The following is a 53,238-nucleotide window of genomic DNA, read 5'->3' on the forward strand; positions in this document are numbered from 1 at the left end:
ATTTTTAGGACACAAATTATCAGCCGAGGGGGTACAACCCGACGAAGGGGAAGTAGAATGTGTAAAAAAAGTACCAATACCGAAAAATACGACCGACATTAAGGCATTTTTGGGATTAACAGGTTACTATAGGCGGTTTATTGAGGAATATGCAAAAATCGCGAAGCCTTTAACTTTGTTACTTAAGAAAAATACAAAATTTGCATGGGGAGTTGCACAACAATACGCATTCGAAAATTGAAAGATATTTTGACTAGAGAACCAATATTACAGTACCCGGATTTCGACAAGGAGTTTTTATTAGCTTCCGATGCTTCGAATTACGCTGTAGGTTGTGTACTGTCTCAAGGGGAATGGGTAATGATAAACCAATTGCCTATGCGTTGAGAGTTCTGAATACAAGTGAAGTAAACTATTCTACAATCGAAAAAGAATGTTTGGGTATCGTTTTTGGTATTAAACATTTTAGGCCTTACTTATGGGGAAAACGATTTAAAATAATTACGGATCACAGGCCACTAGTTTGGCTCTTTAACGTATCAGACATGAAATCAAGGTTAGCACGGTGGCGTATATTATTACAGGAATTCGACGACGAGATAGTGTATAAACCGGGCACGGAACACAGTAATGCTGATGCATTATCGCGTATATGCGTAATAGAAAAATTGGACAAAATGTCGTTCGCAGAATTTATGAATAACAACAATGTATATATAAATAATAATATCGAAGAAATTAATGAAACATATAATGTTATTCGAACGATTATGATATACTTTTTACTATAACGGCAGATGTTCAATTAAAATTTAATGTATTACGCGAGTATATAATCAATTAGGGCACATAGGTAGCCAGGTATTCAGAAACACAAAGGTGAAGGAGGTCGCAGTAGTACGTGATAGTGGTAGGAAATATTTATATGCTTTTACGGAAGAATCGTTTAATCAAGTCCAACGTATCAAATACTATACGAAACGTTAATTAATGTAAAAAACGTATGCGTAAAGGAAAAAATTACAGTTTTAGCAATTCCAAAAATAATGTCTGACCTTAATTATGATATAGTTCGGAGTATGTTACGATACATTTTCAAAGGTACTGATATTAAAGTAAATAATATACAGATTACAAAATTTCCGATGAAGTAAAAAAAGCATTAATTTAAGAACAACATAATATTACGTGCATAGGGGGACATCAGGGGGCTTCTAGAACAGTAAAACGGTTACGTCAATGGGTACAATGGAAAGGCATGAAAAGAGAAGTTAAAAACTATATTAACAATTTCAAACCATGTCAAATTAATAAGGAAAAACGGAAAAGTAAACAACCTTTGGTAATTACCACTACTTCATCGAGAGCATTCGAAAGAGTAGCTTTAGATATAGTAGGACCTCTGACGAAATCAAGGAATGATTACATGTACATTTTAACCCTTCAAGATGATTTAACTAAATTTTCGGCGGCATATCCTTTAAAAACCACGGACGCAGCGACCATAGCTAAGACATTTGTAGAAAAATTCGTTTGTTATTTCGGAATTCCTACAAATATATTAAGTGACCAAGGTTCAAATTTTTTATCATCGTTATTTAAACAGATGTGCAAATTATTAAAAATTAATAAAATACAAACCACAGCTTATTCACCAATGACCAATGGTGCTCTTGAACGTAGCCATAAAACATTAAAGGAATAATTGAGGAACTTTAGTGACGAAAAACAAGAAAATTGGTGTGAAATGTTAAGTTATGCGATGTATATGTATAACACCACACCACATACCGCACATAAGTTCACACCGTATGAATTAGTATTCGGTATACAACCGGTCATTCCATCTAGTTTTTTGAAACCACCATCTCAGGGGTATAATTACAATGATTACGTAAGTGATTTAAGAACTCGTATGCAGGAAGCAAGGCAAATGGCCAAGAACATTTAATAGAAGCAAAATAAAAATCAAAATCTATTTATGATAAACATATTAACCCGATAGAGTTAGAAATAGGAGATAAGGTACTTATGAAAAATATGAAAAAGAAAAACAAGTTAGAACCTAATTGGATAGGCCCATACGAAATCGTGGAGATCCATGAACCCGTAAATGTATCAATTAGGAAGAAATAACAAAATAGTAAGAGTTCATATGAACCATTTACAACTATTTAAAAGATAGTAAATAATAATTAGGGAAATATATACAAACATAGAATGTATAAAATAGTAGTATATAAAGTATATTAGTATATTTATATTATATATATAAAAAAAAAAAAAAAAAATGTGATAAATTGTTAGATAACGGAATTATAGACACTAATCTAGTTAAAATTGTTATAGGTTTATTTTATGTCTGTCCATTTTACACACAATAACACACGGAACACAACATGCACTATACAACATTACACACGTGAGCAATCACTCAGGACTTTATTTTGAAAATAAAGGATCCGTCAGGATCATAAACACACAATGGACACTTTTGACATATGTTAATTTAACAATTTATAACGAACGCGAGAAAATTTTTGATACATATTTAGATAGTACAAAACAATATTGCTTGGAAAACGAATTAATACCATCGAGATCTAACATCATTTGTCAAAATTTTAAAACTGTATTTACGGATTTTACTAATGAAATTTTAAACAAAAGGCTAACATTTTGAAAACGTTAGGACATCCTTCAAAAAGGGGAAGGAGAGGATTAATTGATGGTATAGGTAATTTGGCAAATGTTCTATTTGGAATATGCGATAATAAGTGCGTAGAAACGAATACAAATAATGTATTACAATTACAACAATCCGAAAAAAGTACGTTAAATATAATGAAATCACAAACGCGAGTTATTAAAACGGTAATGAAACAAACAGATCAAAGTTATAGGGACACTACATTTTTACGAGATAAAATTAATGAGTTTATGGCAGATATAAGAAATTTATCGGATCAGGTAATAAATAAAACAATTGAGGTAAATCATAAACACGAATACAAGATTCATATTTGTTATTAAATTTATTATTAGGTCAGTATGCATTCGAGACCAATTATATATCGGAAATGATTAATTTAGCCAGGGCAGGTCAAATACATGCGGGAGTTTTATCTATCGAGGCATTACATGAAAGCATGAAAGAAATTAAATTATCATTACCTAAAGGTACATCGTTACCGATCGATATTGATAATATTGACCCATATAACTTGTATCAATTATCAGAGGTCAGTGTTGTGTATCATAATCAATTACTGATGTTTAATATTAAAATACCATTGGTAGATCAACAGAATTTATTTTGTATCATATAATTCCGATGCCGATTAACATTAAAAACAAACAGTTCGCGTACGTACAAAATACGTATGATTATATTGCGATAAGTCTTCTAATGAATATTTTACGACCTTTACACCACCACAACAATTAAACTCATGTAAAAGATTAATTAATTACTTTATCTGTTATGCAGTACAACCCATACATTCTAAAAATGCAAATACTAACTGTGAAATGGCGTTATTTACGAAACAAAAGGAAAAAACGCAAATGTGTAAATATTTATATTTTGAGTTATATGGAAGTATATTTCATAAATTAGAATTTAAGAACACGTGGATCTATACCGTAGAACACGAGAATGTAGTACTAACATGTGGGTTAGACGAGAAATCAGAAAATATAGAGCTAATAGGAACAGGGTTATTAACAATCGAAGAACAATGTAAAGGGTATGCAAGCCAAAATATATTGCAACCAGTTACATCGGTACAAAATTCGCAATAGTAGATATAATACCGGAAACAAAAATAATTACGGTTGATCTAAAATTAAAGCAGGATGCTACTTTTTGTATACCATCATTTAAAAATATGGGAAAAATTGAAAAACTACACGATTTGAATTCTATATCTAGTTCTTTGGATGACATAAATAAGATATTGATTATCAAATTACAAAACAATCTGTACACGAGGTACACAAAAATTATAACTATATGTTTTATAGCATTGTAATTTTGTTTATAATCTTATTTGTTTGTAGCATGTTTAAAAATATTGTATTGTTTCAACAGCACCTCCGGAACCATTACGCGATTATAACCCTGTACATTTTGACACAATCAGAGTAACTGATATAAAAAAAAAAAAAAATTTTTTTTGTATGAAATTATAATTGTTTTAGAATTTAGGCATAGTATTTAAGTTCTTATTGTATCAAAATATAATTTCATTCTAGGGATGGAGGAATGTAATAATCCTTATTATTAGTATATAAGTAATATGTATAAGTATGTATGTACTGACATTCGTTGACTTTGATAAAAGTCCATATTATAGAAAAGCCTGTGTGTAGGTCAAAGGTGATGACTAGAATTAGAGTACACCTTGAGATCGTACGGACGTCATCATAACAAGGTGACTCCGAATAGCATAAATAGGAATGTGTTAGACAATCTCGAGGAGTCGAATACGAGAGACGACGAGAGTATGTACTTCTAAATCCAGAACAGACGTTTGTTATGTTTTAATAAATAAATACTTTGAATATTACAAACAATTGTGTATTTTTATTATACATCTAATTCTATTTCGAGTGCTGAAGCGGACACGTTACAACAGTACCCTACATCGAAGACGGGACTGTAAAGAAAATATCGTAAAAAGTCTAGTAGTCACTATTTTAGTTAACCTAACCTCCGGTGGTTTGGAAGGAGCCGAGGGAGTCCTAACCTAACCTTAGATGAGTTCGAGTGAAAATCGTTTTACGGGGAATTCGGTCGGAAATGGTAATCAGGTGTCTAGAAAAGAGATAATTTACTAAAAAAGTACTTAAGTCGATCGTTGTGTTATAAGTTATTACCTATAGTTAATATACCTAACTGATAGTAGGTATTATCATTGTTATCCGCTCTCGGTGTAAAAGTTTATCTCGACATAATAGCCCGGCTGTTTTTGAAATGTGTAATTATATAATAATAAGATATATATTACATATACATAAAATAAAAATACAAAATATGGTAATTGTGATTGTCTATTTCTCCTCAACCAGTGTAATACGGTGTTCGGACGCTTGCCCGGTTCTTTTTGTGTTGTAAAACAAAAAACAAATGAATACGAAAAATTGCAACCGAGTGTCTAGCTATCTGTCCTCAATCAGTGTAAATCGATACTACTACTCCTCAACCAGTGTAATACGTGTTCGGTCGCTTGCCCGGTTTTTTTTTTTTTTTTTTAAAACAAAAAACAAATGATTCCGAAGAATTGCAACTGAGTGTCTAGCTATACGTCCTCAACCAGTGTAAATCGATACTATTACTCCTCAACCAGTGTAATACGGTGTTCGGTCGCTTGCCCGGTTCTTTTGTGTTTGTAAAAATTGCAATTGAGTGTCTAGCTATCCGTCCTCAACCAGTGTATATCTATACCTGTGAAAGTGTGATGTTAGTTCTTAAACACATACATATTATATTAAAAATTAATCGACCACATCATATATTGTACACATGTATTTGAAAATCAAATTAATTAAAGGAATATAAAGTATTTTAAAGGACACTATAGTAAAGTATAATATTAACAAACAATAAATAAATATTATTGTATATATAAAATTAAACTTGGCAATAATACGTTTAAGTATTGGAGTTTATTCTTTTTAATTGTTTGTAATGGTAATAATTAAGAATATTGTATATTTTTATGATATATTTGATATATATTTTGAACATGAGACATAAAAAAAATAACATACAGTACAATGTGTATTATAGTTATTATTACTATGTAAGTAATCAATGAAAATATTACATACATAAAACGCTGTACATGGTGTGTGTTATAACAATTGTTATGGTCAACAGTGTCTGATTTGGTTACAAATCAGTAACTACAATGCTTATGTTGTATTATAACAATTAAAATGTTTGTTCAATGAAACAATATCAACAATATCAATCATTACTTAATACTTGTAATGTTTCTTAAGGACATTGACAAACAATATAAATACAAATTAAATGTGTAAATTTAAATGCATGCCCAACATAAGTAGATTATTAATGAAATAAAAAAAAATAATGGAATACACAAATAAAATGCTATACATGCCGTGTAGCAAATTGTTATGGTTAACAGTTTTTACTTTAGTTGCAAATTAATAGAATGATAGTTTTATTATTATGGATTATGTTCACATTTGCATTGATATAAGAGTTTCCAACACGAATCATTACTCCTTATGTTTCTGAAACATTATAAATACAAACAATAACATACATTTGGTATGATTAATATTCTAAATATTTTACCAACTCGTGTGTTTGAAGCAAGTTTAAGTACATGTTTGACATTAGTTACGAATTCACTACAAAGCGAATTCGCATCCAGAGAGAACCACGTGGAGGTTGTCAAACTTTCTCTCCGCGAGTCGCACTCATGACTGCCCATAAACTGTTGGTCAAACAGACCACTTGGATCACACAGATCCCTTTGATCACACAGACCACTTGGATCACATAGATCCCTTTGATAACACAGGTCAGATATTAACGATTAAGTTCTTGTAGGCTTCATTATGCAGTTGTTTGCAGGACCTCTCTGTATACAATGTTCTTAGTGACGAATCTACCATGACCATCACCACACATACCAACTATTATGGATTGTGAGTTCCTCACTCGTGAAAAGGCTACGTACAGTTGTCCGTGTGTGAATACCGGTGAAGGCAGAAGCAATCCAACTCTATCAAACGTTTGTCCCTGTGACTTGTTAATGGTCATCGCAAACGACAAACGTACGGGGAACTGTACTCTTCGCATTATGATGGGCAGGTCATCTTCGCCACACGACGTGAGTGGTATCGCAGGAATGATTATTTCGTCCTGTGCACCACCAGACAACATCTTCGCCTTGAAGTTGTATCGTCGTAATTCAGTGACAACCAATCTCGTACCGTTGCAAAGGCTTCTCTTAGAATCTAGGTTCCTAAGCAACATGACAATCGAACCCACCTTTAGCGTTAAGTTGTACGGCGGCAGTCCGTCCGGTTCCAGAGTGTTGAGGAACTCTGTCGGATAATTGGCCACTTCGTCAGGGTCATCGACCACAACAGTGTCTATGGCCGTGTAGCTCCGGTGAGCTTCATCGATGCGTTGTAACACCATGCGATTGACCTTCCTGCAATCGTCATTCCTGGGACATAAAATTATTTTCCGAGCAAACTCGTCGATGTTTGCCAACGACATTTGCTGCGGGAAAACAAAATCAATCAAATTAGCGATGTCACATACCATTTCTCGGGGGATTTCGACGCTGTCCCGAACACCGTCGATCGCTGGCAACTGGCCGCTCCCGAGCTGTAGCAACCAAGTAGCAAAGTCCACATCGTTGTCGGCACGCATGTTTCGCGTCAGACTGAACTGTTCCATGTCGCGCCACAGAGAGTTATATTTAATCGACGACCTTACAATGTCACTCCTTGTCCCTCTGCGCACGACAGGCAGTATCTGTCTGAAGTCGCCGGCGAACAGGACCGGTTTCCACCAAACGGTAATTCCGATCCCATGATGTCCTTGAGCAATCTATTGACCACCTTGAGTTGTAGTCCCGGTGACATTGGCGCTTCATCCAGACGATGAGTGCCGCGTCACGTATCCTCTGAGCACGCAACAACTGCATGGTGATGGTCGACGTTGAATTGTCAGTCAGTGTACCGAAAGGCAACCCGAACGTAGAGTGCATCGTCATGCCGCCGTCCATTAGCGATGCTGCAATTCCTGTAAATGCAACGGACAACACGGATCGCTCTTGGTTGCGAAGAGACCATATGAGGCATCCGTATAACGTCGTTTTACCTGATCCTCCGGGTCCATCGACGTAGAACATTTTTGAGCAGTTTCTGTTGTCGTTTAAGGCCGCCATCACACGATCGAACACTGTCCGTTGTTCGTCGTTCAAGCCGTCCAATTGTACAGTCCAGCGTACCGCCGCGTCTATTGCACACAGAATGTCATCGTTAGGGTCTTATTCTAGCAATGCGACGTCCAATAGAGGTAAACTGTAGTCCGCGAGCGATTTCCCGTGAACCTGATGTAACTGCGCGATGGCGTTGAGACACGTCACTCTAGCGCGCTCGGCGTCTCGCAATCGCTGATTAAAGTCCTCCATCATGTGAGCTTCGCTGACTTGGTACAACGCCAGCGGGTTTGCGGTCTCGCAAAACAACAGTATCGTCACAAATAGGTAACGAAGCTGAACTGGAGTGTCCAATGTTGCCGATTCTGCCATGCAAACCCGCAAAGCTCGGTCGTCTTCCAAAAGTCCCATTGCAACGGCTGCAGCCGCATAGGTTGGATGCACACCACCCCGTCTACTGTCCTCATATCGCGGAAAGACTGTGAACCTCTCTTGTGCAGAAGTAGCAATCTCAAATGAAAACGATCTCGATCAAGTGGGTTGACGACGTACATTCGAGCCAACGTCTCGTACGTCATCTGCCTTTGCCGTCGCGCCCATGATCTGCGTGTCACGTTCCAAGTGTAGTGTACCGGTATCTCGTGGTACAGGTATTGTCTAGCCTCGACATCGATGGCGTTGAGCGCAAAGAAAGCCGTGAGTTTAGTTCGAGCCAGGGCGGCGTTTTGTACTCGCTCTAATACCTGTCCGGGTTCAAAGTACACGTTGTGATAGTTTTCCAGGTGGACGGGAAGTCTAACGATGATATGACTTTTGTTATGCATTTCATACGAAAACAACCTCCAAACAGCTTCTGGCGGACTGACGTACCGCGAGTTTATGTAACTGAAATCAATAATATATTTATATTAAAAAAAAAGTGTTAGGCAACAACAGCATATATCATTATACAATTTATATTATATGAAATGTATATATATAATAATAAGTTTAAAGTGTAGTAGTAGTTAACTAATATGTGATACTGGTATGCCATATGCAATAATATTGTAGTTGGCAATTGTTTTTCTTGGTTTATTTAATTACCTTAATATCTAATTAAATTAAATTAAATTAAATTAGAAATTCCTAATCATAATAATATATTATACTATATAATATACATTGTTGTATAAATAATAATACATAAAAATAATAATAACGAAGTTAACGTTACTGGGAAGATTGATACATCTTTACAATATGTTTAGTAGACTGTTCTAAGTGTATTGTATTGAAGTAGAATATTAGATATTTTTATTGCATAATCTAAATAAATGACATAGAAATTACCCCAAAAAAATAACAGATATAATACCAGAAGTATATTGCAAAATATATACATATAATACATAATGACATAATAACAATAACAAATAAGGTTGAACAGTAATATTACCGTTAAATGATATAATAATTATGCTATGTATTCATATAGCATATAATGTAATATACTATTAAGTAAATAAGTATTTTTAAAATAGTAAAAAAACAATAGAGAACAAATTAAGTTAAAATTATAATAATTAGTGAAATGTAATTTTCACAACTTTAAGTTTAATTCACTTACTTATCTATTTCGTCTCCATTCCGAATTTCCAAGGTAGCCGCGTCATGGCCCTTGTATACGTATTTATACAAATACATTACGCTCTTCACAGTAGAGCACACCTCAACGTTTATGTGTGCGTCATACTTAACCAGCAAGTACGGGTTGTACGGGACAACAAACTCATTGCCGACAGGGTGACCTCTGACGTTTGCCACAAGTCCGTTGTTCGGTCTGTGGTAAGTCGGGTAACCATTATCAGAAATGTACAGAGTCTCTTCACTGTATTCTTTGGGATACTTCTTTGAACAACTGTTGTCCAACATACACGGACTGTTGCGGTTGAGTTGTCCACACGGTCCGTGAACCATGTGCGATTTCACTCTGTCAAATAGTCGTCTTTCGGTTGCCGGTTAAGGCAAGTAGGCACACACAACGTTGTCGACGTCGTCAGCAGTAAGCAACTTGCTATCCTCGTGCAAGATTATTAGTATGTGTGCGTGTGGAAGACCACGTTTCTGAAACTCAACTGTATACACATAAGCAGCTATGTTACCAAACACTATTGACCGTTATGTCATGCATTAGCTCCTTTAGTTTGGGGTTACATGTAAACGTTATGAATATATGAATAGGTCAGGTTTTCCATACTTACGCACAATATCCATTGCGTCGTGGTAACATTGTTTCATGTACCGAGGACCACCTACAAACGTCGATGGTAGAATCGTCCTGCGGCCTACAGGGTTGATTTCGTCAACGTGGAGCTGTTGGTTTATGTGGTCCACAAGGCCCCGATATGCATCAGCAAAAAACGCTCTCTGATTGTCTCGAGTGTAGCGCAGATTGTTCGCTTCCATACGGACGTATTGATCACACACAAACTGCTGCAATAAAAAACCACCTGCATGCAATAAACTAAATGTATTACCTTCATTCCCATTGCTATTGTTTCCAGTGTATCTAATGGCCAGATGGTAACATAAAAACTCCCTGATGGTGTTACGAACCCGAACCGTGTTTCGGTGGTTGCCCTCTTGTAGTAAGTTGTAATGCCATCCGGTTTCTCCGTACGGGAAGAACAGTGGATACAACATTGGATCCGCATGAGACGAACCTGCCGATATGCTTTGCATCCGGTGATTTGGGTTAACCGGGTTGGAGTCATAGATAACCAGATCTAGGTTCCCTGGTGGTTGACCATCTTCACCAACAAAGACGACAGCTACCTCGTTCACATGAGCAGCTGGTTGATTGTATCGCCGTGGATCATTGTTTGGGTCGGCAATTATGTGCATGGTCACCCTTCTCGGTTGTAACATGGGATTGGCAGCAGCAGCATCTTGTTCCCTCTGCCATACTTGTCGCATGTTTCTGTAACAAAATAATATTAAAGCATGTGTGTATCTTGTATATATATTCACGTAATATGTGTACAGTTATATATGAACATTTTCATGTAAATAATTAATAATATAATTATAGTTATTATCTGTATGCTTGGTTGTATTGTATGTATGGTGTATAGATAAGGTTAATTTATAGTGTACATCATGTTTTATGAAATTTGTTCAATCATACACTTGAATTTTCGGTATTTTCGCTAAATTCTTATTAGAATTGTGGATGCAATATTAAAAATTGTAAGTATTGTAAGGTAAAGTCACTCAAAGCCATATGATGTATCACTTGCATGAAAAATAACTCAAAAACACTTATTATAGTTAACCATATGCAAGTGTAACCTGAACAATAGTACAGCACAGTATTAATTATGTTATGTATCATTGTTGAATGGTAAATATTGTTAAAAAAATATTTACTTGGTAATAAAAAAATTAAAAGTAAAATAAGTATAGAGCTATTAAGTCAAAGTTTTTTTTTTGGTACAATACACACTGTATATATTGTTATGGGCTACGAGATATCTATAAGATATCTACGAGATTACAAGGCTAAGTTAGTATGACCATGCCTCGTGTCAAGGGTAATGCGGATGCTACTATGACCATGACACGTGTCGGGATAGTAAGCGCACCAATAGTTACAGTGCACTAATGATGCATTTGAGATGTTATTGCACATTCTCAAATTCGTGTCCGAATTTGCAACAACAACAACAAGGACACCTGGTTTTACCCAGAAGGCGAAAACACACGACGTAAACAAGAGACGCACCACAATATATAAGGGAGCCCGAAGACCAGCAACGGCAGATGTACCAAAGCTATCAACAACAGAGCACTTTCACGTCACTCAGCCACTTATTTAATTTGTTACATGTATTTTGTTTGTATGCAATAAAACATATTACGTTATTAAGTTTAACTTTCATTCAAATTAACCATTTGGATTCAAATCTGATACTGGCACGCAACAATTTGGCGCAGTCGGTAGGATTCACTTTTCAAGGAGGCAAACTGTCAAAGGTTACCATCAACAAGGAAGACTTGATCATTCTTTCTCGTTGATAACTCCAGAAGAGAAGACCATTCAATTCAACGTTGCAGAAAGTATCAGACAGGATGACAACATCAACGAACGTCGCATTATTGTGAGTGAATAGTTAATTAAATTATTACACGGATATATGTTACAAAAATATAAAACCTAAGAAATATCATTTAAGTAACTGAATATATTTAAGTAGGTCGTAAAAAAAAACTATTTAGGAATTTTTTTTTGATTATTAAAGGGCAATTGATTTATTTGAATTATTATTGAGAAATATTGAGTTATTATATTATTATTGAGGGCATATTGAGTTATTTGAGTTATTATTGAATTATTATATTATTTTGAGGGCATATTGTTGAATTATTGAGATTATTATTGAGAATTATTATTGAGGGCATATTGTGAATTATTGAGATTATTATTGAGAATTATTAAAGGGCATATATTATTGAGATTATTATTGAGTTATATTATTATAGTTTATTGTAAAACGTATCAAATGAGTGTGAAAGCAATTTATGGAGAACACAGGTACATCTCCTTTGGAAGTAACTAATCCATCGAATAAGACGTCTTTAGAAACTCCAGAATTGAGTTTAGAAGTATTAAATAAAACCAACAGTTGATTGATTTGGGAAGCCCTAGTAGAAGCCCTAGCCCTAGTAAAAGCCCTAGCCCTATTGAAAGCCCTAAAGAACGCCCTAGTTTATTTAGAAACCAAAGTGAACGCCAGAGCGCGAAAATAAAACACAGCTTAGAGAGAAGTTTAAGTTTAGACAATAAAAAGGTTACACGTAGTAAGGTTACGGACGATTTTGAACATACTGAGTTAACGTTCGGGAGAAAACCACGTGTAAAGAAAATGGTTATCATAAAATTAGAGGAAGCATTTAAGCTTATACCTATGTGTACGGGAGAAGACGATATCTATCCGTTCGTTCATAAATGCATGTGATATGGCAATAAATTTGGTTGAAGAAAAATGCGCACCGGCTTTAGTTAAATATATAACAACTAGGTTATCCGGTAGAGCATTAGAAATGATAAAATATAAAAATGTTACTAAATGGGTATACATGAAGAGTTATTTGATGGATGCTTTTGAAGATACGACAACTGCTTCAAGTTTGCAGATACAATTAAATTCCATTAAGATGCGTCATGGTGGGGACGTCAATGATTATTGCCATAGAGTAGAAAAATTATATTATAAATTATGTACTGCGTGTACACTTAATAAAGAGGAATCAGAAGCAAAAGTAATTCACGAAACTTTAAGAGAACAAACACTGAATATTTTTATAAAAGAATTAATAAGTCCTATAAGAACAATTGTAAAGGCACGAAATCCTAAAACATTAGAGGTAGCTAAGCAATTGGCAAAATCAGAAGAAGTAGAATATAATTCAGAAAGAGATAATTATAGGTACAGGAACGATTTTTCTAGTAATAGAGATAATTGTAATTTTTCACGACTAAATAATAATAATTTTCAACGTACAAATAATACAAGAAATTATAACACGAATAATCATATCAGTAATTTTCAATCAGATAATATATACCGAGGAGGTTGATCAAATATAGAACACCTGTAATAAAGTGGAAACAATAGTACAGGACTTTACGATAAGTTAATAATAAATATAAATAATAAATAATAGAGTAGAATATAATTATGAATTAGGTTAATAAAATTTTGGAAATATGGTTTTATTCGAGGGTAATGTAAAAGAAACTATAGGTACACTTTTAGAAGCATTAAAAAAGAGTATTATACAGTGACAAAATTACAAAACAATACAATTTAACATTAGGAATAAAATATGAAATAAAACGTAAGTTAGGAATTAATTAATTGTTTTTACCGATTAGTAAAGTAATAGGTAATACAGAGCAATCTTTATATAATATTTCTATTAACATAAAAAAAAAATATTTTTAGATATTGTAGGTCCATTACCAACGACCTCGTCTAGTAATAATTATATTTTAACAATGCAAGATGACTTATCTAAATACACGCTAGGAGTACCAATACCTAATCATCAGGCAAACACGGTCGCGGAAGCTTTTGTTATACATTTCGTGTGTGTACATGGAATACCGGGAACGATATTGACAGATCAGGGAACGGATTTCCTTAGCAAAACATTTACGGAAGTTTGCAAATTGTTAAAAATAAATAAAGTTAATACTAGTCATAGTAATTGAAGTAATAGGAGATGGAAATATAGTTATACAACGTGGCCGACGAGGCATTACCATACATAAAAATAATGTAAAACAGTATTATAATGTTAAAGCAAATAATTAATCAAATATAAGATTATAGTATTAATGAATAAATTTAAGAAAGGTTTGTGAAATTAAAAATAATTAAATAAATAGTAATGAATAAACTAGGTATGAATGACGAGTTAGAATGTAAAAAAGTAAGGTCAATGTTACGATACATATTTCGTAAGACTAAAATCAGAATTATAGTTTGCGTAAACTAAAACCGCAAAAACGTAGAGAATACGGAAGAAAATAAAGTAACTATACTAAAACAATTTCATGATCTATGAGAATGGATGTAGAATAATATACCAAATATAATATATTTAATCATATTGTCATAAAAAAAAAAAACGATATGAAAACTTAATAAAGCATTTTAAAATATTAATATTAATTTTATACCTATGTGTAGATTCAGTTATTTAGTTATTTAATTTGGTATATGGGTAGAACGTAACGTTCGTGTGTAATGTTAATTAATTATTCACAAATTTATTTTATTATTTTAATTGTATTATTCAAGGTGAAGGAGATTCAAATATTTAAAAATATATATATTAATAATATATACTGAACTAACATACTTTATATTGTATTCTTGATTTATTTAAAATTTGATATAACTAATATTATTATTAAGTTACCAATGTAAAACTGAATTTGTAAGTGTAGCTGAGTGCATTTAAGAAAATTGTAAAGATTTCTGTCTTGCAGACATAAACCTTTTTTTTTGTGGGGAGGTGTTATGGGCTACGAGATATCTATAAGATATCTACGAGATTACAAGGCTAAGTTAGTATGACCATGCCTCGTGTCAAGGGTAATGCGGATGCTACTATGACCATGACACGTGTCGGGATAGTAAGCGCACCAATAGTTACAGTGCACTAATGATGCATTTGAGATGTTATTGCACATTCTCAAATTCGTGTCCGAATTTGCAACAACAACAACAAGGACACCTGGTTTTACCCAGAAGGCGAAAACACGACGTAAACAAGAGACGCACCACAATATATAAGGGAGCCCGAAGACCAGCAACGGCAGATGTACCAAAGCTATCAACAACAGAGCACTTTCACGTCACTCAGCCACTTATTTAATTTGTTACATGTATTTTGTTTGTATGCAATAAAACATATTACGTTATTAAGTTTAACTTTCATTCAAATTAACCATTTGGATTCAAATCTGATACTGGCACGCAACAATATATATAATAATAAAAGTAAAATAAAATAAACAAAATATTAATCAACTACATTACACAAGTGTATTAAGTCTTGTTACGATATCATAATATGATATGGGAATAGTTTGAAATAATTAAATTAAAACTTAAAAAATTGGTTTCTTAATGAGTGGTAATGTAAACTACAAATATATATAAAATGTTACACTACAATTTACACGAATGTTGTGTTTTCAATGAATTATTAACTACACATGACTACAATAATTATTAATATTATTACTTATTAATTAATTAATTAATGTGATATGTGTTTATATGTGTTTATTTAACTAAATATATATTATTAATATATTACTCAAAAGCCACTGCGAATGGATTGATTTGCCGTAATAGACTGTCCAAGTCTGTAAGCAAGTTCTCCAACAATGGGCTTGTGCGTGGTTTTTGTGCCATACGAATCTGGTTGGCTGACTCGGATTCAATGAAATATAACTCGCAGTATTTCGGTTGCATCAGTTCATTCCTGACAACGTCATTACTAATTCTACGGTACACCTGCCCGTGTACAGTGAACACTCTCGGTCCCGGACCTGTCAAACGTCTTGGGTTGAGGTCAGTGGAGAACGCAGCAAATGCCAGTGTGTTGTTGTACCGACCGATTTCTTTGCGAAAATGTTTAGCTACCTGTGAATCATCTATCAACAAACGAATTAATAACTCTGGTGGTTGACCCAACACACGCTCTCCATTTGACCGTTATTACAACACGTTGTAAAATGATTTCTGTTTACACGTTCGCAAGAGAAATGACGGGCACCACATTGCGTGCAGACGGCATCCAATGGTCCAATGTCATGGCGCTCTGGAAGTTCATATTGAATGCCAGCCAGACGGTCTCTCATGGGCACGTGCGCTCTGGGAACACCCGGTGGAATCGGCACAAACTGTAATTAAAATGACAGTTGTAAAAGAAAAAACTGTAACCAATATTCATTATAGTGTATGAGATATTTACTGACCTCTTCATCGACGCCTGGTAGTAAAACGTCAAATATATCCCTGAATTCAAATACTGCCTCTGCGTCAGCAGGCAGTAAATCCACAAACTCAATGTCACCTTGTACCACTTCCTCGGGTTGCAATGGGTCTTCTTCATTTATGTCCATCATTACCTCATCCATTTGGACTTCAATAATTTCCACCTCTATCTCGTTGTCATCAGGGATAGCCATGTCCACTTCTTGTTCGTTGCCTAGTGCCGCAATCTCCAAGACCGGTTGAACTAACTATATCATAAAAGGAGGTCAGTTTTAATGTGCGTACAATAATATAAGTTTATGTTATGTATAGTGAAAAAGTATGAATTAATAATAAGCATATTGCATAAAATTATCTCACCGCTTGGGAATCTAATAAATTGCAACACATTAAATAAATAAAAAAACAGTTGTATAAAGAATAATCAAATATAATTAGGGACATTTTCCATTTCACATTTAAACTCAACATCATAGAGAAATACACTAAAGACTGAATATAGTTTAATAGCAGCATTTAATTTTAATATATTATATAACTTTTACATTTACTTATTAAAAAATAATTCAAATATAGTATAATATATTGTAATATACTATTATACTTAAAAAAAAATTAAAATGTGCAATTACTAAATGATAAATAAAAATTATTATCAACATAACATAATATATGATGTTATGTATACATCAAATTGCTAAACCTACTATTTGAATGTAAAATAAAAACCTATTATTTAATAAAAATTCTGTTATAATAAAACTATAATAGAACCATATAATAAAAATATAAACTTTACATAATATATTATTATAGTGTAAAGTGTAATGTATAATTTATTGTTGTCTTGCATAACATTGAAAGTGTTATTGGAACTGTTCATAATAACAGCTAACACACACACACACATATATATATATATATATATAATAAATTATTTAACTCACTAAAGATGGTACTACTCTTGGTAATAGACGGCGACGAATTCTGCCCAAAGCGTAGTCACGACCAGGGACAAAATGTCTCGAACACAGTTTTGAGTTGACAAATATCTGTTGAGCATACAAACCATTGATCTCGGCGAACAACACCCATTGACCTCTCTGCTCGTCATTCGGTGGAAACCTAATGTAATCAATTTATGAATATTCACAGTGTATGGCTAGAGTAGTAATAAAACATTATTGTTATTTATTAGTTGTCACCTGTGCACAGACACTCCATCAAGACCACTGACGTTTCCACAGATCACACATATTTTCACCATGGTGATGTGACTAAAAAGTGACATTTTAATGATAATCGAAAATGTTATAACTAATAATTAAATGTATTAATTAATATAATATGTATATATAAGTAGTATAGGTAGGTAGTATAAAACGTAAGCTTATACACTCGGCGTAATTATATCGTACCTATGTTATCAGTGGTGATAATAGATTAACACGGGTCACGGGAATCCCAATAGTTTTGTGTTATTTTTAGAAAAACTTTGAATTTAACGGTACATAATGTACATTGAAAATAATTTTTACGAAACGCATAAAGAAAATGAGAAAAAAAATCAAATAGGAATACGACAAATATTCACGTTGAAAAAGTGCGAGGTACGAACGTAATGCGAATGTCGTTGACCACATCGACCGACGATCCCGGAAAAGAACTTGAAAATAATAGAACACATTAAGTTGTAAATAAAAAAAAAAGCGGCATCCTCGAAATCACATCCGGACTTAGTGGGAACACGGCCTGGTAGTAATTCGCGTTGCATTCTGAATTGAACGACTATAACGCATATCCTTGTAATATTCGGGGCGAATGCGCTAATTAATTAGCTTATATGAATGATAGAAATTGTACTTACCGGTCTGTAAAACGTCCAACGAAGTTAAAAAAAAAAAATTATAAATATATACTAAAAAAAGTACAGAAAAAAGTGCAAATTTTTGTGTACGTAAAAACAAACGTGTTGCATGAACGTCAAAGAAAAGTTGCCTGATGCAGGCGCACCGGACCCAGGTCCTCAACGCTTTTCGCTCTCCACTCCGCCACAACATGGCAACAGTATTACCAAATATTAAATACCGCACATAATATAATTTAATTAATATTACAAAGGATATTATTAAATATTAATTGTCAATCGTCACTGATGGATAGACTGATGGACCAGACTTGCGGTTATTTATAGTACCAATAATACCAACCATAAATGCGTAATATGCAATGGAACAACGAATGTCTTACGGACGCCATTCAATTTGAATTGTTCATTCGAAGTGAGTACACGTATTAGTTATTATAACCTTTTCGTGTGTATTTTTTGTTTGTTTTTAGGTTAAGTGAAATATGTCATTTTACTTAATTAATAATTTAAAATATTAAATGTTATAGATAATGTTCAACATAAATATTAATATCAAAAAACTTGTGAATAACATAAACTACGGCCAAAAAAGCGGTCAAAAAAGTATGAATATCAAAAATAATGAACATTTACAACGTTACCTATACACTTTTATTTTTCAGGATGGCTGTGGCAAAAGGGCCATTTGGCCCGTGATTGTACGTATATTTTGTAATTATATATATTATTAATAATTAGTAAATTATTAATAATAAGATCTGTATTTTTAATACTTGTAGTACTTTGTATGTGTTTTTCTTTAAGAGTTTTCCTGGTGTATATATTTATATTAATATATGAGTATCTAATAATTAAATAATAGTATCAGTTGTAGAAGTGCAACTTAAATGTATCATGTTTGTAAAGGAAAGTATAAGTTCGATCAAATTACTTACATTACAATTACAGGTATTTGTGCAGCTAATAGGTTAACCTAATAATAATAATAAACATGTATTTTAAGTACCATTATTATTATGTTGAGTGTTGGCACCGTTGGTATTGTTATAGGTATTTTTTATTCTTAAATAATTAAAACATTTATGTATGCTTATTCAGCTTATTGTAATCTTAAGTATATTAGATTATATTAATTAATTTTAAAATATATAATACAATAAAATATTAAAATGTAAAAAAAGAAATTAAGCAGTATAATAGGTAATAGGTATTGGTTAATTTACATGAGCTATTGCGTATAATACATTTAATTTTTTTTTTTTTTAATTTCATTTTCACATAAAAATGATGAAAATAGAAGAATTTTTGTAAATGCAATTAATATTAATAAGAATAAATAACATAATACATTTAATAAATTCATATTTACCATATTAAGTTACTATAATAACATGTCCAATGTCCATCCAACATATTATATTCAGTCATAACAATTCTGCTTTAGTATACACACACAGTAATATAAGTAAGTATATATATATATATATATATTGGTATACCTCATACCAGTGTATGTATTGAAATGTCACACTTATAATCATAATCATAACTATACACTGTGTAAACTCTTGTTTCTTATCCATATGTACAGTGTCAGTAATCCGTATATATTATAATACTACATCATAGTCCAATATATTAGGCAAAACATTAAAACAAATCAAATAGGTATCAATTATACAATACAATATATAACAATATTTAATAGGTATAGGAAATAATAATAATATATATAATTTGTTCAGAGAAATTGTTACAGTATACATTAAAAAGTATTACACATTACATCATAGGAAGTCAATTTAAAGGACATGCATAATAAAATACTATAAGAAAAGTGTTATAAACATTTCCTACAGAAACTCTTAGGTATGATTAAGAATATTTGCAATTACAACTTTGACTTACCTAACTATACCTGTACTCAACTCTTTCAGGGGCTTTTATATTATGAGACATATCAATTTTATATGTAAACGAAGAGTATGCCATCATATATACCTGTATAATAATTCCGTATAATTCGTGTGTAATAAAGCTTATATTAATATTAATTGTCTATTTAATATAACGTTTCCCATAGCAACGTACACTTGAAAATACAACAACATAATATTTTAATATAACAAACAGCCGATAAAAAAAAAAAAAAAAAAAATCGAAAAAATAATAAAATCGTCGAAAACCCGCGTAATAATCGAACCTAACCTAAGAAAAACGCGTTATCGAGACGGCGGCGTTGGAGAACCGTCTGTTTTCGCGATAACTGTTTGGCGGCGGGCCATGGAAGAAAAAAACGGCGACCGAGGCGCACTCTTTTCAAAGTGAAACGAACTATTGTTCACGCTTTATTATATAAGATAATAAATTTAATTTTAACAAACTTAGGTATAACTTTATTAATTTAATTAAATAAATAAAAAAAAGAACATTAATAAGTATTTGTAATTATTTTTTGAATTTTTGAATTTAATAATTAATATTTATTTTAGCTGATGATAATTTTCAAAACACATTTTACCTTTGGACATGCACAAGTACGTTTTACATTTTGTACACATAATTTTTTACCTACTTGTACAACCTTTGTATCTACAACTTAGAGGCGCTTTAAGGTCCATTGCTCTCGGCCAATGATGGTATCCATCTAGTCTTACATCGTCTCATGGTATAGGTGCGGGTGGTTTTATTTTTATCGGTGGTTCTCCATCTTTTCAGTGTTTTGACATGTAGGCGGTGGTGGGGTGGCCATAGTTAAGCATTCGCCAATTTCCAATCTGAACTAAAGCAAATCTTTAATTTTTTTTTTTTTGGTATTTTATTTATTTTACAATCTTCTAAATATTCAAACCAGCTGTTAGTTACTGATAGGTCAAGTAAGTGTAGTATAACGTAAAGTGGCCACTTTCTTGTTTTTAACCAAGTTCTATACTATTCCATCATTTGATCAAAATGATCAACACCGCCCATTTTTTCATTGTATTTTGATATCATATTAGGAATTTGTACGTCAATATGCTTTTTTTGTTTTTTATAGCATCTGGATACTGTTGTTGTCGGTAAACCTCCGTAACATGTTGATGTCGTAACTACTGACTTGTTGTCTTTCCATTTCAACATAGAAATATTTTTATCATCAGATACAATTTCTTCGAAATCCCCTCTTTTCATTTTAGAATCTGCTTTAAATTGAAATTTCTGTAGACGATTCATTTGTATAGTACCAGTTCCATGAATTTTTAGCTGTACTAATTTTTGCATCAACGGAATAGTAGTAAAATATCGATCGAAAAATACAGATGAACCTTCTGGTATTGTATCAATAAGACGTAAAATTACAGCCGGTCCAAGTCCTAGACTTTTGTCAGGAAAAGGCGTGGTAAGTCCTTGATATATTTCGAAATCAATAATTAGACCATCGGACGTAGTAACTACAAAATTTTTAAGACCAACTGGCCTAGGTTTACTTTTCACAAACTGTCTTATCTGACAACGTCCAAGAAAAGGTATCATTTGTTCATCAATTGAGTAATAAATTGATGATCGCTTAATAGATAAGCACCTTTTCCTTACAAAATCTATGAGTGGTTGAACTTTCCATAGTTTGTTATTTTTTTTCATTTCATCACTAACCAAATTTGTAAAATGTAAATTAACTCTCAATTGAAAAAAACGATCTCCAGACCTTATCGATGCAACAGGATCATATCGAAACTTAGCAGTCCAATACATGCGGAGACGAGGAAATTTAATACAACCAATAATTACGTGAATTCCAAAAAATTGTTTTATTTTCCATGTAATATTAATTAGTGCACAACGCCGCTAGTTCATATAATTCTTCGGTAAAATATTTTTTTAAATATTCCATAGGTGTACCCACAGGTACGGTTTTCGGAACCTTTTCGGAAAATGTTTTAGATGTAAATGATTGTATGCGCCATTCAACTTTTTCGAAAACCGATGTATCACCTTTTTCGTTACGAGTAATACTATCATCGACACTAAACTGTACATTTCTTTCCAATCGTCTACCAGTTTCAAGTTGTTCGTCCTCTAATTCTACTTCAGAATCACTTGATTCGCACAAAATATTATTTCCATGTTGATTAGTTAAAGTAAAGGTTGGATCTGCATCATAATCGTCGTCGTCTTCAAATTCTAAATCTGAATCTTCTAATAAATCTGAAATTTGATCGACATTCATGGTGGACGCAAATACGTAACTGTAGACCGAATACTCACGAACGTGATACTAAATCTTGTTCGTGTAATTACGACGAAAAAAACAAATATTACATAATTATAGATGATGAAAACGGCTTTGAAATTATATGGTTGATAAAACGAAACAACAAATTCATTGCTATCGCAAATATTTACCAAGAAAATAACCCGAATACTAAGGATATATTAAACTGATAAAAACATAAAACTAATAATACGTGGAGCATGGCTGGGTTTTACCCTATTACTTTTAAAATTAGATAAAACTATAGAACGTAATCTTCACGATCTTGCGATATTGGTTTGAATAGAGTAGAATAAATATAACAATGAGAAAAAAAAACCATACCCTCTCGATCATGCCTTATCGGTCTGTAAGGGATAAATATCTATAAAATTGTATTTATTGGTTAACAAATTCTTGAAAATTTAATAGAATGCTCTTTATATATTGTTTCAAAGCTAGATGAAAAATATTAAAAATCTGTAGTCACAATTTTTTTTTCTTAGCATTTAAAGTTGAAATTTTGACAAAATATGTAAAAATAAAACGAAAATTTGCCAATTATTTGGAGTTTTTAATTCATACAAATTTTTCTTTTTTAAATCTAGGATTTTAAAATGTAATAAAAGATTTAACAAAATTTTTTCTACTTTTATCAAAAATAAAATATCTAAAAGCAAGTCAAAATAAATTTTTATGAGCGTTCGAAATTCATAATTTTACAACACTGGATACTCTCTCGATTTCTCATGTAGCGATTTTCTTATTTAGCTGTACTTCGAAAACGAATTATTGTAGATTCATGCAAATTTCACTGAATGTTATTATAAGCATTTAAAGTTCAAATGTTGACTAAATTTGTCAAAATCTTGAAAATTATCAATCATTGGAATTAAAAAATTATAAAATGTTCAGTTTTTATAACTAAGAGTTGAAAATTTAAAACAAAAATTTTCATAAATAATTCATTCTGTAACCAAAAAATTTAAAAAATATACAAACATATTTATTTTTTACAGACATTTTAAATTCAAATTTGGACAAAATCACATATTTAAACCAAGAATAACGTTTTTAATTATTTTGTTAAAATTTAAAAATATTATTTGTTGGTATATGAAACTTTTAGAGAATATTGTTATATTTTATATACACGCAATAGCATTTTATGGGAAGGGTAGGTTTTTTGGGGAAAAATGAATTTAACCAACTATAGTAAATACTAATGTCTAAATATACAAAAACTAAAATTAATTACTTTATTCTCAATTATATCATCAAATACACTTAGTAAGATATTATAGACTAACTGACTGTCTTCGCTCAGAATCGTTTTTCTTATTCAATGATATTATATCATTGGATTCAAATTTAACAGAATCTATCACAGTGATTCACTTGTAACTTTTTACAAAACTAAAAATACATGATACGGTCCTAGTATCGATTATTTATAGACTTACATAATTATTTTGGCTTTGTACTATTTATATAAATTTAATTCGAAACTAGCTTAACAATATTACAAGTTAATACAATTGGTCCTCAGTCCTACTCCTTATTTAATAGTCGTTAGTTATTTTGATTTGAAATAAAATAATAAAGTTAGTCTTAACATTTGATTCAAAATTTCAATTTGGGTTTGGTTTAATAATGAAATATAATAAAAATATATATAGTACAGGTGTAGTTTTTGATATACGAAATGTTCGGTTCAAGTACCATTAATAAGTTCAGTTCGTGTTCGGTCCGAGACTATATTTTGGAGTTCGACCCATATGTCTAGACTAAAACGAGTATAAAAAAGTTTAACATATATTTGTATTAATTTTTATTTTATTTCTTCATTAGTTTATACTTTATAATACATATATTGCTTTATAACTAACATGTAAATATAATTTACTAGTCTATGCTACTGCAACGTGCTCTGATACTTATATTAAATATAATGCATAAATTACTACATACTGTAGCCAATAATAACCACAACACTAGGAGCATAACAAACAACACCCCTATAGTTATGCTAAGGGTGAGCAGTCAAACAAGTAATGATTGAGTATAATAAATTAAGATCTAAAAACAAAAGTTAAAAACAATCAAAGGCATCATCGCCCGTGTGCTTTCTATCCGCTAAGAGGTAATGATATATGATTGCTATCCGGTGGCATATTATGAATGCGTGATTACCATCCGATAGAATATATTAAGTGCGAAATCACTCACCCGATAGAATATTATAGTCATATAATTGACGCACGCTATCGCCCGGATGACGCAAAGCGTGGGCAGAAGCGGATGCAGGTGCAGATGATCAACAGGGGCCTGAGGGTACTGCGGGAGTCCCTAGACGATATAAAAGGGGGTCCAGATTAGGCACATTTCAGACGTGATACACCAGAGTTAGAGCAAGCACTTTCACGTCACCCAGATCAAAAGTTTTGTCATTTGGACTTAGAATATTCTTCACAAGTTCAATTAAATTAATTAATTGGACTTAGAATAATTTTTAAATAAAAAACACTTAGAATAATTTCGAGAGTTTTCATTTATTTCACAAAATCCTTTCCGATTCGACATCATTCAACTGATTGTACGTGGCACGTTACACTACAATCATTGCCTATTCGTATTGCCGTATTGGTACCATAACATACAGCTGAACCCCCCTTCACGGCTTCACTCGTTGTTTATTTACAATAAAATAATTTATTATTATTGTATTTATTTATATAGTCTCAGAACTCAGTATATTCACTGCATTGACCTGGTCTATATTAATAACTTACTTTGCTTACATATTATTGTACTACTATAAATTACAATATTACCAATGTACCTAAATACCTAATGTAAAACATTTACAAATTACCTACTGTCCACAATACGTAGATATTTCATTCATAGATTTATTTTGCTCAAATCTGTGGTATCCAATCTTCTTATGTTATACACAGAATAAAGAATTTATTTTAAATTATTAATAAACATGAATTATAATTTGAGTACCTAGTGGTAAAAACTAACATTTTTTATTCCTAGCACAATAGAAATAAATATATTATTATTTAAAATAAAACTTTGTAAGAACATTTTAATTTAAAAATACTCTGATTAATTAATCAATTGCAAATATTCAATCAATACAATTTAAGACAAATTACTTAAACCTACGTGAAAATGTGTTTCTTAATCTAATAATAATCTCAATAGGTAATGTACTTACTTTTTTCATAGTTTTCATCAATTTGCACGATTCGGTCCTTAAATTGTAAAACAATTTCTATCACCTTAGTTGGTGCCACAGCAGGTTTTCTTCCACTCATTATTATATCAATATTTTAAAAATTGTAAAAGAATTTAGCAAATTAACTGAATTAAAATATCAACAAGCCAACGAAAAAGACACTCCTCGACCACGTCGCACGTAATATTTATCAGCGAATGATGAATGTCTATGAATATCGGTAATTTTATTTTATTTTGACAAGATGATCAAAAATAAGTAAACACTAATATTATTATCGACTATTAATAAATTATATGCCTATTCCATTTTAAAAACGAACCTATCAGCTGAACGAAACTAGCCTTGTTCGCGCACCCTCACCTCCAAACGTAACCACCGCTATGTCAGTCGCTACGAAAATATAGCTGTTGTCTACATCCGAGATGTTCAAACTTTTTCATCCCAAGGCTCCTTTGAGTCTTCACAAAATATTGACGGCTCCCAAATTAAAAATGACAAAAAAATCAATGTTTGTGTGAATGTAATTTATATTTTATAATTTATACTAATTATTTATTACTCGTGACTAGTACTGTCAAATACGACTTACGCACTGATAATTTAACGATGACAGTCGATGGTTACAAACTTACAACATGGACTATTATTATTATAACTTTTTAGCCGCTATATTGCTATAATATAGTAACTGGTTGTAATAATAAAGTACTATAAATATAAAACTTCAATTTATCGCTATCGCTATAACATTATGGAAACAAATTAAAGCTATATTTAGCAAATGATTATTGTAGGTAGACAATTCAGCGTTTCCTAACCGGTGTGCCTCAATGATAATAATAAACGTTTTTTGTAAAAATATTTATTAGTTTTTAATTATATGACGTGGCTCCAGTGGTGTATTGGAGGGTATACGGGGGTAATTACCGTACAGTAAGAATACCGTATAGCCCCGTATACCTATAAGAATTTCAGTGATAAAAACAAAATGTTCTGTAAATTTGTAATCTTCATTTCTCAAAATTGATAAACCTGTGCGAGAGCTACAATTGAGTGCTCACAGTCTCACACTATTCACGAATCTTGTGAATTTTTTTATTTTAAATTAAAATGGACTAATGTTGTTTAGTATTATAGTGCGGTCCACGAAAAGTAGGCCGCGATCGTCATGCGCCTACCGGCAGTTTTTAGTGAAACCAGGGGTTCTCCGTTTGGGAGTATTATTATTATTATTATTATTTTATTATAATACAGATGATTTTCTGGCGGTATTTCATCGCATTTTAGTATACATTTTCGTAATTTTGATTTTATTGACTCGTTGGTATGTTATCACAAATAATAACAATAATTTTGTGTGGTTATGTTCTTATCGTCGTGAAAGTTGTACCGTGATTTGCGTTATAATATTTTTTGTGTTCAACTTTGGTTTTGTAATTAACGCGGGTTTTAAAGTTTGAATTTTTTTTTGCCTTATTATTAGTTATATTGTACAATAGAAGTTTACAGTTTTTTTACAGTTAAATATTTTTAACAATACATATTTTTAAAATGGCATTCAATCAAGATATCCATTCTCAAACGAAAAAAGTGATTTTCCATGTATACAATTATTTCAAGACGATAGTTGCTGATAAAAGTAAGCCAGAACTTTCAAATTTTTTTCAACAAACCCGTGATGTGACTGCTAAAGCGTGTGGTGTAAGTCTCGCTTGTGTAAAAAAAGTTTGTTCTGAAGCGAAAAAAGAACTCGAAGTCGGACCTTCTAACAAAATTGCTTTCAAATCACATAGGAAAAGTTATAAACGTGTAAAAGTAAGAGTTCTCTTGAAGATTTTGACAATGAAGTTGTCAGAAGAACTATACATAGTTTTTATGATAAAGGTGAATTTCCGACGACCGCAAAAATATTAGTGGCAATGCAAGAAAAAATTAATTACCCTGGCTCAAAAACGTCAGTTAAACGTATTTTACACAATTTGAACTTCAAGTATAAGAAGTGTAATGATGGGCGTAAATTTCTGATGGAGAGAAATGATATTGTTGCTTGCCGGGTAAAATTTTTAAGAAAATTGTACGAATTGAGACAGAATAATGACACAAGGCCGGTAGTTTACCTAGACCAAACATGGGTAAACCAGAATCATACGCAAGGTTACATATGGCAAAATCCAGAAAATACCGAAGGACTCAAAGTACCAATTGGAAAGGGTGCTCGACTCATTGTATGCCAAGCTGGTTCACCTTCATTTGGATTTGTTAACAATTCGAAATTGGTCTTTCAATGTAAATCGGGTAGTACGGAAGACTACCATTCGCAAATGAACGTGGACATTTTTGAAAAATGGTTTGTTGAAATGTTGGCCAATTTAGAAGAACCGTCTGTTGTGGTAATGGACAATGCTTCCTACCATTCTGTGCTAGCTGAAGAGTATCCCAGAGCAAACGCGCGAAAGGCAGATATTCAAGAATGACTTGAAAAAAAATGCATTTCATATTCACCGGTAGAAACATTGTGTGAACTACGTGAAAAAGTTAAAATGGCCATACCTCGAGAAAAAAAATATAAGTTTGATTCAGTCGCGTTACAAATGGTTCATGAAGTGGAAAGACTCCCACCTTACCACTGTCAGTACAACCCAATTGAGCTGATTGGGTGAAGTCGCAAAAAAAAACAGCACTTTCAAAATGGCAGATGTTGAAGTGTTGGTAAATAATGCCTTAGATGAGATAACTAAAGAGGTTTGGACAAAGTGTGGTGAACATTGCAATAAACTCCAAGATGCAGATTTCATAAAGGAAGGGTTGAGGGATGAAATATTAGAGCCCATCATACTTATAATAAATCCTGATGACAGTTCTACTGATGAAGACGAAAACGACGATGATGAATTACCTTATTAATTTTTATTACGACGACGACTTTGTAACTATTTGTAAATATATATTTATTTTTATTATTATTATTGACTTATTTAATTATAAAAAGCGTAAAAAAAAATATGTAATAATATAGTCGAATGTTTACTTTAATATGATATTTTTTTATTTTACATTATATTGTACCTACATTAGATGATTTGAAATTATATTAGGCGGGAAAACGTTTGGAAACCAATACCGTAAATCGGCCGGTAGAAGCGTGACGATCGCGGCCTACTTTTCGTGGACCGCACTATAGTTTAGTATTATTTTACTTGATTTTTTTTAGCGATCGATAACGATAGGCGCGCGTGTGTGCTAGTTATAATGAAAGGGAACCCGCATCGCCGCACCGTCGCGTCGATCATTATCGATAATATATTGTATATCTATATAGACCAAGTTGGTCAGATAAGCCTTTTATAATTTTGTATTCTTGTTTTTATATATTTTAATAATATGTTAGTCTACAGCAGTGGTTCTCAACCGGTGTGCCGCGAAAAATGTTATTAAATTTCGAAAACAGTATTTTCGGCGAAGTTATTGTGATTGTCAAGTGCGTTAGTGTGCACATCTTCTCTGATGCGTCATGACAATTATGTCATCCCGTCGTTCGTTATTATTATTTTATATGATATTAATAACTATAATATGATTATTATAACAATTGTAATATACGTAAACGCAATACAGTCCTCGACGAAAAGTGTTTATTTTATTATATAGTTTTTTAGCAACACAACAACTAATTTGTTATAAGAAAATTAAACATTCAATTCGTTTGCCTACTTTGTAGTTTTTATGATTAATTTTGTGATATGTGAGTAACAAAATACAATTCTCAACACTTGGAATAAAGTACCTACTCAACATTTTAGTTCATATTTTGACTATTTTGGTTTTAAAGACCATAATATATTTAATTTTAAGAGTACATTTAAAATAAAAAGACATGGTTTAATGTGTTTATGTTTTTCATTGAGTTAGTTGTTGAAAAGTATTTGTATATTTGTAATCTGATAATTAGAATAGAATTTGGTTGTTACTTCATTCGAGCTATGTACACTCTACATAGTGATTTGTATTATCACACTGACACACTGTCACTGATTTGATTCCACTTACATGCGTAGGTATACGTTTATTCTAGCGATTATCATACATATACCGTATAATATTTCCTTTGCGAATTATTAACTTTTTGTTTGTAACTACATTTTGTTATGATTTAATAACCGGTCAAAACCGATATGTTTTTATGATTCTCTATATACACGGCGGCAGCACCAGTGCCGAAAACCAACGACTGTTGACCAATAACCGAACGATCAATATCCATCGTCTGGATAATCAGACAGTGATCGGCGGCTCAGCCTATGTGCCTAAGAGCGGTTCATTCTTATGGAACAGAATAGAGAATACTGGAGTTTAATATTGTTAAAATAGGTTTAAAAAATGTAGAACAAGCTAAATATTATATTAAATAGAATAAATTTATTAAATACAAATTACAAATAGCCACAAAAAGTTGTTATAAAATACCTAATTTACTTATATATTTACTACCTATCAAAAAAAAGACACCGATAACACTTGGAGTGAGCTACTTGGCCATTTGTCCTAGTCATTTACAACAACCATAGGTCGGCATATTTAAAAATTATAATAAGTCTTATTTTAACTCATTAAGGTCATTGTAATAAATCATAATATTGATATTTTGATAAATAATAACTGATAACCGAACAGCCCTTGTGTCAAAGTGGAGAGTTGATACTTACGCTTAGCGCTCATAAATTTAAATTTTAGACACTGTTACACTGGCACTCTGCAAAGTGGTTACTTTATAAAAGTAAGAATTATCCTATATGAATGTGGGTGAAAAAAATGTTGAGTCGGTGAATCTGTGAGATGTTGCCCTGGTCTAACAAAAACTGAAGTTACGCCAATAATATTTCATATAATCATATTTTATCGAATTATCATGATTCCAATAATAATTCTACTATAATATTCTACTAAAGGTATAGAAGCGGTTTAAAAGTATTAAATATAGCACTGCAAGAACAAGACATAGGGACAAATTATTAAATTAATTTAATCTTCATGAAAAGTAGGTCAAACAAATGTTTAAAACTGAATAATAAATTATTTTATTACACACATTATGCCCCCGTGAGAATTTACCAATTGGGATATCGCCTAAAATAATGAAAATATTATAACTCTGTTTTATTTATTAGAAGACAAGGATGGACAAGAACTACAACTATTTCATATTTTAATTTAATTTAAAGTTTTGGTAAAAATACTAAATAAAATAATTGTTCTGATAAGACTTATGTAATTCTACAAAGTCGAATAATTTGATAAAATTCACACAGCATGTGAAAATAAAATTAAGTAAATATTCTGTAAAAAGAGCTTAATAGATAAAAAATCAGAAAAAATCTGTAATATAAAAAAAAGTAGTTTTATTAAGTTAAATACATAACTTTCTAATATTGAATATTGTGTGATTTTCGCGAAAATTTTACACTTTGAATTGAATAAAGACCAGATTTTTGTTCATCTGTAACCCAAAAAAGGTGCTATTAAAATGTTGAAATTTGCAAAATCGTGAAAAACCAATCATATTAGGAATTAGGTAACAAATCTTTAATTATAGGTATTTCAAATTTAATTTTTACTGTTACTTATTTTTATAATATTATAATTTTATTAGTATTGGCATTATATTAAAATAAAATAAAATAATTATAAATTTAAAATTATAAAATTTAAACTGATTTACAATATCGAATATTCGACTTTCCGGGAAAACCTTTAGAGCAGGAATTCCGGGGTTTGAGGCTGGAATTGGCAGGAATTGAGCACTAAAAATTGGCGTTGGAAAAAGTTAAAAAAGTCGAATCCCGACCTTGAGGGGTTGGAGAAACGTTTCCCCCGCCGCAAATACAGTTTTTAAATTTTTACGGGAACGGTTTTTGAGCAGGAATCCCGGGGTTTGCGGCAAGAATCAGCAGGAATTGAGCACTAAAAATTGGCGCAAAAAAAATTGCAAAAAGTCAAATTTTGAAGGTGGGTGGGGCTGGGGTAACGTTCGTCGCATAAGCTGTATCAAACGTTTTTTGGTATGATTCCAATTTTTTCTGTTTTTCGACAATATACAAGTCAATACAATGTTCTAATTGTTTCAAACGATGAAGATCATTATGAGATAATGTTAGGTATGTAATTATAATTAGAATATAAAACTATAGTTGATTGGTTTACATTAATAGAGTAGAAAAAATTATCAGCTATCTTAACACGTTTACAACGAGTATGCAATTTTTCGATAATTGTATTAAAATTGTTTTCGCACATTAACTTACACCACTGATCAAGATCTAACGTTACAACTTTTATAGTTAATTTACATTCTAATAATATAATAATTGAAATTTGCTTATTAACTAGAAGTCCAACGGTTACACTTTTCTTACTAAAAGGACGAATATCGAACACAGATTTTGATACAACGATTGATGGATTCATATTGATAAAATAAAAAAAACAGTAAACAGTATTTTTTTCTAGAAATATGAATATGATCACTAGACAGTTTAGCTCAAACTAACAAGTTTTCTTAATCCATACATGTTATATACTAAACAAATGTAAAGTTAAAAAAGAAAAAAAGAAAAAAAATGTGAACGTATAGTGTCTAGTTGGATAAACAGTAAAGAGTTATTATTAGGGCCCGGAAGTTCATGCATTTGCATGTTTTTTCTAAGTGCATTAAAAAGTTGCTGGATGAGCGACAAATTTGAAAATCAACATAACGAGTTCAAAAATAAAATTTTAGTTTGCATATTTTCGCATATTTTGAGGTTTTTACAGAAATATGCATATTTTAAAATAAAATTGCATTTTACTGCATTTACTTGTGTTATTTTTTTTATATGAATAATTTAATATTATTCTCGATAATTCCGATAACATAATATCCGTAGAACTATTATTTGTGGAAACATCAGTAAATTGAATCCCTTGTATACAGGTAATTCAGATAATTCCAAGTATTCATAAGTTCATAATATGATTTTAATAGATTTAATGATTATCGCGACTCGCGATTGCCGCGATAGCTGATTACAAGAACAAGTTCTAACGACGGCGGCGAATGGCGACGAACGGTAAAGTCGCTATGTATGGTGCGCTATATTTAAAAATGTTTGTTTTTCTCGTACGTAAAAACCGCGGCAGTAAAATCGTTCAGACCTGACGGCGACAATTTATACCACACTATCGCAGTGTGGCGAGACAGTTTTGTGCGATCGTTTCTAACTTAAAACGTTAAGTTTTGTTTTTATATCGGTTTCCAATTATTTTAAAATGCCAAAATTAAAAGTCGGGTCGAATCGAATTTATAGTTATGTGGCCGAATTTGGTGAACATATATTTGCATCCGATGGAGGTGTTTTATTTTGTAAAATGTGCGAAATAAAGGTAAACAGTGACAAACGTTTTTGCGTGACTCAGCATTTAAAAACTGATAAACATGCTCGAGCTGCTAATCGTCAAGCTAATAAAAACAGTTCAACACAATCGCTTATTACGACTCCATCATCACGAAAATCTGATTTTAACAAAGATTTATGCAAAGCATTGTTAAAATCAAATATTCCTTTAGAAAAACTAAGTAACACCCATTTTCGCTCGTTTCTAGAAAAGTATGTGAATAAAGACATTCCTTCCGTGTCTACGTTGAGAAAAACCTACATCGAAGACTGCTATCATGAAACGATGGACGAGATAAGAGATCAGGTGCAAAGTAAAAATATTTGGGTGTCGATTGATGAGACGACTGATTCAGAAGGACGATATGTTGCGAATGTTATAATTGGCACGTTACCAATAGATGAGCCTGGTAAAATTTTTTTACTTGCCTCGGAAGTTCTGGAAAAAGCAAACCATACTACAATCAGTAAGCTTTTCGACAAGGCACTTTTTTCATTATGGCCCAAAGGAATACAACATGACAACGTTATTTTGTTTATTACCGATGCAGCACCATATATGGTGAAAGCTGCAAAATCTATACAGGCTTTTTACTCTAAAATGATACATGTAACCTGTCTGGCTCACGGTCTACATCGAGTATGTGAAAAAATTCGAATAGAATTTCCTAAAGTCGACGAACTTATATCCAACATGAAAAAAGTATTTTTAAAAGCACCAGCTCGCATTGAATTATTTCGACGAGAAGCCGCTGATACACCATTGCCCCCTTCACCAATTATAACTCGCTGGGGTACCTGGTTGAAAGCTGCCATATATTATTCCGAGCATTTTAAAACAATAAAAAAAGTGGTTAATATGCTTGATTCTGATGATGCCGTGGCAATTGAAAAAGTAAAAAAAATTATAAGTGATCCAAATGTTCAATCAAATTTAATTTTTATTCACACAAACTATGGTTTTTTATCTTTGGCTATTACCCGTTTAGAAACTCGAGGAATACTTTTAAATGAAGCAATTCAAATTGTAGATAATGTCATTGAGAAATTAAAAGAAATCAAAGTACCAAAAGGCGTTATAATTTACAATAAATTGAAACAAATTATCGAGAAAAACGAGGGTTTCAAACACTGTCAAAAATTTCGAAAATCATGTCAGGAGAAGAAACAATAATAGATGGCCTTCCAGAAGATCTTCAAGTAAATGACTTCATACATTTTAAATATGCGCCAATTTCTTCTGTTGACGTAGAAAGGAGCTTTTCTGTTTACAAAAATATATTAACTGATAATCGCCGTTCATTTATGTTCGAAAATTGTCAAAAACTTTAATTGTGAATTGTAATTCTTGAAATTCTTAAAATAAATATATACCTATTAATATATTATTTTAATTATTTATATTAACTAAATTAAGCATATTTCCATATCTTTTAATTATTATAACGAAAAAAAATTAATCTTAAAAAAACTTAAATGCATATTTAGCGCATATTTTAAAGATTTTAAGCGCATATTTGCATGCATATTTTGATAGTTTTTAATGCATGAACTTCCGGGCCCTAGTTATTATACTTACCTACCTAATTCGATAGAACCTGAAACATTTTTTAAAAATCATTAACACATTAAATTTAAATTAGACGCGTTATCCCACTAGGCTATACGTTCACGAGGTATTAAATAAGTTATTAACACATTTAAGTTTATTAAATTCAGATTTTTTTTTTTTTATTGAAATATAAAAAGTTAAAAAAATTATTTATTTAATGAACTGAACAACAGTATCATATAACCTAGATCCACAATCACAATCACAAATATCGATAATCTTACCATATTTTTTTTACTACATTTTCAACAAACTGATTTCCTTTTGATAATAATACAAAAACATATTTCGGATTCCATCTTGAGTGTTCAATCCATGGATTATCTTCTTTTTCCCAATGATGCAATATAAGACCACAGCAAAAACATTCAACAATATCTTTTTTCCCTGAATATATAAAACCGCTTTCAGCTAATGAGTATTTATCTTGAGATGAAGTCAACGGAAATAAATTGAATGTTTTCAATCTTGATATAAATGTAGTAAATTTGGATATGTAGGATATGCATTTTTTCGTACTAACGAAACAAGTGAATAAAAACTGTTGTTAATTTGTTGAAAATTCATTTTTTATAAAAAATAAAAAAACTGAATTAAACTTGATTAAAAATAACAGAACCTGATTGAACGATGGTTGAATATTAACTGAACTGTCTGAACTGGAATGAATTAAATAAAACGACTTTTATCTATAATTTATTAAAATGAAATTACAGTGTAACCTGAATGTTTAACTTACAAGGGAAATAAATAGTGTTGAAGTGTGTATACACTGTTTAAACTTTATGTGTAACAGGGGAAAAAATAATTGGTTTAAGGGGGAAACTATACCTTAAATTTTAAAAATCTCCGCAGTCAAAAGTGCGCAGAACATACATTTATGGTGTTTGAAAATCAGTGTTTTTTACTGGTACTGCGGAGAAAAAAAAAGCTTGAGGGGAAAAATCCTCCTTACAATTTTACAATCTCCGCAGTCAAAAGTGCGCAGAACATACAAATGTATACTACTAAAAATCTCTAGATTAACGTTAACAAAAAAAAAAAATAATAAAATCAAGTAGTTATGATATATATCCCTCGTAAACTTGAATATTTCCTCTACATAATGGACATGTGTTAAAGCCTTCTTCTATCAGTCGTGTGATACAAGTATTACAAAATGTGTGGCGACAAGGCACTATAGTAACAGTCACCATTTCCTCGTAACAAATTAGGTATGCATACTTCTAAAATCACTAAAAAAAAAAATCATTATTGATTATAATTAAAAAAAAATAAAATTGTAATAATTGTTTTATCTTACTTACATTGGCAGGAATAGGACGTAGATTGGGCTCAGGTGAGGGAACACGTAGTTCTAGTTCTAAAAGCAATATTTATTTTACTACTAGAAGAAATTCCCTGCAAAACTTTTATTAGTTTTTGGTCATAATATTACCTTCCTCGATATTTGCAAAAATTTCTGCACATCCGACTCTTGCGTTCAATCTTTCTAGACCTCTACCGTTGCCTTGTATTCTGGATCCACGATGACCACGATTTCCTAAAGTTTGAAATAATGTATTTAATAAAGATTTTAATTTTTAAGTATTTTAAAATTCTAAATTTACCTCTTCTACGCACATCCCTCTGATCTCTAAGATTCTGTACAACCACTGAACCCACTGCAGGTACTTCAACCAACGGTGGTTGTACAGCCTCTTCTGGTTGTTGAACTATTGGTGGTTGAATTGCATCTGGTACCTCTTCAACTATTGTTGATTGTACAGCTGGTTGTATGATTAGTGGTACTGGCATTGGTCGTAATAAGATCTGAGGGCCTCTGTGATAATTGACTTGGTGGTACAATTGGTCTAGGATTTAACCCCTGAAAAGCAAGTACTGTAAGTAAAAAGTTAATAAAATAAATATAACCAACTCATATATAATTAAGTTATGAAAATAAATTACTAGGTTGAAAATCTGGTTCACCGATTTCATTCCTCAAGATTTGTTCACTGGAGTATGAAACATTTCTTATGAAATCTTGAAGACTATAAGTGGCGTTCTCCACATTAGCCCATCCGTTTTTTATTATCATGTTATTCGTGGATGCAGGGTCGGACTGGCTAGTATGGGCCTCACCGGCAATTCGCTTACAAAGGGCCTCGACAATTATAGTCATAAATAATAATTCACATGAAAAAGATGATTATTTTTTTTCACCAAAAAATATCATTAATAAATAAACTTAATAATTTATAATAATTGTAACAATTATTGTTACTCAAAACAAACATGTTTATCTTTATTTTAAGGTTAGTAATTACTTAGGATAGAAATAATTAAAAAAAAAATAAATTCTAAAATAACAATTTTTTAAGTTCATTGGATGTATTTGCTAGTTTATCGATTATATCTTCATAGTTCCATTCATTAATAATGTCTGCCTCAGAATTTATTAATATAAAGGATTCCAACAAGTCTTGACCAATAAGTGATCTGAGTCGAGTTTTGATAATTTTAAGCTTAGAGAAAGAACGTTCACATGAGACTTGGGTAAAAGAAAGTGTTAATAAAGTTTCATATGCAATATATAAATCTGAATATGCACTACTATGTAAATTAAAATCTTTCAATAATTTAATTGCACATTGAATACACTTTTGATCAATAGAACAATGTGTTAAAGTCTCATCTTCATCATTTTCTGAATCAGAATCATAGTTGTTATTTTCTGATTCAACAGCAGTGACTTCATACTCTGTATTATTTGAAATATTATGATAAATGGATGCAAAAGATATTAATTGATCAACTAAACCATCTCGTTCAACACCACTTATATTTGCCAAAGACTTTAAAGCTCCTTGTGGGATCACACTTGCATCTTCATTTAATCTTTTAAAATTTCTAGGATCCAAGTATGAAGCATCTTGCATAATTTCATTTGAATCACCAAACCTTACACTGATTTGTCTAAATGCAGTATCAATTACAACTTGGTAGACATTAACACGAAACTTGTGTTTATCATTTTCAAAAGCACTTACTGATTCATCTGTTGCAGTTTCATCATACATTCTTTTGACTTTCCGTGATCGTTTTTGTGATGAGTTGTCTCGATTTCTAATTCAATTTCATTTTTAGTTAAAATATCATTAACAGAAGTTGAAAATGATAATGCGGCTCTAAAAATATTATCAAATGTTGATATTGAATCTTTTGCCATATGAGATAATTGTTTTTGTAAACTTTTTAATATTTGATGTGCTGTTAAATAGTCCAATGATACAGTTTGAAGATATTTACTTATAGGTGTAGTGTATTTAAATAATGTTTTAAAAACAAAAGCTATAAGAATTGTGTCAAATTTTAAGAATATTTGCAAAATAGATTGAGCCTCAAAACTAACTTTAGATTCAAATTGATCACTGTTTGCTATATTATGAAGCGTTTTTAAAAGCACAACATACCTTTTTACATCAAATATAGTTTCAAGCGCTTTGTCTTTAGCCCACCATCTAGTAATTCCAATTTTTTGTAATCTTCTTAATGTCTCACGTCCTTCAACCAATTGTTCTAAATTTTCAATCCATTTAGATGTACGCTTATAAGAATTCCCAATAAAAACTGCTACCTTTTCTAATAATCCAAAAAATAATCGTGCTTCTAAGCAACTTGAACATGAACCAATCATAACTAAATTAAGTGAATGAGCATAACAATGTGTATATATCATTGAAGGAGACACTTCTTTTAACGCTGCTTGGAGTCCATTATATCTCCCAGACATATTACTAGCACCGTCAAAAGCTGAACTGATTATATTTTTAATATCTAATCCTAAATCATTCAACATAGTTTTGACCAATTCAAAATATTGTCTTCCTGCAGTATTACGGATAGGAGTCATACATAATAATCGCTCATGTACAATACCATTTCGTACATATCTAACACAAATTGCAACTTGATCTATTACTCCAACATCTTGGCATGAGTCTACTTCTAAACTAAACTTCCATGCTTCTTTTACTTGAGAAATAATGGCTAATTTAATTTGATTACCACAAATATTAATAAGTTTATTAATTGTTGTTTTAGATAAAAAAGTTACCAAGTTTCCACGCCCTTTAGTATTATGATGAGTTTCTTTTCTTTTTTTACTTGCTTCTATTGATGTAACAACATGGCGACCAAGGACAGGATCATATTTTGCAAGAAGTTAAACTAGTGCAAGAAAATTTCCATGGTTAATATTATTATTTTCAAGTGAAAATGCTGCTTCATGTTTTCCTCTGAATGCCAAACCCTGAATTCCAATAAATTTAATAATATCTATTATTCTTCGTAACACAAGCCGTCTTTCTAATACATCTGCACTATGTTTTTTTGTTAATAAAGACTTGGTACATTGATTTTTACTTTGTAATAAAAATGACATGAGTGCCGTTTCATGAGTACTGCTTTGTTCGTGTAATTCAACTTGATTATAAACATGTTTTGATGATGGTGTTATACCCTGAGTAAATGGACTGGTTCTATCAGTGTAGCACAAACAGGTAACACAATACATTTTATTGAGATGGAGTGAATAAGAAAGCCATTTTCTTTGAACCATAGTTTGATTTGACATTATTCGATAATATAAACGACATGCTTTAAATGGTAAATTATGAAGATCTCCAGAAGGTTGAATTGGATGGTTTCTTAGAAAACACAACTTATCACTAGCACTAGCATAAATAATGTAATTTCTTCGATGGCTTTAGGATCAAGAGATGTGGTGTTTGAGACTAGAAAATATAAATAAATTAAAATTAATACAAATATATATTTTTTATTTTTATTTAATATTACCTGATTTATCTTCTTCATTAATATAAGGACTATTAGATTTTTTGTCAGTATTAATTTGGTTTTCTGAAAATGTATAATAAAAATTATTATTCATGTAACTAACATATAAAAATATTAAATAGTAGGTAGGTATTACTAAGTTTTCAATACATTAATTTGAATGGATAATAAGTATCTAAAAATATTACCTGATTTATCTTCTTCATTAATGTAAGGACTATCAGATTGTATGTCAGTATTAATTTGGTTTTCTGAAAATATATAATAAAAATTATTATTCATGTAACTAACATATAAAAATATTAAATAGTAGGTAGGTATTAATAATTTTTCAATACATTAATTTGAATGGATAATAAGTATCTAAAAATATTACCTGATTTATTTTCTTCATTAATGTTAGGACTATCATATTGTATGTCAGTATTAATTTGTTTTTCTAAAAATATAAAATTTAAATATTATATACCTAATAAAAATTTTTGTTATGTAAATATATAAACATAAATATTATTTTATTAATTTTTACATACTTGGCTTTACTTGGCTGATTGTCCTAATATAATAATATAGTTGAGATTAAAAATTAAAAATTATTTACTTATTTTTCACGTGCATTAGTTATTATTTTATTAATACAATTTATAATTCACATTCAGCAGTATATATATGTGTATTATAATGCTACGACCACATATTTTTTTTAATGTTCGAATATAATAATAATGAATAATGATCAGTCAACGTAGTATATTGTACCATAGGATTGTATTTATAAAAATAAAATGTATGTTTGGCCAAAAAACAAGTTACTTTAATCAGTTTAATTATTATTAGCTTAAATACAAAGAATACGAACATACTAAATAAAAATAGTACCATTTTCTTAAAAATACTAATAATCGCTAAATCGCGGACTCAATAAAACTCTATTTGGACGTAGCAAAAAAAAAAAAAAACATGCTATTGCATATAAATCCTAGTCATGGTATTAGTTATCTTATAATATACTTACGGAAAAAAGAATTTAGTTTTTGTTGACTTGGTAACAAACCACAAGCAATCAAATCGTTTCTTCGTTTTGCTGAACGTTTAGAAGCTCCAGATTGAAATTTACGTTTATCCATGGTTAAAAAACTAAATATTGGTAATAGAAACACCGTGTATTAAATAAATTAACAAGATCAACTGAGATTCGTATTACACAAACCGAAAATTGATAATGAATAATAATAATTTCAGTATACATTCGTAGCGTTGTTTGCTGATTGCAATATTTCTCAAACCAACGATACTTTAGGTTTACAGTTCTAAAAATAAATGTCTACCTCCAAAATCCCCATTGATAAATAAATTATTATTTTTAATTGGTACCGAATGCCAATAACATAAACTTTAAAACATCTTACATTCTACGTGATTACGTCACAAATATGTTCTGTTCGTCTAAAATACTATACTGTATTTATGTTTAATTATTCTTATTTTATAAATGTACATTTCATGACGTTTATGTGTACTTTATAATAATGAATTTTCCGTTCATTATGAAGGGCCCCATATACTTTTACAGACAAGGGGGCCTCACTGGCTATTGCCAGTCTATTGTATTGGCCAGTCCGACCCTGCGTGGATGCATCCGATAAGTCACACGTCTAACCTATTAATTACAAATAAATCACATGTTGATACATTTGTATATAGATCATAATTCATTAGCTACTTATTTTATTTTATTAATACTAATTATTTTTCAGAATCAAAGTTATCACAATTTGTCCAAATTCATATTTAAGACATTTAGACACCGAGGAGTATAAGACCTTAAAGGGTATAGTTTTTTTATATATATCATTATATCAATCATGAGTACCTAGGATGCATATAATTGCTTATACATATTGCTAAACCATACATTGCTAGAGACCCGTAGGAAATAGAGAGCTCTCATTGGTCCTATTACATTTGTGATAACATGATAAAGTTATCAATATTTTCAAATCTGATGCTTTTTCTAATTAGATATTTGTTATTAGATATAACTTATTTTGTTATTTTACCATTTAACCTTTAACAATTTTACCATAATTTTAATTTTAAAGGTTAGTTTAATTATTAGTTCTTCATAGTTCATACATAATTCATGTATATGTAATGTACATATTCTAGTCAATTTCTACAATTTTTACAATTCATGATAATAATAAAATATAAGATCTCCAGTTAAAATTCAAATTTAAATTAAGTGTATATATACTATACATATTATAGTCAGTTTTAAAATACTAAAAATTAAAAATAAATTTTAAAATTACAAATAGGTATTTAAAGTGAACCATGACTTTTAGCATTAGGTTGATTACAATTGATATTTTGGTTCAAATTCTTTTCCTTTTTTTAGCAACATTTTCTCCTAATGGAGGTCTACCAGCTAATAACCGTTTGCTACCTTTTGTTATACCTGCACTTCGTCGAGCTATTGTGGTAGGTTGAACCTTAATAGTTGCACCATCTCTATTTCTCAATGGTACACAATTCCCTGCTGTATGTAAAAAATTTCCCATTGCCCTTTGCTTTTAATTTTTTTAAGCCTTTGTTCTAATTTTTTTATTCCCGTAGACGATGACCCATATGAAGTATTACATAGGTTAATAAGTTTAATACATTTTCAAATTTGCTTCTATCAGTTGGTTCTGAACTGGAACATGGTATGGGTTCTATTAAATTTAATTGTTGTACATTTTTATCATTATTAATATTTGATTATTAATTTCTGTCTCATTTCTTTGTTCTATTACAGCTTCTACTTTTAAAAATGGATCATAAAATGACTTATCCAAGACTTGTTCTCTAAAGGCAATTTTAGCTATATTAAAACAGTCTGTAGCAGTTATAGAAGGAAAATGATCAGATTTAATATTAAAAATTGAAAAATAGCATACTGATGTTTACAAAACTTTGCAGCCAAGGCACTAGAGCATGAACAAAGACCACATTTAATATTAACATAATATAATAATGTTTGTTCTTGTTCACTTGGCACTAAAAACTCATAGTCATTTTCTTGTACAATCTTATCTTTTTTTAAATATGTAATTTTCTTCATCATTTTTTGTAACATTAATGTGATTGAGGAATTTCTACTGTCCTCAAATTCTCTTAGTCTTCTTTTATATAATCTTCTAAAGCTGTACTAGTTAAATCTATTAAAGCTAACACATTATACGCTTTTACTCTACCTAAAACATGATCTTTATAAAGTCTAACTGCTACTTCACAGTAATTGTTAGTTACATGACCTCTAGAATAACTGTCCCTAAAACATATACACCATTTTTCTTTATATGTCCAAAATTACACAAATATTTTGTCCATTGAGGAAACTCTTCATTTTCACAACCTTTTTTGTAAGCATTTTCTGCATCAATTATATTATCGGCATATAAAATATTTTGAAATAATTTCATTAATGGTTTACGTTTTTCAATAGGAATTTTATGAGCTGAATCCCACAACCACCGCCAAACTACTTGTAAGACATGGAATGTACAAAGTAACGTGTTACTTTTTGGCCAAACATTATTGATGGCATTAATTTCAGCTGAGCTTTGATCAGTCAGAAATAAATTGGGATATCCCTGTCCACAAAAACTTTCTAGAACAGCTTCATTTATGAATTTAAATCCTTGACAATAACACTCATACGTTTGACCTTTGTTAAAATGATGGCTAAAGGCACTGCACCCGCAAGACTTTGGGCACATAATAAATGTTATTGAATGATTCAAAGGATCACATGCACTTGTGGTGTCTACAAATATTATTTCTTTAGCCTCTTTCATTTGATGAGCTCTTCTCATAATGGGTGTTATAACAATTACGGCAAATGGATTTTCTTTGAATAAAACAGTAATGCCATTTTTACTGTATATTTCTTGTTTTTTTTTTAGTTTCTATATTAAAATAAAAATAATAAATCTACATTAATATGTATGGTAACCTTACTTATTTTTATTATCTGTATCTAATATTATGTAAGTATACTATTATTATATATATTTATATAGTATGCTATAATTAGATATTTACCTCAATTAATCCATCACCACTACGTGGACCTAAATTCAAACTTCTCCAAATATCATGCCAATAACGAACCGTACGATAACATGGATTAATGCCTCCATTAGCAAAATGTTCCAATGTGAAATCCTCTTTTAACTCCAATAATTGTTCATGATATTTTTGTGATTCAGCTATACCCATTCCAGAATCAAAATACTCATAAAACATATTTTTTACATCATCACCAGCCAGAATAAATCTGAGACTTTCAGCAGATTTTATCGTATGGGTATGATGATTATATATTTCTATACAACATACTAAACCTTTCTGTAATATAAATATACATATTTATTGTAATGCTTGTATTATTATTATTATTATTTATTTCCAATTATTAAGTGTTGTTAATTTTTAAATCACATCATTAATTGGAAAATATTGAGGATGTATTGTTTACAATACTATATCAGAAACAGTGTAATACAATATAGACTATTATTTGTTAATAAATAATGAACACAAATTAATTAATTTTATATATTTCTATGTAACATTAAACCTTTCTGTAATATAAATATTAAATATATATTTATTGTAAAGCTTGTATTGCTATTGTTTATTACCAATTGTTAAGTACATATTAAGTGTTGTTAATTTTTAAATCACATAATTAAAATATATACAGTGTAATACAATAAAGACTGTATAATACAGTCTGTATTATTTGTTAGTAAATAATGAACACAAATTTAAAGTACCAATTTATTTAATAAATTTATTTTTATCAGTCAGACATAACATAAATTGTTTACATTTTAAAATCTTAGAAATGTTATGGCCTTATTTTACTATGACTTGAATCTGTAAAAATGTAGAATTCATTTTTATTTCACAAATTTAACACATATTTGGAGTCTGCAAAAAAAAACTAATTGCAAAAATTAAAATTAAAATAGTATCAGAATAATATATTACCATAGATGATCTGGACAAATTCACAAGCTAAACAAAAAGACAAAAAAATTAATTATGAGTTTAATTGAATTTATAAATACCTTAATAAATGGATCTTTCTTCCTTGTAGATACTGTGTCCAGTTTAATAACAGTCTTAACATTAGCTGGACATTCAGCATTTTTCGAAAGGCCTTTTTGATTTTCAGATATACTAGGCTTCTGAAATCCACTATGTTGACAAACAAACTTTTTCTAAAAATGTTTAAAGATGCTTTTCAGTTAAGATTTCTACAACATAAATAGTAATGTAAAAACACTATAAAATACTTACGAATACACAATTCGCTGCCCATTTGGAACACTAGTTCGAACGTTCCAATTTAAATAATTTACTTTACCAAACTCAGCAACCCACACACTGATGTCTTCCATAGATTTCACATCACATCTCAAAATTATATTTACATTGTCATCTTTGACAATTTCATATTTAAATGATGGTGGATACATCATTTTATTAATTAATTAAAAATGTTAATTAGCAAATCTATTATAATTAGAAAAAGCATCAGATTTGAAAATATTGATAACTGTATCATGTTATCACAAATGTAATAGGACCAATGAGAGCTCTCCATTTCCTACGAGTCTCTAGCAATGTATGGTTTGCTTATATGCCGCCAGGATGCACGGCCGACAACTTGGCTTTAGCAACGAAAAAGCAATATCAATTGCAACTCACTGGCTAAAACAAAGTATTTAAACATTTTATTTATATTTTATATTTTTTATTCATATTTTAAGCTATTTATTTTTAGACAACTTTATGTATTTATGTGTTAATGTAATAGCATATAGCCCAAGCACCGGACACTATAAGAAGAATATCAATCATAGTTTTGAAGCTTCCCTTCCCTCCTAATTAAAAATAATCAAGTCACGTTAATTTAGAAATTTAAGTAAATTGTTCTCCTCATTATTTTTTCTCTCTCTCTAATCCATGCACAACATGGTGAATTTTTGGTCTGCAGAATCAGTATTGTAGCATTTTTTTTAATTTCTATGTAAAAGATTACAATAATTTATAAATGCTCATATATCTTTGAAGAATTAAAATATTGTAAAAAAAAATAATTTGTATGAAATAGAGTTAGGTACTAATTTTAGTTTTGATAAAAGATCATTTCACACAATATTAATGCTAATAACACAATTGGACAAAAAAAACTTGCTGAATGCAACGTTGCTTATGGGTCTGAGAGAAAAACAAACTGATATCGTACGTCCACTAAATATAGTATGTTTACTCAAACTGTAAAGCTTTACTTGCTGTAAATTCTTACTGGTCAAATCATTTCTTGAACGGCCCTCTATTGTTATCAAGTGTTCTACAATTTTAATTTAAAAATAAATACAAATTTATGACTGTTATAAATTAATATTTCTTTCAGAGTCTAATTAAATGTTACCATAAAATTGATAAAGAGACGGATGTTGACCCATTCATCTGAGAAGAGAAGCTATTAGCAAGTTAGACTCGATGAAATTATTGGTTCTGTATTGGAGTCGATACACTGTAAATCTTAGTGGACCAACAGTGTCCATCCAATATCTTTGAAAATACTGTATCAAATCATGCAGTTCCTCTCCAAGGTTGTAATCTCTCACTATTTAATTAATTATATTTCATTAAACAATAAAATAATATTTTTAGATCAATGAATTTTGTATGAGGCAACTAACCTAATTATTGACAACATCAAATCCTAATTGGATAGAAAAAAAACCACGGTGAAATCTGATTTCATAAGCCGGCAAATGAGGTAAAGCCATGAGTTGAAAAAACATATTACTACTTAATGTACTAAAATAAAGAATGTGTTGGGAAAGAGAGAGTGTAATGTTGCCATAAAAACATGAAATATATTTAATTTGATTTAGACATTCAGAAATTAAATACATTATAATATTAAAAATTAAATTATTTCTAAGCTTTTCTTTGAATCAATTTTTTATTCATATTAAAGTCTCACACGGTTAAATTCTTCTTAACTTAATTAAGATATATATATCTTAATTTAGCATTTTTGACTAATATTTTATGATCTCTTTGGTGTCTGAAATAGTGAAGATGTGAAAGGGAGGGAATACTATGAAGCAGTCCAAGTTATGTGGGTAATATTAACGCTTTTAAACAATTTATCTATCAGATTATTTTGTTGCATCAATTAGATATCCTTAATTTAATTAACACCAAGCTTTCTGTTGCCGCCGCAACATAATTCTAATAAATATAAAATAACTATCGATATCGGACAGCTGGACACACACACACACACTATCAACTGTTACCATAATATTTATTTTTGTATGTACCTATTTGAATGTGTCTTATGAGTTACATAACATGTAGATTACACCGCGTTATCGTACGCCGCCGCCGTGCATCTGCTGGGATATATTAACGCGGCCGGCGAAATTATAAGGATTCAGGCCGGCCTAGTCGTAATAAATTAATATTATTATAACTATTGTTTTTAGTCGTTTCTCCAGCGTTGATCAAAAACGTAAAGGTCCGTGCACTAATTGCCGCATTTTTATTATTGTATATTGAAAATTATAAGTTCGTGGGCGCGGATCGCCATCTTTTTTCACATTATATAATTCGTGGCGCTAATCGCCACTGTTTTAGTTTTAATATCATACATATTATATTACATTTGTGTGCGCCAATCGTCAAAAAACATTCTTATATATTTGTATTATATTATATTGTTTTATAGGCGCTAATCGTCACCTATTTTTTTATATTTATTATTGTATTTTTTGCCGGTGCTAATCGCCTTATTTATTTTAGTGTATTTTTTTCAATATTGTTTTACTATTTCTGTGTATGTGGAATTATATTATACAGGTTCTAGGACCAGCTGGCCAGTCTGCGCTCCACAACTGTGAGTTATATTTTTATTATCTTTTTATATATTGTTGGGCCAAAAGGGCCATGTCATAATTCTAATATTGTTTATTCTGTTTGGCCATAAGGGCCGCGCTATTCATTATATTATATTTTATTACCAATCAAATCATTTTTTGTTACCATTATTTCAACTTAGTTACCTTCTTGTGAGTTCTTTTTTTAATTATTGTAAACACACCACATATATACACACATAACACACAAATAATACACATAAACACACTACACGCATTACGTAGCTCGACAGTATTTGCTCGGCAATCCTGACCACATATGTTCGAGCTATTACACCACTACACACCCAGCTAGTCCTCGTATATTTAAGACCTATCCTACGTGTTAGTGGTCAACAATTAGGTCCGGAGTACGCATATTATTATTATATGCCCTAGGCCCGTCTACTTTCTATAAGAAATAATCGTGTTCATACAATAGAAACCATAAAATTTATAGGTGGGACATTGTTCATACATTTTACTGAAACTATTTTATCTATAAATCTACTAATCCAATCTATAAATTCAATTTCACTAAAAAATTACCATGCGTAAGATTATCCTTGCATTTTCATTAGCTCTAAGAATTCGAGCCAGATTATGTGTCCTCACGTAACGAATTATGCACTATAAAAAATAAATTATTCATATTTTTTTGTTTTTAACATTTTCAATTATTAAGGCCTCCACACACTGCAGCAGGATGATGGTAAATTGTGGCCAGTAGTATTTTACTGCTGCGATGTACCCAGACCTATAATGATAATATAGATTTTTGTTTGTCAACTAACTTGGACAAAATGAAACCAACATCCAGTATTGTTGGCTTCAGGAAGTACCCGGGCAATGGCATTCCTTAATCCTTGCTCAAAGTCGGTGATAATTTGAAGCTGGCCATAGTTCAAATTCAGTTGCAAATCATTTCTAAAATACTGTAGAACTCGACTGTATGAATCTGTCTGACGGTCAATTAGAAGTGCATGAACAATTGGTATTGCCTTAAAAATAAATGAAATATATTTACATTAATTGATACCTAATTGTTTTATTGTTTTAGCTATATACTAACCGCATCATTGAAAACTATTTGAATGGTAAATAGTTGTTCAATGTCAGGTGGTTGTCTCGGTCGAACTTGAAACATTCCATCCGTGCACACAGTTCCAACATAGATAAACATAAGATATATATTCATTCATTGTAGGAATGCTACATTTGTAAAGGCAATGCCAACAAAACGTACGGTACCGTCATTTCTGAACACTTCCAAAGGTCATTGGTAAAATTGATCTAGTGCACCGTTGACATACATTAGTCTCTGACTCCATTCAATCGAGCTCAAAATATTTAGCCAATTGCTCGATGAATCGGGAACTGGTGGACTAATACGACGCCTGGCTCTTGCTATAGCACGGTTGGCTGCGGGTCGGCCAATATCCATTGCTGCTTCTGGTTCCCTAATTTATGTATATTATATATTTATAAATAATAACTTACATTAAATAGTTATTTTTATTGTTCTTACATTTGAGTTTCTTGGTCGATAATTATGTTTGGTGCAATATTTTCATCTACACCTCTCTCTCTCAACTTATTAAAACATTGTCGAACACCTAATCCATAACGAGGTGCAGGTTCATGATTGTGGTCATGGCCTGCAGAAGTTATAATTTGTGCTCCAACGCGTGTAACCATTTTAGCTGTTACCATGCAGCCGTATCTTCTTCTTTCACATCATAAATATCTATATTCAATAAAATATAACTATTTGTATTAAAACATATTACATTCATGTAATTAATAATAATATGTAATTCTAATTTCTTAGTAGAGTGGCACCTAATCCATAAAAAGCTTTTATATATATATAAAAGATTTAATATTATTAGATCTAGTATTTATTATTTATTTAGACTATACGAATAGACAATAGTTTAAATTATAAATCTTAATAGAATTTAGATTAATATTGGTTTCGAAAATTGAAATCAAATATCCAACATATCTTCTAACTCAGAAACTTCTAACCCGCATTTTGATTTTGATATGTCAACATTTTCCGAACAATTGTCTGATATATAATTTACAGTATAAAAGGTCAAAGAAGATAACTCACGAAACAGAAGTTGGTATTCCACAGAACATTTCTTAGGTGTAGCACAAAATATCTCGAGAATTTGAATAAATTTATTATAGATAAATATAAATTTGAAATTTTCTATAAATACTCTTAATGTATTTGAATTTGTAATTAATTACTTTTTTTATAAAGTATTAAAATACACTATCACTCGAGTACTAGATACCTACCAACTGTACATCAGAGCAGTAACCTACTTCATCGCATTTTTTTCGATAACAAATAAAATAAAAAACGTTATAAAAATATTGATTATTACCTTGTATCTCTATTTACGGAATGTTGGTAAAATGCATATCCTCTATCATCGATAAAAACCCTTGAGCGCTCTCGAATTCCAGGAATTTCTCTCGATAGAGGAAGATTCTGACCATCGTCTAGTTCATCGCTGATGGGATTTCCATTGCCTACAATTGATTATTTAAATTAATTATGTGTACAAAATATCAATTTTACCTACTACAAACCATCATTTGGTTTCATGCTAATATTTGTTCAAATATACCAAAAAAAAAAAAAAAAACAATATTATAATAAAATATTAAACGTTAATATATTCTGCATGTTAGAACAGTAAGAAAAAAAAGTGGAAGACCTCTACGGAAATCTAAACACCAAGTCACAAATACAAATTTTTTATGAACATTAATGGGTATTGCTTATGTCTCCACTATTCCTACCATAAAAATACGAATTACCAAAGTCTACCAATAAAGGTACAGGTCGTTAATCTACCTTTATCTCTAGTAGACTGACACTTTTGTGAAATTGGTACAAAATAGCTTAATTTCAGCACCCACCAACCCTATATCACATATTCACGAAGATCCTTTCCAATTGTTACTATTGTATCAATTAGTTATACTATATTGGCCGATATATTGTCTCCAATACTAAATAAACCACTGAAGAAATTATACTATTTTGTACCAAGTCTACTAAGATAAAAAATAATTCAGCTAAATTCAACCAAGGGGCAAAGTGTAAATCTACATTATAATCTATAGATATAGATATATTTTTGATTAATTGAAGTAGATGATTGTGAATAGGAGATTGATTTAGAATATGTTCATTTAAAGAAGGAAACAATGCATTTATTTAGAGTTGACTACAAGCCTTTATTATTAATAATGGAATAGGATTGCAATTTTGTTGTATTATATTCATATTCGACTTAAAAACTAATTCAGCTTTCATGGCTATTTGTGAAACATCTTACAAGGTTTTTATTAAATAACCTCTGGATTTTATATCAATTAATGAACTAGAATAATTTGCAGAGAGTTTACTTTCACATATAGTGCAATTAATAATTTATTTTATTTTCCTAACAATTAAACCAGCTATATATTCAACAACATCATGTGTAATTGTGTATTGTAAAGTATTTAAAAGTAAACCATCGTAATTGGATACGTCATCATCACTTTGGGCACATAACATATCAATGTACTCTTTTTCAATTTCATTCTGTTTCTTTATGTTACTAGATACAAATAATATGGTTGTAGTATCTTGTGTTAAACAATTAGCACCAAAAGATGTCATAATTTCCGAATGAATTAATATTCGTTTCATGGCTGCTTCAACTTGCCAAGCAGTGGGATTATTACTAAAACCACCACGAGCTCGTATTGTGGAAAACAATAGTTCTAAGTGATCTTGTGATAGTTTATAAGTTAAGAGAAATTTCATTTTACCACTTAATACTAAGTCTACCAATAACTGTTTAACACTTTTTAGGCATATAATAAGTCCATTAAATCCGATTTTTCTAATATTTTTAGTTATTGGTACATGGTCTTTATCTTTTAAACTACTTAAATAACTAATAGAGAAATTTATAAAACTGTTGCAATTTTCAATATTCTTTCAGACAATGGTCTTTTACAGGTGATTTACTCGGAAAATTTCTTGTGTTCAAGAAATCAAAAATATTATTCATATTTCTACAGAACTCAATAGTACCTTCACAATTTTAAAATTCTGGTAATTTTAATGAATTTAAACAGTATGCCAACGCATCAGCAACAACTGAACTTAATATTGAAGCAGCTAACGATACTTTCATTTTTTCTTTGCAGTATTGGATGTGACGACGACGAATAATTGTCCCTATAACGTTATTAGCTAGTGCAAAACTACAAAATACATCAAATAAAAAAATAAATAAAAAAATAACCAAAATGAAGTCCAGCTTTTTCTTGAAGACGTACAAGCTCCTTAAAAAATTGCCATTTAATTTTTAATCCATTTTTATTATGTATAACTGTATGATCTCCTAATGTATTGCGGCATAACTTAATCATATGGGCTGCATCTAACATAATATAAATTTTCTCATTTGTTACTGGATGCAAAAAGTAAGTTTGTGCCTCTAAATCGGCTCCTAATTTTCGAGTCATGGATAGGTTAGATGCAGCCCCATAAAATGTTAGGGATTTTACAATCGCACCAGTATCATACACATTTGACAAGCATTTATTTACTAAATTCGATTTTTCCTCAGCTGATATACCATTAATTAGAAAGTATGCGATGGGTATTTTCCAATTCGAGTTTAATGCGACTAACATAAATACAAGAATGTCAGAAGCCATTGGTAATGCATCACTTTTATCATTTTTAGTAGCCATGTTAACATATCTAATGTTATGAACACTATTAAAATAAACGTCTGTCTTAATACTCATTTCATCCATCATAAGACCATAAAACAATGTTTCATTTTTACTAGCCATAGTTTGTACTTTATTTTTAACTGCTTTTAATGCTTCAGATAAAAACCCTGGTTTGCCATTTATCACACCATACCATTTTTTTAATGTGCTTGGATATGTGGTAAACAATTACCAAATGTTTTCCTGACATAATCATAGGCGGCTGCAGAATAGTAATTTAATGTTAGTGCAAATGCACGTAGTTCAGATGAAATAGTTTTTCCAGCTTTTAACTTTAGTTGTTTCAGTACAATTTCACTGGATGCAACAGGCAATAAATCCTGAACAAAATACAAGGATGATTTTTTCTGTTTATTTGACAGCAAAGGAGGTTGAATGAGTGTCATCGTTTATTAATTATCTCCTGTTCTTTTGCATGTGGAATGGCACAATTCCAAACCATTATTAAATAAATAATAAATTAAGTTAAAAAAAAAAAAATAGAAAGATTATTATTAAAAAAATCCTATTAAAGATATAATATTCAATTCTGATTTCTCATTTTGTGGCAGTGGCATACCGAATAATCGAGCATCTTATCTATTGTAAAATTGATAATTATCATTAAAATCATGGACAAATATTAATAATTATTATTTTGTCTTCCATAGGGAATAGTTTTCCTTATCTCATGATGAGGATATG

At 30.7% G+C, this 53,238-nt stretch overlaps 3 protein-coding genes and 2 pseudogenes across 3 annotated transcripts; all 5 read right to left on the minus strand.

The window, feature by feature from the left end:
- Positions 1–6,595: 6,595 nt before the first annotated feature.
- On the minus strand, positions 6,596–7,638 carry LOC126553529 (ATP-dependent DNA helicase PIF1-like; annotated as a pseudogene).
- A 1,904-nt stretch (positions 7,639–9,542) lies between these two features.
- On the minus strand, positions 9,543–9,959 carry LOC126553537 (uncharacterized). The gene has a single exon (XM_050208686.1). The coding sequence runs from the start codon at positions 9,894–9,896 to the stop codon at positions 9,543–9,545; it is 354 nt and encodes a 117-aa protein (XP_050064643.1). The 5' UTR covers positions 9,897–9,959.
- Positions 9,960–16,170: 6,211 nt separating this feature from the next.
- LOC126553532 (uncharacterized) lies at positions 16,171–16,716 on the minus strand. Its single transcript, XM_050208682.1, has 2 exons — positions 16,480–16,716; positions 16,171–16,404 (listed from the first exon to the last, which is right to left on the minus strand). The coding sequence occupies exons 1-2, from the start codon at positions 16,690–16,692 to the stop codon at positions 16,171–16,173; spliced, it is 447 nt and encodes a 148-aa protein (XP_050064639.1). The 5' UTR covers positions 16,693–16,716.
- Positions 16,717–21,299: 4,583 nt separating this feature from the next.
- On the minus strand, positions 21,300–22,100 carry LOC126553530 (piggyBac transposable element-derived protein 3-like). The gene has a single exon (XM_050208680.1). It carries the CDS (start codon positions 22,098–22,100, stop codon positions 21,300–21,302), a length of 801 nt encoding a protein of 266 aa, XP_050064637.1.
- A 13,852-nt stretch (positions 22,101–35,952) lies between these two features.
- LOC126553531 (uncharacterized) lies at positions 35,953–52,940 on the minus strand (annotated as a pseudogene).
- Between the last annotated feature and the right edge of the window lie 298 nt (positions 52,941–53,238).

Source organism: Aphis gossypii, unplaced genomic scaffold (assembly GCF_020184175.1).
Source record: "Aphis gossypii isolate Hap1 unplaced genomic scaffold, ASM2018417v2 Contig00254, whole genome shotgun sequence".
In the NCBI taxonomy this organism is placed as follows: domain Eukaryota; kingdom Metazoa; phylum Arthropoda; class Insecta; order Hemiptera; family Aphididae; genus Aphis; species Aphis gossypii.

What these genes read in the sequence shown, in the direction of transcription:
- LOC126553537 (XM_050208686.1), bottom strand. Translation starts at nt 9,896, where the DNA reads ATGGTTCACGGACCGTGTGGACAACTCAACCGCAACAGTCCGTGTATG.
- LOC126553532 (XM_050208682.1), bottom strand. Translation starts at nt 16,692, where the DNA reads ATGGCTATCCCTGATGACAACGAGATAGAGGTGGAAATTATTGAAGTC. An exon ending in TACCAGGCGTCGATGAAGAG is followed by an intron (nt 16,405 to 16,479) that starts GTCAGTAAATAT and finishes TTTTAATTACAG; the next exon opens with TTTGTGCCGATTCCACCGGG.
- LOC126553530 (XM_050208680.1), bottom strand. Translation starts at nt 22,100, where the DNA reads ATGTATTGGACTGCTAAGTTTCGATATGATCCTGTTGCATCGATAAGG.